Source organism: Artemia sp. Qi Xiang Cuo, chromosome 11, assembly GCF_049724085.1.
Source record: "Artemia sp. Qi Xiang Cuo chromosome 11, ASM4972408v1, whole genome shotgun sequence".
Classification (NCBI taxonomy): domain Eukaryota; kingdom Metazoa; phylum Arthropoda; class Branchiopoda; order Anostraca; family Artemiidae; genus Artemia; species Artemia sp. Qi Xiang Cuo.
The window spans coordinates 41,989,511-42,061,599 of record NC_142804.1 but is presented as its reverse complement, the minus strand read 5'-3'; the positions used below and the strand labels follow the sequence as shown (position 1 = coordinate 42,061,599).

The window sequence follows — 72,089 nt, the reverse complement described above, 5'->3', positions numbered from 1 at the left end:
CGAGTTACCAAATTTACACAAAAATAAGGTCGTCTTACAATCTCCCCCACTTAAAATCTTAGTATAATTTTTGTTTTAAAAGGGATAAGAGAAAAGAAACACAAATTTACTAAGAATCATTGTAACTCAATTTCTTCTTGTACTACTTCTATATGGAGCCCCGAGACTTTTGTTCTTGATAATCTGTCTATAATTTTCCTAAATTTTTGAATATAAGTCCCATAGAAAGAAGCCCTATTATAGACATAAAGAGTGCAAAAATGACTGTGTATACAAATAGAAGGTATTTTCACAATTAAGGTAATTTGAATAGTCGGTTTACTTCTGATATGTTGGAGCAAAGGGGATTCCAACTTTTACTGAAATTAAGTTACCAAATTTACACGAAAACAAGGCCTTCTTACAGATACTAAAGAATACTAAACTCAGTTTGAACTTATTAGTATTTAAAAAAAGTAATCTTACAAATGTGACGTTAATATTAAAAAATATCAACCAGCTGAGCCTTGTATCACCAAATGAATGCAGGACAACATTGATTCTATTGAATGAATGAATAACTTCAACTTTTAATCTATTCGAGGTTGTAAAAAATAGAGGAGGGTATTTTGACTTCAACTCGCAGAAAGAGGCAGTTGAAAGTATCGATGATTTGCTTTGTGCATACACTTCGGCTTTTGACTTCATCTTTCGTGTCCTTGAACTTTAAAGTCATTGTTTTCCATTCAGATACAAATTAACTTTTGTTTGTAATTTTCAAGTTACCATAATGAGCTCAAATGTATTTTGAATTCTGTAAAGTTTCATCGAATACAGTCAGACAAAATCATCGAATACAGTCAGACATTCACAAAAACCTAAGGATAAAAATAAAATCACACAATCATGCTTCATTTTCTCACTTCGCAAATCAATTATTCCCAGACTATAATACTGGTTTCTTAAAGATTTCAAACAAATAATGTATTATCAATCATCTTCTAGTGTGATTTAAGTTTATTTTATCTGAAATTAATATTATAGATTCTTCCAAAAATTAGATAGTAATAGTGATTCTTACACTATTTATCATCGTCCATCTATCATAGCAAATTGCTTACCATGACAACTTAAGCAAACCTACATAAAATGAAAAAAATATTTCGGAATAGCTAACTTGGAATACAAAAAAAAATTGCTTATGGACACTGTTTGAAAAGTCAAGGACATCCATATTTTTAAAAAAAGAATTTGTTCTAGCAGTAGTAGTACTGCTCCTCCTACTACTAATGTGAATACAGCTACAACTAAAGCTAAGTATGAAGGTGAAAATATCAAAGAATATTGAGAAGCGATGATGAACTGGATAAAAACATGTTACGTGCATGCAGATTGTCAAGAGCATGTATAAGCAATGTCCAAGGTTCTTTATGCGGAAATAAGTTGAATTTCTCAGTGTGTTTAGAGGGTGATTTTGCAAAAAAAAAATAAGGTGTTATATTAATGCTGCTACTAATTCTAAAACTACTACTATAACTATTTCTAGTACTGAAGCTAAAATTATTAATGTGAAGCCTTTGGAGAATGTTTAGGGGGTTGTTGAACTAAATCGAAACAAACAATTAGCTTTCAGATTGTTAAAATAGTACCAGCAATGTCTCAGGAACGGGTTTGATCAATAAGTTGAAAATTTCAGAGTATGTTGAGGCAGATTTTGAACTAAGCAACAGGCACTATTTCCATACTACTGTTACTAATTCTGCTACAATTACTGCAACTAGTGAGGCTAATGGTATTAAAGTAAAACTTTCAAAGAGAGCTTAGGGGGATATTCAATTACATAAAAACAAACTATATGCATAAAGATGTTGAAGAGGGTAAACAAATAATATCTTCAGAATTATGGAAATTTTTAAGAAAGGATTAGAGTTTTGAGCTGAAACTTTCAGGGCCTAGTAGGGGGGACGTTGAACTAACCAAAAGGCACTACATACATCTTACCAATATTGCTACTATTACGACTGCTACTAGTTTTTACGTATATTTAGTTCTTAAAAAAAGAACTAGTGTTCCTTGGACCTTTGATAAGCTTTAACTGCAACAGGGAAATTCCTTTATTGAATTCTCGTAGACAGAAAGGACTTGAAATTCTTAGTTTGACAATATTATTCCCCTTTTTCCCTAGCCTCTCCGTATAACATCGAGACCACCTTTGCATTTACAGCTGGTACGGTATCAACTAAAAGAAAGAACGACTAAAATGGTAATAAGATTCTCTTCTGTATACCGTCTGAGAATCCACAAGGAGGTAAGCAATGTTATTGTCTAGGTAGTTCCAATTTTTTGGGTGTAATATATTTTATAAACACTAGGCTTCAAAGGGACACTAGGCTGATAAGGGATACACAAAGGCTCATAATATTGACTACTTGATTAGGGTTTTCCTCCATTCCTTAACCTTAGGTTATTCGAAGTTTCCTCCACAAGTTTTAAGTTTCTGAGAAGAAATTAATTTTAGCTTATTTCAACCTTTAAAATGCTGTCTTTTGTTTAGATGGCTCGAGCCTTGACTGATTTAATGTACAACAAGAACTACGAAACCAATCACCAAAAATGGAGTAAAATCTAATAAGAGTCCTAACTTTTTACGCGGGTAATTTCCGCCTCTAATCCATTTTATTTAGATCAAATGTCCCTTAATTAATTTTTCACAAAGGACCTCAGGGTTACCTCAAGCTATTCTTAAGACTCAACGCCCTATAGATCAATTGGAGACCCTTAAAGGAGAGTTTTCGCCCTAACTAAAGTTTGAGTCGAAGTGGCTCATAGGACTAAGTGTTAATTTAATTCAAATTGGATATTTGATTTGGACCAAGTGACAGAAGTGTTTCAAAAGTTTTAATACTTTATTTAAGTGATATATTCAAATGAAATTTATAGAGGCTAGTGGTAGCTTTTTTTACTAGTTAAAAATAAAATCACTTACTCAGTTCCTAGCTTTTGAGGCAAAACTACCCCGATTTGTCTGTGATCCGTACATTTTATTCAATTTGGTACTTGATTTGCTTTGTGAGCTTTCCCCTGTCCTTTTAGCCAATCACCAACCTTTTTGTTAAAAAGAAGTTTTTTTCCAGGATTTCGAGGCCTTGATTCTAAAGCTTCAAGCGCCGTAACGCTTAGGACATTCCTCTCTGTTTTTTACAAAACTGGTCTAGATTGGGTCTTCAAATATTTATTATGGGTTCAATCGTCATTCAAAGCTTAAGCAAAGAAATGTCTTTTCAAGATTTATGATTGTGTACAAATAGAAATGGGATTTTCACAATTAAACTAATTTAAAATAGTCGGTTTACTTCTGATTTGTTGGAACAATGGGGATTCCAGATTTTACTCAAATCAAGTTACCAAATTTACACAAAAAAGAGGTCACCTTACAATCTCCCCTACTTAAAATCTTAGTATGATTTTGTTTTAAAAGGGATAACAGAAAAGAAACACAAATTTACTAAGAATCATTGTAACTCAATTTCTTCTTGTACTACTTCTATATGGAACCCCCGAGACTTTTGTTCTCGATAATCTGTCTATAATTTTCCTAATTTTTTTAATACAAGTCCCATAGACAGAAGCCCTATTAAAAACATTAAAAAATGAGTAATTATTTCTTTCTTGATTTTGTCTCAATAGAATATTTTGATAATCCATGGTATAATTCAACCAGCTGAACCTTGTATCACCAAATGAATGCAGGACAACATTGATTCTATTGAATGAATCAATAACTTCAACTTTTAATCTATCCGAGGTTGTAAAAAAATAGAGGAGGGTATTTTGACTTCAACTCGCAGAAAGAGGCAGTTGAAAGTATCAATAATTTGCTTTGTACACACACTTAGGCTTTTGACTTCATCGTTCGTGTCCTTGAACTTTAAAGTCATTGTTTTGCGTTCAGATACAAATTGATTTTTGTTTGTAATTTCCAAATTACCATAATCAGCTGAGATACATTTTGAATTCTGTAAAGTTTCAAAATCATCGAATATAGTTAGACATTCAAAAAAACCTAAGGATAAAAAGAAAATCACACAATCATGCCTCATTTTCTCACTTCGCAAATGAATTATTCGCAGACTAGCCTACTGGTTTCTTAAAGATTTCAAACAAATACTGTATTATCAATCATCTTCTAGTGTGATTTAAGTCTATTTTATTTGAAATTAATATTATAGCTTCTTCCAAAAACTAGATAGTTATAGTGATTCTTACACTATTTATCATCGTCCATCTATCATAGCAAATTGCTTATCATGACAACTTACGCAAACATACATAAAATAAAAAAAATATTTCAGAATAGCTAACTTGGAATACAAAAATATTGCTTATGGACACTGTTTGAAAAGTCAAGGACATCCTTATTTTTAAAATTAGAATTTGCTCTAGCAGTAGTAGTACTGCTCCTCCTACTACTAATGTGAATACAGCTACAACTAAAGCTAAGTATGAAGGTGAAAATATCAAAGAATATTGAGAAGCGATGATGAACTGGATCAAAACATGTTGTGTGCATGCAGATTGTCAAAAGCATATATAAGCAATGCCCAAGGTTCTTTATGCCGAAATAAGTTGAATTTCTCAGTGTGCTTAGAGGGAGATGTTGAAAAAAAACAAAAGGTGTTATGTGCATGCTGCTACTAATTCTAAAACTGCTAATATAACTATTGCTACTACTGAAGCTAAAATTATTAATATGAAGCCTTTGGAGAATGTTTAGGGGGTTGTTGAACTGAATCGAAACAAACAATTAGCTTTCAGATTGTTAAAATTGTACCAGGAATGTCTCAGGAACGGGTTTGATCAATAAGTTGAAAATTTCAGAGTGCGTTGAGGCACATTTTGAACCCAGCATCAGGCACTATTTGCATACTACTACTACTAATACTGCTACAATTGCTGCAGCTAGTGAGGCTAATGGTATTAAAGTAAAACTTTCAAAGAGAGCTTAAGGGGAGATTCAATTACATAAAAACAAACTATATGCATTGAGATGTTGAAGAGGGAAAACAAACAATATCTTTAGAATTATGGAAATTTTTAGAAAAGGATTAGAGTTTTGAGCGGAAACTTTCAGGGCCTAGTAGGGGGGACGTTGAACTAACCAAAAAGCACTGCATACATCTTACCACTATTGCTACTATTACGACTGCTACTAGTTTTTACGTATAATTAGTTCTTAGAAAAAGAACTAGTGTTCCTTTGACCTTTGATAAACTTTATCTTCAACAGGGAAAACCCTTGATTGAATTCTCCTAGACAGAAAGGACCTGAAATTATTAGTTTGAAAATATCATTCCCCTTTTTTCCTAGCATCTCTGTATAAACATCAAGACCACCTTTGCATTTACAGCTGGTACGGTATCAACTAAAAGAAAGAACGACTAAAATGGTAATAAGATTCTCTTCTGTATACCGTCTGAGAATCCACAAGGAGGTAAGCAATGTTATTGTCTAGGTAGTTCCAATTTTTTGGGTGTAATATATTTTATAAACACTAGGCTTCAAAGGGACACTAGGCTGATAAGGGATACACAAAGGCTCTCCTAATGCTGACTACTTGATTAGGGTTTTCTCCATTCCTTAACCTTAGGTTATTCGAAGTTTCCTCCACAAGTTTTAAGTTTCTGAGAAGAAATTAATTTTAGCTTATTTCAACCTTTAAAATGCTGTCTTTTGTTTAGATGGCTCGAGCCTTGACTGATTTAATGTACAACAAGAACTACGAAACCAATAACCAAAAATGGAGTAAAACCTAATAAGAGTCCTAAATTTTTTACGCGGGTAATTTCCGACTCTAATCAGTTTTAATTGTATCAAATGTCCCTTAATTAATTAATCACAAAGGACCTCAGGGTTACCTCAAGCTATTCGTAAGACTCAACCACTTATAAATCAATTGGCGACCCTCAAAGGAGAGTTTTCGCCCTAACTAAAGTTTGAGTCCAAGTGGCTCAAAGGACTAAGCGTTAATTTAATTTAAATAGGATCTTTGATTTGGACCTAGTGACAGAAGTGTCTCAGAAGTTTACTACTCTATTTAAGTGTTATCTTTAAAGGGAATTTATAGAGGCTTGTTTTAGCTTTTTATCCTAGTTAAAAAGAACATCACTTACTCAGTTCCTAGCTTTTGAGGCAAAACTACCCCGATTTGTCTGTGATCCGTACATTTTATTCAATTTGGTACTTGATTTGCTTTGTGAGCTTTCCCCCGTCCTTTTAGCCAATCACCAACCTTTTTGTTAAAAAGAAGATTTTTTCCAATATTTCGAGGCCTTGATTCTAAAGCTTGAAATGCCGTAACACTTAGGACATTCCTCTCTGTTTTATACAAAACTGGCCTAGATTGGGTCTTCAAATACTTATTATGTGTTCAATTTTCGTTCAATTCTTAAGTAAAGAAATGTCTTTTCAAGATTTATGATTGTGTACAAATAGAAAAGGGATTTTCACAATTAAACTAATATAAAATAGTCGGTTTACTTCTGATCTGTTGGAAAAATGAGGATTCCAGATTTTACTCAAATCGAGTTACCAAATTTACACAAAAATAAGGTCACCTTACAATCTCCCTTACTTAAAATCTTAGTATAATTTGGTTTTAAAGGGGATAAGAGAAAAGAAACACAAATTTACTACGAATCATTGTAACTCAATTTCTTCTTGTACTACTTCTATATGGAACCCCCAAGACTTTTTTTCTCGATAATATGTCTATAATTTTCCTAAATTTTTGAATACAAGTCCCATAGAAAGAAGCCCTATTAAAAAACATTAAAAAGTATGTAATTATTTTTTTCTTGATATTGTCTCAATAGAATATTTCCATAATCTATGGTATAATTCAACCAGCTGAACCTTGTATCACCAAATGAATGCAGGACAACATTGATTCAATTGAATGAATCAATAACTTCAACTTTTAATCTATCTGAGGTTGTAAAAAATAGAGGAGGGTATCTTGACTTCAACTTGCAGAAAGAGGCAGTTGAAAATATCAATTATTTGCTTTGTGCACACACTTCAGAATTTGATTTCATCGTTTGTGTCCTTGAACTTTAAAGTCATTGTTTTCCATTCATATACAAACTAAGTTTTGTTTGTAATTTACTAGTTACCATAATCAACTCAAATGCATTTTGAATTCTGTAAAGTTTCAAAATCATCGAATATAGTCAGACATTCACTAAAACCTAAGGATGAAAAGAAAATGACACAATCATGCCTCATTTTCTCACATCGCAAATCAATTATTCCCAGACTAGCCTACTGGTTTCTTAAAGATTTCAAACAAATACTGTCTTATCAATCATCTTCTAGTGTGATTTAAGTTTATTTATTTGAAATTTATATTATAGCTTCTTCCAAAAAATAGATAATAATAGTGATTCTTTCACTATTTATCATCGTCCATCTATCATAGCAAATTGCTTATCATGACAGCTTAAGCAAACATACATAAAATGAAAAAAAATATTTCGGAATAGCTAACTTGGAATACAAAAAAATTGCTTATGGACACTGTTTGAAAAGTCAAGGACATCAATATTTTTAAAATTAGAATTTGTTCTAGTAGTTGTAGTACTGCTCCTCCTACTACTAAAGTGAATACAGCTACAAATAAAACTAAGTATGAAGCTGAAAATATCGAATAATATTGAGAAGCGATGATTAACTGGATCAAAACATGTTGTGTGCATGCAGATTGTCAAAAGCATGTATAAGCAATGCCCCAGGTTCTTTATATGGAAATAAGTTGAATTTCTTGGTGTGTTTAGAGGGGGATGTTGAAAAAAACAAAAGGTGGTATTTGCATGCTGCTACTAATTCTAAAACTACTACAACTACTGCTACTACTGAAGCTAAAATTATTAATATGAAGCCTTTGGAAAATGTTTAAGGGGTTGTTGAATTAAATCGAAACAAACAATTAGCTTTCAGATTGTCAAAATTGTACCAGCAATGTCTCAGGAACGGGTTTGATAAATAAGTTGAAAATTTCAGAGTATGTTGAGGCAGACTTTGAACTAAGCAACAGGTACTATTAGCATAATACTACTACTAATACTACTACAATTACTGCAGCTAGTGATTATAATGGTATTAAGGTAAAACTTTCTAAGAGAGCTTAGGGGGAGATTCAATTAAATAAAAACAAACTATATGCATAGAGATGTTGAAGAGGGCAAACAAATAATATCTTCAGAATTATGGAAATTTTTAGAAAAGGATTAGAGTTTTGAGCTGAAACTTTCAGGGCCTAGTAGGGGGGACATTGAACTCGCCAAAAGGCCCTATATACATCTTACCACTATTGCTACTATTACCACAGTTACTACTTTTTACGACTACCACTTTTTCTGAGGCTAAGGATACTAAGTTGGAACTCTTTTTACAACAGGAACTGCGAAACCAATCACCAAAAATAGAATAATATCTAATAGGAGTCCTAACTTTTTTAAACGGGTAATTTCCGCCTCTAATCAATTTTAATTAGATCACATGTCCCTAATTAATTATTCACGAAGGACCTCAGGGTTACCTTAAGCTATTCGTAAGACTCAACCCCCTATAAATCAATTGGCAACCCTCAAACGGGAGTTTTCGCCCTAACTAAAGTTTGAGTCCAAGTGGATCAAAGAGCTAAGTATTAATTTAATTCAAATATAATATTTGATTTGGACCAAGCGACAGAAGTGTTTCAGAAGTTTTACTACTTTATTTAAGTGTTAAATTCAAAAAAAAATTATACAGGCTTGTTGTAGCTTTTTTTACTAGTTAAAAGAAAAATCACTTACTCAGTTCCTAGCTTTTGAGGCAAAACTACCCCGATTTGTCTGTGATCCGTACATTTTATTCAATTTGGTGCTTCATTCGCTTAGCGACCTTTCCTCGTCCTTTTAGCCAATCACCAACCTTTTTGTTAAAAAGAAGTTTTTTTTCAGGATTTCGAGGCCTTGATTCTAAAGCTTGAAATGTCGTAACATTTAAGACATTTCTCTGTGTTTTATGCAAAACTGGTCTAGATTGGGTCTTCAAATACTTATTATGGTTTCAAGTGTCGTTCGATGCTTACAGAAAGAAATGTCTTTTCAAGATTTATGATTGTGTACAAATAGAAAAGAGATTTTCAAAATTAATCTAATTTGAAATAGACGGTTTACTTCTGATCGGTTGGAACAATGGGGATTCCAGATTTTACTCAAATCGAGTTACCAAATTTACAGGAAAATAAGGTTGCCTTACAATCTACCCCACTTAAAATCTTAGTATAATTTTTGTTGTAAAAGGGATAAGAGAAAAGAAACACAAATTTACTTAGAATCATTGTAACTCGATTTCTTCTTGTACTACTTCTATATGGAACCCCCGAGACTTTTGTTCTCGATAATCTGTCTATAATTTTCCTAAATTTTTGAATATAAGTCCCATAGAAAGAAGCCCTATTATAGAAATAAAGAGTGCAAAAATGATTGTGTATACAAAGAGAAGGTATTTGCACAAATAAGCTAATTCGAAATAGTCGGTTTATTTCTGATATGTTGGAGCAAAGGGGATTCCAGCTTTTACTGAAATTAAGTTACCAAATTTACGCGAAAACAAGGCCTCCTTACAGGGACTAAAGATTACTAAACTCAGTTTGAACTTATTAGTATTTGAAAAAAAGTAATCTTACAAATGTGACGTTAACACTAAAAAATATGTAATTATTTCTTTCTTGATATTGTCTCAATAGAATATTTTCATAATCCATGGTATAATTCAACCAGCTGAACCTTGTATCACCAAATGAATGCAGGACAACATTGATTCTATTGAATAAATCAATAACTTCAACTTTTAATTTATCCGAGGTTGTAAAAAATAGAGGAGGGTATTTTGACTTCAACTCGCAGAAAGAGGCAGTTGAAAGAACAATAATTTGCTTTGTGCACACACTTCGGCTTTTGACTTCATCGTTCGAGTCCTTGAACTTTAAAGTCATTGTTTTGCATTCAGATACAAATTAATTTTTTTTTGTAATTTCCAAGTTACCATAATCAGCTCAAATACATTTTTAATTCTGTAAAGTTTCAAAATCATCGAATATAGTCAGACATTCACAAAAACCTAAGGATAAAAAGAAAATCACCCAATCATGCCTCATTTTCTCACTTCGCAAATCAATTATTCGCAGATTAGCCTACTGGCTTCTTAAAGATTTCAAACAAATACTGTATTATCAATCATCTTCTAGTGTGATTCAAGTTTATTTTATTTGAAATTAATATTATAGTTTCTTCCAAAAACAAGACAGTAATAGTGATTCTTACACTATATATCATCGTCCATCTATCATAGCAAATTGCTTATCAGGACAACTTAAGCAAACATTAAAAAAAACATTAAAAAATATTTCGGAATAGCTAACTTGGAATACAAAAAAAAAATTGCTTATGGCCACTGTTTGAAAAGTCAAGGACATCCATATTTTTAAAATTATAATTTATTCTAGCAGTAGTACTACTGCTCCTCCTACTACTATGGTGAATACAGCTACAACTAAAGCTAAGTATGAAGGTGAAAATATCAAAGAATATTGAGAAGCGATGATAAACTGGATCAAAACATGTTGTGTGCATACAGATTGTCAAAAGCATGTATAAGCAATGCCCAAGGTTCTTTATGCGGAAATAAGTTGAATTTCTCAGTGTGCTTAGAGGGGCATGTTGAAAAAAAAAACAAAAGGTGTTATGTGCATGCTGCTACTAATTCTAAAACTACTACTATAACTACGGTACAATTACTGTAGCTAGTGAGGCTAATGGTATTAAAGTATAACTTTCAAAGAGAGCTTAGGGGGAGATTCAATTACATAAAAATAAACTATATGTATAGAGATGTTGAAGAGGGTAAACAAACAATATCTTCAGAATTATGGAAATTTTTAGAAAGGATTAGAGTTTTGAGCTGAAACTTTCAGGGCCTAGTAGGGGGCACGTAGAACTAACCAAAAGGCACTACAGATATCTTACCACTATTGCTACTATTACGACTACTACTAGTTTTTACGTATAATTAGTTCTTATAAAAAGAACTAGTGTTCCTTGGACCTTTGATAAACTTTATCTTCAACAGGGAAAACCCTTGATTGAATTCTCCTAGACAGACAGGACCTGGAATCCTTAGTTTGAAAATATCATTCCCCTTTTTCCCTAGCCTCTCTATATAAACATCGAGACCACCTTTGCATCTACAGCTGGTACGCTACCAACTAAAAGAAAGAACGACTAAAAGGGTAATAAGGTTCTCTTCCGTATACCGTCTGAGAATCCACAAGGAGGTAAGCATTGTTATTGTCTAGGTAGTTCCAAACTTTTGGGTGTAAGATATTTAATAAGCACAAGGCTTCAAAGGGACACTAGGCTGAAAAGGGATAGACAAAGACTCTCCTAATGTTGACTACTTGTTCAGGGTCTCCCTCCCCCCTTCCTAAACCTTAGGTTATCCGAAGCTTCCTCAACAAGTTTAAGTTTCCGGGAAGAAATTAATTTTAGGTTATTTCAACCTTTAAAATGCTGTCTTTTATTTAAATGGCTCGAGCCTTGACTGATTTAATGTACAACAAGAACTACGAAACCAATCACCAAAAATGGAGTAAAATCTAATAAGAGTCCTAAATTTTTTACGCGGGTAATTTCCGCCTCTAATCAGTTTTAATTGGATCAAATGTCCCTTAATTAATTAATCACAAAGGACCTCAGGGTTACCTCAAGCTATTCGTAAGACTCAACCCCCTATAGATCAATTGGCGACCCTCAAAGGAGAGTTTTCGCCCTAACTAAAGTTTGAGTCCAAGTGGCTCATAGGACTAAGTGTTAATTTAATTCAAATAAGATATTTGATTTGGACCAAGCAACAGAAGTGTTTCAAAAGTTTTAATACTTTATTTAAGTGATATATTCAAATGAAATTTATAGAGGCTAGTGGTAGCTTTTTTTACTAGTTAAAAATAAATTCACTTACTCAGTTTCTAGCTTGTGAGGCAAAACTAACCCGATTTGTCTTTGATCCGTACATTTTATTCAATTTGGTACTTGATTTGCTTAGTGAGCTTTCCCCCGTCCTTTTAGCCAATCATCAACCTTTTTATTAAAGAGAAGATTTTTTCCAGTATTTCGAGGCCTTGATTCTAAAACTTGAAATGCCGTAACACTTAGGACATTCCTCTCTGTTTTATACAAAACTGGTCTAGATTAGATCTTCAAATACTTATTATGGGTTCAATATTCGTTCAATTCTTAAGCAAAGAAATGTCTTTTCAAGATTTATGATTGTGTACAAATAGAAAAGGAATTTTCACAATTAAACTAATTTAAAATAGTCGGTTTACTTCTGATCTGTTGGAACAATGGGGATTCCAGATTTTACTCAAATCGAGTTACCAAATTTACACAAAAATAAGGTCACCTTACAATCTCCCCTATTTAAAATCTTTGTATAATTTTCGTTTTAAAAGGGATAACAGAAAAGAAACACAAATTTACTAAGAATCATTGTAACTCAATTTCTTCTTGTACTACTTCTATATGGAACCCCCGAGACTTTTGTTCTCGATAATCTGTCTATAATTTTCCTAATTTTTTTAATACAAGTCCCATAGACAGAAGCCCTATTAAAAAACATTAAAAAATATGTAATTATATCTTTCTTGATATTGTCTCAATAGAATATTTTCATAATCCATGGTATAATTCAACCAGCTGAACCGTGTACCACCAAATGAATGCAGGACAACATTGATATCAATTGATTGAATCAATAACTTCAACTTTTAATCTATCCGAGGTTGTAATAAAATAGAGGAGGGTATTTTGACTTCAATTCACAGAAAGAGCAAGTTCAAATATCAATAATTTTCTTTGTGCACACACTTCGGCTTTTGACTTCATCGCTCGCGTCCTTGAACTTTAAAGTCATTGTTTTCCATTCATATACAAATTAAGTTTTGTTTGTCATTTTTCAGTTACCATAATCAACTCAAATGCATTTTGAATTCTGTAAAGTTTCAAAATCATCGAATATAGTCAAACATTCACAAAAACCTAAGGATGAAAAGAAAATCACACAATCATGCCTCATTTTCTCACATCGCAAATCAATTATTCCTAGACTAGCCTACTGGTTTCTTAAAGATTTCAAACAAACACTGTCTTATCAATCATCTGCTAGTGTGATTTAAGTTTATTTATTTGAAATTTATATTATAGCTTCTTCTAAAAAATAGATAATAATAGTGATTCTTTCACTATTTATCATCGTCTATCTATCATAGCAAATCGCTTATCATGACAGCTTAAGCAGATATACATAAAATGAAAAAAATATTTCGGAATAGCTAACTTGGAACACAAAACAAATTGCTTATGGACACTGTTTGAAAAGTCAAGGACATCAATATTTTTAAAATTAGAATTTGTTCTAGTAGTAGTAGTACTGCTCCTCCTACTACTAATGTGAATTCAGCTACAGCTAAAGCTAAGTATGAAGGTGAAAATATCGAATAATATTGAGAAGCGATGATGAACTGGATCAAAACATGTTGTGTGCATACAGATTGTCAAAAGCATATATAAGCAATGCCCCAGGTTCTTTATATGGAAATAAGTTGAATTTCTCGGTGTGTTTAGAGGGGGATGTTGAAAAAAAACAAAAGGTGTTATTTGCATGCTGCTACTAATTCTAAAACTACTACTACAACTATTGCTACAACTGAAGCTAAAATTATTAATATGAAGCCTTTGGAAAATGTTTAAGGGGTTGTTGAACTAAATCAAAACAAACAATTAGCTTTGAGATTGTCAGAATTGTACCAGCAATGTATCAAGAACAGGTTTGATTAATAAGTTGAAAATTTCAGAGTATGTTGAGGCAGATTTTGAACTAAGCAACAGGTACTATTTGCATAATACTACTACTAATACTGCTACAATTACTGCAGCTAGTGAGGATAATGGTATTAAGGTAAAACCTTCAAAGAGAGCTTAGGGGGAGATTCAATTAAATAAAAACAAACTATATGCATAGAGATGTTGAAGAGGGCAAACAAACAATATCTTCAGAATTATGGAAATTTTTAGAAAAGGATTAGAGTTTTGAGCTGAAACTTTCAGGGCTTAGTAGGGGGGAAATTGAACTAACCAAAAGGCACTATATACATCTTACCACTATTGCTACTAAATGACTGCTACTACTTTTTACGACTACCCCTTTTTCTGCGGCTAAGGATACTAAGCTGGAACTCTTTTTACAACAGGAACTACGAAACCAATCACCAACGTATTAATTTAATTCAAATGGGATCTTTGATTCAGACCAAGTGACCGAAGTGTTTTAGACGTTTTACTACTTTATTTAAGTGTTATATTCAAAGGAAATTTATACAGGCTATCGGTAGGTTTTTATCCTAGTTAAAAAAAATTCACTTACTCAGTTCCTAGCTTTTGAGGCAAAACAACCCCAATTTGTTTGTGATCCGTACATTTTATTCAATTTGGTACTTGATTTGCTTAGAGAGCTTTCCCCCGTCCTTTCAGCCTATCACCATCCTTTTTGTTAAAAAGAAGTTTTTTCCAGTATTTCGAGGCGTTGATTCTGAAGCTTCAAATGCCATAACACTTAGGACATTCCTCTCTGTTTTATTCAAAACTGGTTTACATTGGGTCTTCAAATACTTGTTATGGGTTCAAGTGTCGTTCAATGCTTAAAGAAAGAAATGTCTTTTCAAGATTTATGATTGTGTACAAATAGAAAAGGGATTTTCAAAATTAAACTGATTTGAAATAGTCGGTTTACTTCTGATCTGTTGGAACAATGGGGATTCGAGATTTTACTCAAATCGAGTTACCAAATTTACACAAAAATAAGGTCGTCTTACAATCTCCCCCACTTAAAATCTTAGTATAATTTTTGTTTTAAAAGGGAACACAAAAGGAAACACAAATTTACTAAGAATCATTGTAACTCAATTTCTTCTTGTACTACTTCTATATAGAACCCCCAAGACTTTTGTTCTCGTTAATCTGTCTATAATTTTCCTAAATTTTTGAATATAAGTCCCATAGAAAGAAGCCCTATTATAGACACAAAAATGACTGTGTATACAAAGAGAAGGTATTTGCACAATTAAGCTAATTCGAACTAGTCTGTTTACTTCTGATATGTTGGAGCAAAGGGGATTCCAACTTTTACTGAAATTAAGTTACCAAATTTACACGGAAACAAGGCCTCCTTACAGGGACTAAAGAATACTAAACGCAGTTTCTACTTATAGAATATTTTCATAGTCCATGGTATAATTTAACCAGCTGAACCTTGTTTCACCAAATGAATGCAGGACAGCATTGATTCTACTGAATGAATCAATAACTTCAACTTTTAATTTATCCGAAGTTGTAAAAAATAGAGGAAGTTATTTTGATTTCAACTCGCAGAAAGAGGCACTTGAAATTATCAATAATTTGCTTTGTGCACACACTTCAGCTTTTGACTTCATCGCTCGTGTCCTTGAACTTTAAAGTCCTTGTTTTCCATTCAGATACAAATTAATTTTTGTTTGTAATTTCCAAGTTACCATAATCAGCTCAAATATATTTTGAATTCTGTAAAGTTTCAAAATCATCGAATATAGTCAGACATTCACAAAAACCTAAGGATAAGATGAAAATCCCACAATCATGCCTCATTTTCTCACTTCGCAGATCAATTATTCGCAGACTAGCCTACTGGTTTCTTAAAGATTTCAAACAAATACTGTATTACCTATCATCTTCTAGTGTGATTTAAGTCTATTTTATTTGAAATTAATACTATTGTTTCTTCCAAAAATTAGATAGTAATAGTGATTCTTACACTATTTATCATCGTCCATCTATCATAGAAAATTGCTTACCATGACAACTTAAGGAAACATACATAAAATGAAAAAAATATTTCGAAATAGCTAACTTGGAATACAAAAAAATGCTTATGGACACTGTTTGAAAATTCAAGGACATCCATATTTTTAAAATTAGAATTTGTTCTAGCAGTAGTAGTACTGCTCCTCCTACTACTAATGTGAATACAGCTACAACTAAAACTAAGTATGAAGGTAAAATATCAAAGAATATTGAAAAGCGATGATGAACTGGATCAAAACATGTTGTGTGCATGCAGATTGTCAAAAGCATGTATAAGCAATGCCCAAGGTTCTTTATACGGAAATAAGTTGAATTTCTCAGTGTGTTTGGAGGGGGATGTTGAAAAAAACAAAAGGTGTTATGTGCATGCTGCTACTAATTCTAAAATTACTACTATAACTATTGCTACTACTGAAGCTAAAATTATTAATATGAAGCCTTTGGAGAATGTTTAGGGGGTTGTTGAAATAAATCAAAACAAACAATTAGCTTTCAGATTGTTAAAATCGTACCAGCAATGTATCAGGAACAGGTTTGATCAATATGTTGAAAATTTCAGAGTATGTTGAGGCAGATTTTGAACTAAGTAACAGGCACTATTTGCATACTACTACTACTAATACTGCTACAGTCACTGCAGCTAGTGAGGCTCATGGTATTAAGGTAAATCTTTCAAAGAGAGCTTAGGGGGAGATTCAATTACATAAAAACAGATTATATGCATAGAGATGTTGAAGAGGGTAGACAAACAATATCTTCAGAACTATGGAAATTTTTAGAAAAGGATTAGAGTTTTGAGCCGAAACTTTCAGGGCCTAGTAGGGGGGACGTTGAACTAACCAAAAGGCACTACATACATCTTACCACTATTGCTACTTTTACGACTGCTACTAGTTTTTACGTGTAATTAGATCTTATAAAAAGAACTAGTGTTCCTTGGACCTTTGATAAACTTTATCTTCAACAGGGAAAACCCTTGATTGAATTCCCCTAGACAGAAAATACCCTTTTCCCCATTCCCCCTTTTCCCTAGCTATAGGGAAAATAGCTAGAAATCAAATAGGGTATTTTATTTGGACCAAACGACAGAAGTGTTTCAGAAGTTTTAATACATTATTTAAGTGTTATATTCAAATGAAATTTATAGAGGCTAGTGGTAGCTTTTTTTGCTAGTTAAAAAGAAATTCACTTAATCAGTTCCTAGCTTGTGAGGCAAAACTAACCCGATTTGGTTGTGATCCGTATATTTTATTCAATTTGGTACTTGATTGGCTTAGTGAGCTTTCCCCCGTCCTTTTAGCCAATCACCAACCTTTTTGTTAAAAAGAAGATTTTCTCCAGTATTTCGAGGCCTTGATTCTCAAGCTTGAAATGCCGTAACACTTAGGACATTCCTCTCTGTCTTATACAAAACTAGTCTAGATTGGGTCTTCAAATACCTATTATGGGTTCAATTGTCGTTCAATTCTTAAAGAAAGAAATGTCTTTTCAAGATTTATGATTGTGTACAAATAGAAAAGGGATTTTCATAATTAAACTAATTTAAAATAGTCAGTTTACTTCTGATCTGTTGGAACAATCGGGATTCCAGATTTTACTCAAATCGAGTTACAAAATTTCGTAATTCGAAATAGTCGGTTTACTTCTGATATGTTGGAGCAAAGGGGATTCCATCTTTTACTGAAATTAAATTACCAAATTTACACGAAAATAATGCCTCCTTACAGGGAATAAAGAATACTAAACTCAGTTTGCACTTATTAGTATTTAAAAAAAAGTAATCTTACGAATGTGACGTTAATATTAAAAAATACGTAATTATTTCTTTCTTGATATTGTCTCAATAGAATATTTTCATAATACATGTTATAATTCAACCAGCTGAACCTTGTATCACCAAATGAATGCAGGACAACATTGATTCTATTGAATGAATAAATAACTTCAACTTTTAATCTATCCGAGGTTGTAAAAAATAGAGGAGGTTATTTTGACTTCAACTCGCAGAAAGAGGCAGTTGAAAGTATACATAATTTGCTTTTTGCATACACTTTGGCTTTTGACTTCATCGTTTGTGTCCTTGAACTTTAAAGTCATTGTTTTCCATTCATATACAAATTAAGTTTTGTTTGTAATTTCCCAGTTAACATAATCAACTCAAATGCATTTTGAATCCTGTAAAGTTTCAAAATCATCAAATATAGTCAGACATTCACAAAAACCTAAGGATGAAAAGAAAATCAAACAATCATGCCTCATTTTCTCACTTCGCAAATCAATTATTCGCAGACTAGCCTATTGGTTTCTTAAAGATTTCAAAAAAATACTCTCTTATCAATCATATTTTAGTGTGATTTAAGTTTATTTATTTGAAATTTATATTATAGCTTCTTCCAAAAAAATAGATAATAATAGTGATTCTTTCACTATTTATCATCGTCCATCTATCATAGCAAATTGCTTATCATGACAGCTTAAGCAAACATACATAAAATGAAAAAAAAATATTTCAGAATAGCTAACTTGAAATACAAAAAAATTGCTTATGGACACTGTTTGAAAAGTCAAGGACATCAATATTTTTAAAATTAGAATTTGTTCTAGTAGTAGTAGTAATGCTCCTTCTACTACTAAAGTGGATACAGCTGCAGCTAAAGCTAAGTATGAAGGTGAAAATATCAAAGAATATTGAGAAGCGATGAGAACTGGATCAAAACATGTTGTGTGCATGCAGATTGTCAAAAGCATGTATAAGCAATATCCCAGGTTCTTTATACGGAAATAAGCTGAATTTCTCAGTGTGTTTAGAGGGGGATGTTGAAAAAAAACAAAAGGAGTTATGTGCATGCTGCTACTAATTCTAAAGCTACTACTACAACTATGGCTACTACTGAAGCTAAAATTATTAATATGAAGCCTTTGGAAAATGTTTAGGGGGTTGTTGAACTGAATCGAAACAAACAATTAGCTTTCAGATTGTTAAAATTGTACGAGCAATGTCTCAGGAACGGTTTGGTTAATAAGTTTGAAGTTTCATAGTATGTTGAGGCAGAATTTGAACTAAGCAAAAGGCACTATGTGCATACTACTACTACTACTACGATTCCTGCAACTAGTGAGGATAATGGTATTAAGGTGAAATTTTCAGAGAGCTTAGGGGGAGATTCAATTAAATAAAAACAAACTATATGCATAGAGATGTTGAAGAGGGCAAACAAGCAATATCTTCAGAATTATGGAAATTTTTAGAAAAGGATTAGAGTTTTGAGATGAAACTTTCAGGGCCTAGTAGGGGGGACATTGAACTAACTAAAAGGCACTACATACATCTTACCACCATTGCTACTGTTACGACTGCTACTATTTCTTACGACTGCCACTTTTTCTGAGGCTGAGGATACTAAGTTGGAACTCTCAAGGAATATTTAAGAGGATGGTGAACTAAATCAATATACACTCTGTGCAGTCAAATTTCTAAGAGGATGTATAGGCCACATCCCGGGAACAGCTTAGAGCATTAAATTGACACTTTCAGGGCCTGTTGAGAGGAATTTTGAACTAGCCAAAAGGCACACTGTGCTTACTGCTACAATCACTACTGCTGCTATTTCTACCACTGTTACTACTATTACTACGACTACAACAACTGTATTTTTGATTAATCCAAGTTTAATGTACATTTTTGCGCCTAGTTTTAGGTTTTGATTCTTACAAGTTAGCGTATCCTCCTATTTTTCTGCAAGTTCCTAGACATAGCGAAAACCTTTTCTTTTGAACTTTGTGCTGATGGTATGGAACACATTAGTGGACCATAGATTCCCTACATGTGGTATTGATCTTCGTTTCTTGAGTTTTTGGGGCCACCTATCCTCTTTGGTTAACTCTAATTTACGGCTTGTTTTAATTTCTTAAGAAATTGGCTAATTTTAATCGTTTTAGCTTATATTTTTGAATAACCTAAGCTCAGCGTACAATTTTATGCTAGATTTTGTATTAGATTTTTACAGATTAGGGTAGGCTCTAACATTTATGCAATTGGCTAGACATATAAAGAGCGCTCCAAGGGACTTTACGGTCCCTATCGGGGGTGCTGATCTCTGTTTCATGGTGGTTTGGGGCCACATAAACCAAGGGTGGATACATGGTTTTCTTAGGTAGGGGGCAAAATAGGTTGATTCGATAAGCTTGCGTTAGGAGCAAGTTTAATTAATGCGAACTTGCGTTAATTAAGTAATTTGCAATACTTTAGACTAGGATAAGGGGCGCGCACCCCCGTTGTCCCCCCTGTATCCGTCACTAACCCAAACTGTCAAATTTTTTTTGCAATCTTCAATTTAAGGGTGAAGGGTTGAATTGTGAAAGAAGTTGTCGTTTTGATCATATTCTTTAGTTGTTCATAATATCAAATCAACCAAAATAATGAAATAATCTCTTAAACATAATTAAACTGAGAGGAACATGTTTTCATAAGTTAGATAAATCGAAACTACCGACATACACTTACTGGAACCTCGTGACTTGTGCTAGCATTTTGAAATTATTTTCAGGCTTGGATTTGACAGTTTTATTAGGAATTTACAGCTCTAAATAACATTGTAAAGTTTGAAACTACACGAGAAGATCTGAATTTGGAGGTTGTTTGACAAAACAAAACTTTCCAAGCACCTGTCTCTGACTGTAGGAAACAAGCCAAAGAATCTTCTAACTATTAAAATTAGCAGAAGTCATTGATGTTCTGCAGACAGTTCTACCGTAGAAACGAGTCATTCTTCTTTGGTGCAATGTTTCTTTATTGAACACTTCTGTTAAAATTGACCAACAATTATTTCCAGTGGTAAATAACATGCTTTGTTGATTGATGCGAAAGGGATTACTAGTAAAATTGTTAGCAAACAATATTTGTCGGGGCATCAGGAAAGAGGCTTGTGTGTCAATAAGCTTTCAGAAGATGCAATAATATATCTCAGTGCTACTAACTGTATATGATAAAAAACTTCCACAGCAAGGCTTCCACATTCGCAATAATACCGTTTGGGTGTGAGCTAACGCTACTTTCTTTATGAAATATGAAATGGGTTAGTGAACAATAGCATGAAAGTTGAATGTATAAGCAGCGTTAAAACTACCCCATCACCTAAAAAAAGACGTCTTTTTTAGATTTGTAATCAGCTAAGCTTTAATGCACTTCTATCTATACCTTTGTTCTAGGAATAAAAGACGTGTCTGAATGCCATATCTATGGCAATGTGTACCTGACTACAGGCACTCCTCACGTATTTTGAGAAAACATTTTTTTTTGAAGCTTTAGGTCATTTCTAAGCGAGATACAACATTTCTGTTAACCAATAGAACTGCTAAGCTCCTCAGCTACTTTTGTTCGCCCTAACATGAGTCTCAAGAAACTGCTACTTCTAATTGGGATCTCTGATAAATATCCATTGTGACCGCTGAAGAAACGTCTTAGGTTGTCAAAAAATATAATTTATTCATAAATAACTACTCATAAAAGCAAACGCAAAAATTCCATAACACAATACATTAATCACCACCGAAGCTGAGTGGCCTGCAGAAACTGTTTCTGGGAGATGTTTATTATCTTTTCTACTCAACAGTACAATGGAGTAACATATAAGAAGAAAAACCAGCGAAATAACCGATCTTCACTTTTTACACTTATGGTGATAGTATATAATCCCCCAAAGACTTCAAAACGTGGGCAAATGAGTATCTTTTGCTGTTTTAAAAGCCAAGTTTCTCCTTCCTCTCTATATTCGAGATTAACATTAGATAACTCAAATCCCAAAAAGGTGGAGATTTGTATACAACTATGTTTAAATGCGCCACTGAAGATGGAATACACTTTGATAAGCTCCTTAAGTGCTTTAAAGCACTAGTGGTGTGTGATTTTTCGGGAAGAAGGATTCAAAAGTAATTTTCAAAGATTCATAGGTCACTCCGAAGCTCTGTCTAGTACTCTCAACAGATCTTGGTTTGCTATTTATACACTTAAGCGAAGACAAAGTTTGAACAACAAATATCTCCTTCGGGCTGCTAAAAAGTGTTGCCTTCTGGAAATATCTTCTTGGTAAGCAGAAAAATTGTATGTTGAAACTTCCAAGATAAAAAATTAACTCTAAATTTTCGTTGAAATTGAGCAAGTTTTAACTTTTCTATAAAAAAAAGTTTTGTTGTGAACTGTATATTTTCAGTTCCCTCTATAAAGATATTGTTTTTAGCACATCCAATAATTGATTTCTACCAGTCAATTACATTTCTCAAATCAAAAATATTAGGAATCCTGCGTAAAACTTAAAATATGAATTTTGGCATTGCCGGGGGTTATCCTAAGCACAACAGAGGTAAGCTGGTTGCACTAAAAGTGGAAAAGTTGAACATTGTCCTTAATTTATTGCACTTAACACAGTATTTAAAAAAAAAAACACATCAGGCATGTTCAATACTTTTAAACCGTTTTCTACATCATTTTGTGTCTGATAAGGCTATATAATCTTGACCAACGAAAACATTCCTCTCAACTACGGTTTTGACTGTGGAGTCAGCGGGAGTTACAAAAGATTTTATTCTTATTCTAATTTTTGTACAAGAAAAGGTAAAGAGAGTACAATATTAATCTTATAAATTGGAGTAGAGTTTCTGGACCTTGTTTGTGATTTAAGTCAGCAAAGATCACTCAAGTGATTTCTGTTCCTAGTATCAGAAATGATATGGTCTGTTTAGGCTAAGTGAGCTTGGTTAGAATAACAAACAGGTACTGTCGTTTCATACGGGGCTACTTGACGGAAGGGCTCACCAAGCTCTTCATTCTTCTGGTTTCTATTAATGATTTCTTCGTTCTTCTGATTTCTATTAATGGTTTCTATCATCGCTTCTAATTTATTTTGCTCTCTTCTTAATGTCAATATAATTACTACCACCAAAAATATGGTGATTACACTCAAAACAAGGATAGAAATCCCCAGACCAATGGGAACGCTAGAGCTCTGCGGAGGTTGTTCTGGTGTTCCTGTCTCTGCTGTCGTAGGCAAGGCTGTAAAGAAAAATAAAAATATTGATCAAAATTTTAGTATTTTAGGTACGGAGTTCGTGTTTCATTTACTCAGTAAAAACAACAGCATCAACAATTTGAACCAAAAAGAGAAGAAATTTACAAGGAAGTTACGAGAAATTATATTAAAATGCAACACAAATTTGAGAAACCCAGCTTTGCCTTTGGATCATGGCAAACATTTGACCTAAGGTGTCAGTTTTGTGAAGCTATTTCGTTTAGAATAGTCAAATGGTGCAATAAATTTGGATTATATGTCCCCCCCCCCCCCAATTACTTGGTCAAAAGTCAGAAATGATGCAAATTGCTAATTGTCTCATGAAAAAATGGAAGGAATTTATTCGTGAGTGTCAAGTAAGTCAAAAATTTTACGGTCAAAATTTGCACATTTTTTGTTGTCGGAACGGGAGGAAAGGAATAGAAACGGAGCAAAAATTTGCTGTCCCTGGTCAGCTTGATACTTAAAGCCATAAACTCTTCTGCCAACAAGGACCTAATTATTACACTATTTTTGGGTACAGCCCCTTCCTCCAGAAACGGAACAAAAATGGGCCAAAAGATTTTTTCCTAGTCAGTTCAACAGCCATATCCTCGAAACCTTAAGTGGAGAACAATCCAAAATAAAATGAGAAGTATTTAAAAAGGGGGCCAACAAAAGGTCTAAAATGGGCTAAAAAGATTTTTTACCCGACCCCTTCATCAGATGGATGGGTTGACCGTAAAACTTCGAAATGCAGGTTCATTCGCTGGAAAATTGAAGGTTCTAACACGCTTTTTGAAGATCAAAAGGGATGGAAAGTGATGTCTATGATCTAATTTCAGAATTTTTAGATAACCCCTATGGCTCTCAGAGTCATCAACACCCTTAAAGCCTCTGGGGCTAATGCCACTAAATTATACAAATTGATCACTGTTCACAAATGAAATTTAGTGAAAAAGACGGCCGCATTTGGTCTTGGTCGTTCGATCTGTTAGAAGCTCTTAAAGATCATTTACTAGCCCAAGAGTTCCAGAGTTTCCCAAGATGTAGTCTGGAAACGACAGGGCTACTCGATAAATCGAAATACATTATACGCACCCGAGTTATTAAGACATTTATAATGTCTTGGAAATTGCATAGAGGGTTGATTTGAAGCTTGCATGGAGTATTGGGGGATGTGAATGAGTCGAACGAACCTCAAATTTTGAATTCAGGGAGAGGGTGGAGGTAAACGGTAAAATACTGAGTTTGCTCACATCTTTATATGTTATAAATGTTAAATGTTATAACTACAGTAGCTTAGGAATGGCTTAGAAGATGGAGCTGAGCGTTGCAGATACAGCAAAGTCTCAGAAATTCTCATTTGACGAGAAGGAGGGATAAGGAGTTAAGAAAATTTAATCGCTTAAGAAGATTTTGTGTCAGAGGAGGGGAAAGAGGCTAAACCGCTTTTGTCTCTGATCTGCCAAACCCTTTTTGTACATAAGCTCTAAATCAGAACACATTATGGGAACCCAGGCTACCTAAACACCATACCTACAACATTTCAGGAACAGCTCTGGTGATAAAGTTGTAAATTACAGGTCGCTTCTGAGAAATTAGAGGGAAACATCTATATATATATATATATATATATATATATATATATATATATATATATATATATATATATATATATATATATATATATATATATATATATATATATATATATATATATATATATATATATATATATATATATATATATATATATATATATATATATATATATATATATATATATATATATATATATATATATATATATATATATATATATATATATATATCAAAATAACATCCTTAATTTTTTTAAAGAAATGTTAAGGCCATATTAAACCTAAGATCAGAAAAAATACAAACCTACAATAACTCAAACTCAAAACGACCTAAAATTACTATTAAGGAATAAATGAAACCTGAAACGAACGGAAATTTTAGCTAAAAAACGTACAACAGGTACTAATATAAATAAATAAATAAATCTTAAAACTATTAAAGATTAAATTCAATATAAAAATCACGATTAAAACGAAAAAAAAACTCTCCTGATTTTTGGAATAAAATATCGCTAAATAGTATTTTTAGGGGGAGGGGATTCAGGCCATGGAGGGAGGGCAGGGGTCATTTTCCATTATTTTGGAATACAATATTGTTAATAAGTTGTTTTTTTTTGGGGGGGGGGAGGGGGGATTAGACAACGGAAGGAGGCCGGGGGTCAGCTCCCATGATTTTTAAAACCAAATATCGTTATTAAGTTTCTTAGGGAGGGTTGGGCCATTGAGGGAGGGCCAGGGGTTAACTCCCTTAAATTTTGGAATAAAATATCGTTTATAAGTTTTTTTTAGGGGGTGTTAACCATGGAAGGAGAGCCAGGGGTCAGTTCCAAAGATTTTTGGAATAAAATACAATTTTTTAGGGGGGGGGGGAGTTGGGACACGGAGGGAGGGCTAGGGATCAGCTCCCACGATTTATCATTGATAAGTTTTTTAGGGGGAGGGAAATTGGACCATGGAGGACCAGGGGTCACCTTCCATAAGTTTAGGAATAAAATATCGTTAATAAGCTTTTGTTTGTTTTTGTTTTTTTAGGGGGGGGGGGTCGGGCCATGGAGAGCTAGGGATGAGTTCCCATAGTTTTTTTTTTCGTTGGGGTAGGGTTTGGGCTTATCGGATCTTTGAACTATTTTAAAAATCCTCGCATAAAAACCTTATATGCCCCAAAGCCATAACATACAACACTTATCCCCGGACTATGGGGTTTGTGTTGACCCTTGAGTTTTTGTTGACCCTTGTGTTGACCCTTGAGATTGAATTGGGGTAAAGAAGGCAGGGCGGGGCTAGTTTCCCTCCAGTCCCTTTACTCTCTTAAAAAAGGAACTGGAGCTTTCAATTTCTAATAGATTGAGCACCCTCCGAAGCTTATACGACCATCCCTTCCAAAAACAAATTTACATACCCCGGGGCATAATTTACAATACTTACTGCCAGGCTAGGGGGGGGGTGTTATGTAAGTTCTGGAGGTTTTATTATTTAATCTTTGGTCTATTTTGGACAAAATGATTATCTTAATAATTAAATCGTGATTATCTTAAAAAAGATGGTTGGTGAGGGGGGGGGGGGGTTAATTGCAGACTAATCACTTTGAACTCTTAAAAAGGGAACTAGAACTTTCAATTTCAAGTCGTTTGAGTCCCCTCCGAACTTTATCTCTTCCATATAAACCTTATATGCCCCCGGGGAATAAGTTACAACCCTTCCCCGGGCTCTGGGAGAGGGCTGTTAACCCCAAAGTTTTGTTATCTGATCGAAGAAATTTTTCAAAAAAACTGGCTATCTCAAATTTCGATTGGATACATTTAGGGAAAAGAGGGTGGGGGGGGGCGTAGATGCTCTCTGATCACTTTTGACTCTTAAAGAGAAAACTAGAACTTTCAATTTCCAATTAAATGAGCCACCTCTGAAGCTTATATGACCACCCCTTACATAAAAAACCTTACATGCCACGGGCATAACTTAAAACGCTTGCCCCCGGGATCGAGGGGAGGGGGTGTTTTAACCCTGGAGTTTTTGTTATCTGATGTTTGAACTACGTTTTACAAAATTATTATCTCATAATTTTTATCGGATGGGTTTGGGGGAAAAAGGTGTTTGGGGGAAAAAGGTGTATGGGGGGGGAGGTAGTCCCCTTCTGATCTCTTTTGACTCTTGAAAAATGAAATAGAACTTTCAATTTCCAATGAAATATGCCTCCTCTGAAGTTTATACGACCACCTTTTCCATAAGAACCATATATGCCCCCGGGCATAATTTACAACCCTTCCCGCGGGCTCTGGGGGATTATGTTTACCCCAAAGTTTGTGTTATCTGATCGTTGGACTGCTTGAAATAAACTGGCTGTCTCAAAATTTTGATTAGATGTATTTGGAGAAAATAGGGTGGGGGGGGAGGGGGTGGATGCCCTCCAGTCACTTTTGACTCTTAAAAGGGTAAATAGAACTTTCAATTTCCAATCAAATGAGCCACATCTGAAGCTTATACGACCAACCCTTACATTAAAACCTTGCAATCCCCAGGGGCACAACTTAAAACACTTGCCCCCCGGCTCTGAGAGGCTGTTTCAACCCCGGATTTTTCATTATCTGATGTTTGATTTATTTTCAACAAAATAGCTATCTTAAAATTTTATCGGATGCATTTTGGAAGAAGGGCTAGTTGTTCTCCGATCACGTTTGATTCTTAAAAAGGGCACTAAAACTTCCAATTTCAAATCGAATGAGCCCCCTCCGAAGTTTATACGACCACCCCTTCCATATGAAGTACCTCAGGAAAAAAAGTAATAAAACATTGGAGGCTCATGGCCTTTACTACAGGCAACACTATAGCGTTACCTCTGATGACGATTTTGCTTATAGGCAAGGCCGTATCCTGTATTTGGTTCTGGAGGGGTATTTTTCAGAAGGGGGCTAGAAAAAAATTCAAAAGTGTATAGAAAATTTGTTTATATCTATTTTTAATACGTTTTTACGAGTCGGAAAATATTTTGGGGATGGGGTTGAAACTGACTAACCTCCCCCCACTTCATACAGTCTTGTTTATGGGCTTAGCCATTTGTGTCGTTGAATGCTTTGAATGAAGAGACATAGGCATATGTAATTAAAAGATGGAATATGTATAAGAAATTGCAAGAAATAAAAAAACAAAAAAACACGCATCCGTAATCTTACTTCGGACAAAAAATACAAAATTGGACAGTTTTGCTGATAGGAGCTTGACACCTCTACAGTATGGTTCTCTGAAACGCCGAATCTGATGATATGGTTTTCATTAAAATTCATGGACTTTTAGGGGGTGTTTTCCCCCTTTTTCAAAAATCACGAAAATTTTCAGGCTCGTACCCTTTTATGGGTAACACTAACCTTAATGAACTTTATATATTTGGAATCAGAACAATAAGTCAATTCTTTTGATGTATTTATTGATATCAAAATTCTGTTTTTTAGAGTGTTGGTTACTATTGAGCCGTATCGCTCCTTACCATGAACTGGTTCATTGCCATGAATTGTTTGAAGACAATAAAAGTTTTTCTTTTGTCTTTAACTAAAGTAAACATTATTCCTTATTAATAAATTTGAATTGCGGAATGGACTGCAATGAGGCTTTTCTAATTAAAGAGGCCTTAAGTGATTTTCAGAACGGTTGGTGGTTGGTCCTTGCCATAAGTAGATGTGAATGCACTAAGACAGCCTGACACTGGAACAGTCTCTTCTCCTAAAAAAAAACCCTCTGTATTCATATTCATAAATATGCCTTTTTGGAAGAGCAGCCTGGGATATAATTTTGTTATATTTGTTCGTTTTAAAATTTTTCGTCAAAAACTTTGAGCTTAAAACAATTAAACGCTCAAAAAAATAATAAAGGTCATAATAAGCTATTCGCGTCTTGAAGGAAATATTTTCTGAGTTCAGAAAATAAAGATTTTGACCTGTTTTAACGTCATCCCCAACATTCCTTGGAAGTTAAAACTTAGAACCCTTACCCGTTCCTGAGAAGTATCATCTTAATACCCTTAACTATCCGTTTTTTACACCAATTTCGCAAGATACATGTAGTACATTTGGATGTAGTTCATTACCCCCCTTAAACTCCAATGAGAGTTTAAACTTGATACACAAAATAAATCAAGAGACATTTCCATTTAATATACTTATCCAATCAAAGCAAAATAATTTAGTATATTACAGAGTAAACGATCGAATCCCTTTGCTAGGAATCCACACCGTTCAAAATTTTCTGAGTTCTGTTTCATTTTGCTCATAAAGTCAGTTACTCTTTTAATTCGAAAATCTATTTCTAAGTGTTTTTAAAAATAAATTGATTCATAAGAAAATGTATCCTAAAAGCCCTCCAGTGCCCCCAAGTACTATTATTCTTGTGTCTGCCCCCCTTCGCCCCGCACTCTTTAACATTTTCAGTAGGTGCCCTGATAGCCTGCATTATATTATTTGTATATGAACAGAAATTCAACAAACGAAGAAAAGTTTCCTCAAATAAAAGCAAATACTTTTCAGAATTTCTTGATGGATTTTTATCTCTCAATATCCATTCCAGAATCCATAATCCATCTCAAATCAATACCCAGAGCATTGACTGATGACTCTTATTTATTTATTTTTTTGTGCACTAAAATCACTTTCGCAATATTCAACAAGGGACAGTCGAGCCTCTTACACATTTATAATATTATATTGGAAATACACACACAATCTAGCTTGACTATGTGATGACTGGACACTTTCTACTAATGCCCACTATGGCTTTTGAGGTAGAAATGGGGCTTAGGTCTATGGCGAGGTTAGCTAATACAAATACCTGTTTTGTTTTAGACAACATACTGATTTTTGCGAGGAGCAATCGATTTTTACCCCTTTGTGTCCCAGAGCAGCACTTAGGTTTTCGATGGCGATATGATGAGGTGGTGATATAGAAATATCTCATTTCGAGAAGTAAGCCAAATAAAAGTCTTGAATACAACATCTAACAAAATGTGGCTCATTTGATTGGAAATTGAAAGTTCTATTGACCCTTTTAAGAGTCTTATTAAGACCCCCACGTATGACTTTCTAGGAAAACAAACATTAATATACCTCCTTTTTTAAACAAAGTGTTCAAGAGATACTGTAAAGAAAATTATAAGTTCATTAAGAAAACGACACAACAGAATTTATTGTGGACGACCTAAGTACAGCTTTAACTTAAGCCATTGGTTTTCTTAGGTTGTGATCTTACTGGTTCAACTTCTCAATGTTTTTTGCTTTCAATGCTAACTTGGAAGATTTTTTTAAAGCATAGATGTAGCTTTTTTTTGTTTTCCTTTTCAAAATTGGCCCCTCAGGTGATAACTGAATACCCTACAGCCTGAGAACTTATGGTTATTGCTAAGGTAAGTTAAAAATAAAAAAAGATTTGCTAAGACAAGTTAAAAAAAATAAAAAAAGCGTGAAATTACCGGACATGGTGGTAGTTATTGTCCCTTCAGGTGTTCTTGATGAATGAGTTGTGCCTGAATATATTGATGATGCTGTTATAGATGTTGATGACGCAGTAAATGTTCCTGTTGGTCCAATTTCTTCTTTCGTAAATATGGCATATAGTCTGGAAACGAGGATTTCCTGTCTCAATGTAGAATAATTCCCGGTTACACAGAACTAAGAATAAAATATAAATTTAACAATGTAAATCATAATAGGGGTTTAAACAAAAATTATTGAAGGGTCTAGTTGACAGGTTGTTCCTGATATTAAACCTGTATATCATTTTGAAATAACTGATTGGGTTGTAGCCTCAGTATTTAAAAAATAGCGTTTCTTATTTTACAGTTAAACTTACGCTTTTTTTCCGCAGAATATTGTATTCAGAAAAAAAAAAAAAAAATGCTTTGGTAGGGACTCGGGCGTGCCCATTGAATATTTATTTCAAGAGGAATGTCAACATTTTTGTGGTAGGGAATCACAAATTGTAAAGCATGCCAAAAAAGTATTGAAAAGTATGCAAAATTTCAGAATGTACGCCCTGCTCTTAGTGGGGTAGTGTGTCTCTTTGCAAAATAAGTCACATGGAAACCTGGGAAATAGTTTGAATTACAAGAGTGGCACTCCAGCATTAACAGAATAATGTATCTTTGTTTGTATAGTTAAATTTTTCTATTGAGCATCCTATTTTTCAAAAATGGGGTGGGGGACATAACTTCCAAAAAGTGCAAAATAAATAAGGTAATAGATAAGCCATGCAAAAAATAATAAAATCTTGGTAACACAGGGCATGGGAAAGAAGATTTTAATTGAACCCTCGTTTCATTTTAAGCTCCTAATAAACCGCTTTGTCAGAGATGAAATACCAAAAAAGTATGCAGAATATAAACTATCAAACATTAGTGTGAATGAAAAATTGAAACCGAAACGAGTAAAGGTGAAACGAAAAATTTCATTAAACTTTAAATGAACCAATATTATCTCACACATATGTAGTATGCTCTCGCCCAAGCCACTCCATAAGCGTATGGTGTCATTTGTGCTTTATTAAAAATGAAACAGATTGCATGAATCTAAAGTTCTGCATTGCCTATCACATTTTTCTATAAGTTTTAAAGGAATAAATTTATAAGGAAGAAAATAGTGAAAAAACAGGTTTATTCATTATCTTGAACTAGTTTCATTGTCACAAATGTTTCGTGTCGAGAAAATTGTCACAAAAATATGCGGTTATCAACCCTCAAACCTGAATTACTTGAATTTAATTCTCCTGCCGACTTGGTGCCAGTGTCGAGATAGCAGTTACCATTCTTTTCCAGTAGGCTAAACCCGGTCTTAAATTCTTGCGGGTGCATCTTCAGGTCTTATTTTTGCCTTGCTTAGGAATTGATGTAGACTATCGGACCATTTTGTTTTTGGACGACCATGTGGTCGTTTCCAGCCAGTGGCCATGGGGTTGAAGTCATAGACGATGCAACAGGGGTGTTTTTCCTGACAATTGGAAGAGGTGGTCGTACCATCTCAGTGTATGTTGCGCAACTGTCTCGGAGAATGGAATCTGCATCTCACGGGATAGGAGTTGGCGTTGCTGATGAAACCGAACCAGCAAAGTCCTTTATCAAATTCAATACGCAAAAGCATAATTTTTGATTTATTGATAACTCTTTAGGCTCTTTGAATCGGAGGTTTTGATTGTTATACCAATTGACTTTTGTTTGCATTCGAAAGAAGCCGTTGTAAAAGAAGAAAACAGTGATGAGAACAAAGGCATTTTTAAAGTAGTGTAATTAAATTAAAAGTCACCAATTTTATTGTGACTTTTATGACCTTACGTGAATAATTTTACGTTATAATCTAATATTTCTTAATTGGAAAAGAGGGAAAAGGAAAATTTCGCACACATTAATCATGCTGAACAAAATTTATGTTCCAAAATATTTTTCGCATGCATTTATTACTTCACATATTTCACATTTTTGGGTTTTCTACAAACTGACTTTATTTTGAACTATGAAATAACTATTGATAACAAATTAACCAAAAAATCATGTATACCAAAAGAATCAGCGTACTTTTCCATAGAACCATGGGCTACATATGGCCCCATTAAGAGAAGGACGGAGACAAGGTTGCGACAACAGTGATTCTATCTGGATAAAACACTGAATGAGGACTCGAATTCCTTTTCTTATTGGGTTTCTGTCTTACACCGTAAGCTTAGCAAATTATTTATTTGTAGTTGAACTCTATATCATTAAGTTATGAGTTGTTAGTTCCAGATTCGAAAGTCAATTAATGAATATTTTCAGGAATTTCTAAGAAAAGGAATATTATGAAAATATCTGCATCAATGTCTCTTACTTGATATTGTCTCAAAGGTATATTTTCAGACTCCATGGTAAAATTTAACCAGCTTAAAAGTGGTGTACTACCAAATGAGCGTAGGACAACTCTGCTTCCATTGACTGAATCTATGATTTCAATTTTCAGTCTGTCTGAATTCGTAAATGCATTAGAAGGTATTTTGGCTTCAAGCCGCAGAAAAAGACAATTGAAACTATCAATAACTTGCTTGGTACACAAACTTCTGCTTTTAACTTCCTCGTTTGTATCTTTGAACTTTAGCGTCATTGTTTTCCATACAGGTACAAACTCAGTAGCGTCTGTGATTTCCCAGTCACCATTATCAACCCAAATATTATTTGAATTGTCTAAATTCTCAAAATCATCGGATATAACCAGATTTTGACAAAAACCAAAGGGTAGAAAAACCAAGTACAGGTAATTCTGCTTCATTTTCACACTTAATAAATCAACTAATCACGAACTACTGGTTTCTCAGACATTCCAAACAAATAGTGTCTTATCATTCACCTTTAAGCGTGACTTATTTTTTATTTAAAATTTGAGTCAGAGCCTTCCTAAAAATAGAAAACAAAATAATGATTTCCAAGGAGCATATCAATGGACTGTCAGAACAAATTACTCTTAATCACAGTAACAGAAATTTACAAGTTTTAGCATTACAAACTATGTAAACCTTGATGTAATGTTTGAAATTATAATTCAAAAACATTTTAAATCCTAAATTGTTTTACATCTAATACTAAAGATTAACAGTTTTGATAAAATTAGTATACAGTACTTTTTTTGTTTTTTTTAGTTGTAAGGAAGCACTGCTTGTGTCTTAATTTTAAATGGCGATCTATGATATGAAAATTCTGAAAATTTTCTCGGTATGAGGATTGTGAAAAAGAAGTATTGCTTCACTAAACTGTACAAAATTTCAATTAGCTTTTCTGAAAAAAAAAGATACTTTTTTGTCAAGCCCACTAGAAAGTATAAACAGGAAACAAAATGAAATTGTTCTATTTCCCAAAAGAGCATTTCTCTAAGGACCATCTAATATTGGCCCCGTGTTGAGCATAGATTGTATTTTCTAGTACAGCTAAATGGTGAATTTTGTATCTCTTCTTGATTTCCAGAAAATAATTGTAAATAAAAACTAAACTGAAAAATCCTTGCGTTTTTTATTTTCAGTTCCTCGATTCTGGTCAAAATCAGGAGTTACCTCCTTTTTGAACGGAGTCAAAATTTAGCGTGCTCTTGCATCGAATCAGTTGTGAGCTAGGACTTTCTTTGTTTTAGGATTTATCCCAGGAGCAAATCCTTGATACCAAAATAAATTATTTAATGGAAACTGATCTATGAGACAACAACGCTAATATAATTCAAAATTACACTATCACAGTTCCTGGTAACGAACTTAAGTAAGGAGTGACTTGGTCTAAAAAAATCTTCTTAACAATAGTAGGAATGTGTCAGGAGGCGCGACGAGTACATAATTTATTCATATAATTTGAAAAACTTTCCGACCATCCCTCGCACTGTCCGTCAGGTTTTGATGCAGGTAGCCACGATTTGCTCTTTGTAACAATGTCCGAAAGAATTTCCAGTACCTTTTTAGCCGTGCTAGGCTTGGATGGGGTCTAGAATCTCCCCAAAGGTTTTTTTTTGTCCTTACAGGCCAAAAGACCATCTTTCATCCAGGGGCTGATTGGCTGGTCTTTTTGTCGTTTATTAGTTCTCGGATCTCTCGCTGAACATCTTTTGTATACGTCCAAAAACGTCGAGTGAAATGTGAAATGATTCAAATGCTTCATTTACTTTTTGAATCTTCATTATTGTATCCCAGTTTGATTGCTCTAATTCCTGTTTTAAAATTTTTGAATTTTCATCTGTTAAGCGTATAATCGGTATCATGGGGTTGATTCGTGACTTTATCTTAGCTTTTTGTGATCTTAGCTTATCTTAGCTCTGGGAGCAGAGAGCTGAATATGTTGTCGATAAGTGGATATGTACTCTCAGTAATCCGTGTCGGAATCGTAACAGCATAGCATAGGCCTGAATCTGCCAAATTATTTTAAATCAGCTGCTTAGTTCGTCATCGGAATACCGAGGTTAATATTAAAAAGTTTTATGATAATAGTTCATTTTTTGGCAACCTGCAAGCTCCAGAACTTGAGCCATATAGTTCAGAAACTGTAACGATGACCCCGATGGAAACGGTTTATTTCAAACGGAAAACGGATTTGGCATAATCATTGCGTTATTCTTCAGTTTTAAGTCACGAGGTGTTAAATCAGCAATTTCAATTGAACTAAGAAATTTCGGCGTGAATTTCAATTCCTTCTTCCTTTTAATCCTTCACTGAATCATACATTTTATCTTTTATTTGTACTCTTCCGGGATTCGTAGTGATTTTTACTGTTGCTTCTATTCTAAGCAGAGACTTCATTTACGATTCGATGTGATCATTGCTGTCACTTGTCTTCCAATTGTAGATTTTGTCGTTTATTTTCATTCATCGTTACTTCAAATATTTTTTTTTCATGCCTTATGCTGTCGCCGTTTAGATTCACGCATAATCATATGTTATTTCATAAGACGTCATGGATACCAAAAATGTTTTTTCCAGTTTCTAACCACAGATTGCTGTTCTAATTTTTTTTTGGCATTTCAATGTGATTCTTTCTGTTGTTCATTCCATGCGTTTTGCCTTAGCTGTTGCAATTCCCACTTTCACTTGTTTTCTAATCACATTTATTTGTTCGTCATTTTCGTTAAGCAACCCCTTGAACATGTTTTCCGCAGGTGTCCCTATTTCCCTCATATCCATTAAAGACTCTTAAATGATGAAATATTCTATGACCTTTACATTTCCGCTAAAAATGATCAAAATTTCGATTCCCCTGGTCAAAAGGGTTTAAAGTGTTAGAAATACCAATTTAGAAAGTCAATATCAATTAATGTCATCAATTAATATAGATCTGGATCAAGTAGCATTTTAAAAGAAATTTTTATTGCATCTTACTCTTCAGAGAGCCCTGAAAAGACCCAAAAAGAGTGTCCCCCTCTTTCTTAGACTACGATGTCTACTGTGTTGTACCTTAGAAAGCTAGCAAAAGCATATTTTCCTTGGAATGCTAGTCCTTTTTTGAGACAATTACTCTTTTCTTTAAAACGTTCAAATTACTAATTTGTTCCAATGACCGACTTGATATTACATGTACACTTATTGGTATTTATTCATAAAATAAAACAATCGGGCTTTATATAATAACCTATGGCCTTATTTTGTTTATCTAATGGATTTTCTGGTCAGGTTTTGCGCTTAAAAAAACATTTTGTAATTTGTACTTTTTCTCCTTTTATTAATTGAATCTTAAATTTGGATTTATTGAAGAACTTTGCTCTCATGCGTGAACCAAAAAAGTAAAACCCTTTTAACCTGATGATAAACATGCCCCTTATACCGTAAAGTGGGCTATAGCCTATTGTTGCAGATACGTAGTTTTCTTTAGTAGTTTTTTGTCTTTAACCTGTAGTGGTGAACTGGCTGGACCCCGGGCAAAATAGTAAAAGACAAGTATATTAACTACCAGCAGTTCTCAAATTCCAGAAACAAATTCTTAACATTGAAATAACACAACTATACCTTGCAGACTGACGAAAAGAAGTAGAATATTAAATTTGAGATAAAAACAAAGTACAAATACTCAAAAAATAAATTTTATGGATTTAAAGAGCGAAATTGAAGCTTAAGAAAAAAAAGCTTTTAAGCTTATTCGATTTATTGGAATAAGCTTAAAAGTTCAGCTTTACTTACCTTGGTAGCATCAAACAGTTCGTCGTAACGAACTGTAAGTAAGGAGCGACCCGGCTCAATGGTAACCGAAACTCTAGAAAACGGGTTTTTGATACCAATAGATACATCAAAAGAATCAAATTTCAAGGCTGATTTCAAATATATAACTTTCATCAAGTTTAGTGCTACCTATCGAAAGTTACGTGCCTGAGAAAATTTGGCTGATTTTCAAAAAATGGGGGAAACACCCTCTAAAAGCAATAGAACCTTAATGAAAATCACACCATCATATTCAGCGTATCAGAGAACCCTACTTGTAGAGATTTCACGCACCTATCTACAAAAATGTGGAATTTTGAATTTTTTACCAGAAGAAAAATCATGGATGCGTGTTTATTTGTTTTTTTTTTTTTTTTTTTTTTTTTTCTTTTTCCCAGGGGTGATTTTATCGACCCAGTGGTCCTAAAATATCGTGGGAGGGCTCGTTGGAACAGAAATTAAAAGTTCTAGTGCCCTTTTTAAGTGACCAAAAAAATGGAGAGCAACTAGTCCCCCTCCCACGCTTATTTTTTTCCCAAAGTCACCCGATCAAAATTTTGAGATAGCCATTTTGTTCAGCAGGGTCGAAAATACGATAAATATGTCTTTTAGGATAACTTAATCCCCCGAAGTCCCCAGGGGGAGGGCTGAAATTTATGAACTTTACCCAATGTTAACATATAGTATTGGTTATTGGGAAGTATACAGAAGTTTGAGGAGGGTTTTTATCTGGTAGTGGGAGGGAAGGGTGGGTCGGGGGTTATGTTGGAGGATCTGTCCATGCAGGAAGTTTTCATGGGGGAAGGGAAATTGCCGTGAAGGGGGCGCCGGACTTGCCAGCATTATTTATTGGTTCTTGGGAAGTATACAGACATTTTCAGGAAGGATTTTTTTCTGGAGGGGGGCTAGAGGAGGGGGTCACTCTGGAGAATATTTCCGTAGAGGATGTTTCTTTGGGGTAAGGGACATTTCTATGAAGGGGGCGCCAGATTTCCAAGCATTATTTAAAAAACGATCAGAAATTAAATAAAAAAAATAAGTTTTTTCAACTGAAAGTAAGAAGCAACATTAGAACTTAAAACGAACAGAAATTATAACCTATGTGAGGGGGTTCTTCCCCAAGTCAATACCTCGCTTTTTACGCTACAGTTTTTTTAGTGCTTTCAAAAGAGCTATCTATTCTAATTAAACGGCCTTTGTGATTCAGGGGTTTGTGAATCAAATTTTTTTAACTTTTAACCTAAAGAGCGTGGTATTGACTAAGGGGAGAACTCCCTCATATACGTAATAACATATACGTAATAAAAAAAAAAACAATAAAAAAAACAAGCGATACGGCTCAAAAGTAATCGAAACTTTTAAAAACGGAATTTTGATGTCAATAAATGTATCAAAAGAATGTGTTTATAATGCTGATTCTAAATAAATAAATTTTTTTAAGTTTAGTATTACTCATCAAAGGCTACGAGCCTGAGAAAATTTACCCGATTTTTTAAAGAGGGGGGAAACATCCCCTGCAAGTGAAGTAATTTTAATGAAAATCCCACCGTCAGATTCAGCGTATCAGAAAACCCTATTACATAGGTTTCAAGCTCATATCTGCGAAGATCTGCAACTTTGTATTTTTTGCCAGAAGAAAAATATACGAATATAGAAGTTAGTTACGTAAGTTAATTTGTAAAGACATCCATTTAGCAAAAGAAAATTAAAATTTTTATGCAATTTTTTTTTACTTATTCAATGACGGTTAGCCAAAACAAAAGCTGCATTAACTAAAAAACGATCAGAAATTAAATAAAAAAAAACAAGTTTTTTAAACTGAAAGTAAGGAGCGACATTAAAACTTAAAACGAACAGAAATTATTCCGTATATGAAAGGGTCTGTCCCCTCCTCAACGCATCGCTCTTTACGCTAAAGTTTGACTCAGTCTCATTTTTAAAAACAATAAAAAACTTGTTTGGTACGGGGGCGTCGTAGAATTCAAAAGATGGATGCTACTCCTTTCTATTTTCAATCAAATGAGCCCTTTTCAAAGTTCCTACGACAACTCCTTTTATACAAAGTGCCCTGGTCTAAACAACAACAACAACAACAAAATAATACATCATATACACTTCAATCTTTACTATAAAAATATCAAGCCCTCCAATTACTTTTAACTATTAAAAAAGGCATTTGGCCATTCAATTTCCAATCAAATGAGCCCTTTTGAGTTTCTACGATAACGCTTTCTATAAACACCTTATATTCACCCAGGGCATAAATTGCAACCCTTACCCTAAGAGCTGTGAGGGTGGTTGTCATTAAAAAAGGCACTAGCCCATTCATTTTCCAATCAAATGAGCACTTTTGAAGTTTCTCCGACAACGCTTACAATAAAAACCTCAAAGGCCCCCCGGAGATAACTTACAACCCTCGCCCTGAGGACTGGGGGGGGGGGGTTTCATCCTCAAAAACTTAATTTCCAGAACTTTCTACTACGTTGAACAAAATGGCTATCTGAACATTTTGATTGGTTTGATTGGGTTTGATGTGTTTGGAGGACTGGTGGGCGTGAGAGGGGGGTTAGTTACCCTCCAATCACTTTCAACTAGTAAAAAGGCACTAGCCCTCTCAATTTCCAATTGAATGAGCCCCTTTTGAAGTTTTAATGACAACTCAATCATTAAAAACCTTATATGCCCCCAGGGCATAACTTACACCCTTCGCCCTGGGGACTCTGGGGGGTTTTTCATCTTTAAATACATAATTTCCAGAATTTTCCACCACGTTGAACAACATGGCTATCTCTAAACTTTAATTGAATGTGTTTGGAGAAATATGGGCGTGAGAGGGGGTTAATTACTCTCCACTCACTTTTGACTATTAAAAAGGGCAATTTCAATTTCCAATCCAATGAGCCCCTTTAGAAATTTCTACAACAACTTTCTATATTAACCTTATATACCCCAGGGCATAACTTACAACTCTTGCACTGAGGGCTCTGATGGGGTTATCATCCTAAAAGATCTAATTTCCAGAACTTTCAAGTATGTTGAACAAAATGGATATCTCAAAATGTTAATTGGAGGTGTTTGGGGAAATGGTGGGCGTGAGAGGGGGGTTAGTTGCCCTTCAATCACTTTCGACTATTAAAAGGGCACTAGCCCTTCAATTTTCAATTGAATGAGCCCATTTTGATGTTTTTGCAACATCGCTTTCTATAAAAACCTTACATGCTCCCAGGGCATAACTTACAACCCTTGTCCTGAGGGTTGTGAGGGGGATGAGTTGTCATCCTTAAAGACTTAATTTCCAATACTTTCAACTACGTTAAATATAATGGCTATCTAAAAGTTTTGATCGGAGGTATTTGGGGAAAAAGTGGGTGAAAGAGGGGGGCTAGTTGCCCTCAAATCATTTTCGACTATTAAAAAGGGCTCTAGACCTTTGAATTTCCAACCGAATGAGCCCTTTTTCAAGTTTCTACGACAAAGATTTCAATAAAAACTTGTATGCCCCCAGGGCATAACTTATAACCCTTGCCCTGAAGACTGTGGGGGGAGTTTCCTTCTCAAATATATAATGTCATGAATTTTAACTGCGTGGAACAAAATGGTTATCTCAAAATTTTGATTGGATGTGTTTGGGGAAATGGTGGGCGTGGAAGGGGTTTTAGTTGTCTTCCAATTACTTTCGACTATTAAAAAGGGCAATAGCCATTTCAATTTCCGATCGAATGAGCCCTTTTTGAAGTTTCTACGATAACGCGTTCTATAAAAACATTATATGCCCCCAGGGCACAACTAAAAACACTTGACCTGAGGGCCACGGGTGTATTTTCATCGTCACAAACCTTATTTACAGAACTTAAACTATGTTGAATAAAATTACTATCTCAAAATTTTGATTAGATGTGTTTGTTGAAAAGGTGGGCGTGAGAGGGGGTCAGTTGCCCTCCAATCACTTTCGACTATTAAAAGGGCACTAGCCCTTTGAATTTCAAATCGAATGAGTCCTTTTTTTAAGTTGCTTCGACAACGCCTTGTATAAGAACCTTATATGCCCCCAGGGCATAATTTACAACCCTTGCCCTGAAGGCTGTGGGGGGGGGGGGTGTCCTCCTCAAAAACATAATTTCTATCTGGAAATCAACTACGTTGAACAAAATTGCTATCTCAAAATTTTGATTGGATGTCTTTCGGGAAAAGGTGAGTATGAATAGGGTGTTAGTTGGCTTCAAATCACTTTCGACTATTACAAAATGCTACAAGCCACTCCAATTTCCAATTGAATGAGCCCTTTCCGAATTTTCTACGACAACTTCTTCAATACGAAGTATCCTGATCTACAGGGAAAAAAATAATGATACATTGTGTCACTATAGTTCTTATATACCCTCAGGGCATAACTTATAATCCGTGCCCCGAGGGTTTTGGGGGAGTGTCCTCCTAAAAAATCTATTTTTTAATCTATAAATAAACCACGCTGAACAAAATGGTTATCTCAAAATTTTGAGGGGATGTTTGTGGGGGAATGACGGACATGGGGGGAGGGGGCTAGTTGCCCTCCAATCACTTTCTACTATTAAAAAGGGCACTAGCCCTTTGAATTTCCAATCGAATGAGGTTTTTTTTAAGTTTCTACGACAACGCCTTCTATAAAAGCCTTATATGCCCCCAGGGCATAACTTACAACCCTTGCTCTGAAGGCTGTGGGGGGTGACTTCCTCAAAAATATAATTTCTATCTGGAAATCAACTACGCTGAACAAAATGGCTATCTCAAGATTTTGATTGGATGTGTTTCGGGAAATGGTGGGCGTGGAAGAGTTGTTAGTTGCCTTACAATCACTTTCGACTATTAAAAAGGGCACAGCCCACTCCAATTTCCAATCGAATGAGCCCTTTTCGAAGTTTCTACGACATTTTCTTCGATACGAAGTGCCCTGCTCTGAAGGAAAAAAAATATTATAAATGATACATTGTGCCAACATCGTTCTTATATGCCCTCAGGGCATAACTTAAAACCCTTGCCCCGAGGGTTGTGGAGAAGTAACCTCCTCAAAAACATATTTTCTATATGGAAATCAACTACGCTGAACAAAATGGTTATCCCAAAACTTTGATTAGGTTACCTAACATTTCTAGGTTAACTTACATCAGGTTAAGTGGCGCGCCACTTAACCTGATGTAAGTTAACCTAGAAATGTTAGGTAACCTATCCTAACCTAATCTAACCTGACCGGGGTGGTGGGGGTCCTACCCATGTCCGGCTTTCGACTGACACCTAGACATGTTAGGTAATGTTAGGTCGGGGGGGCCACCTAGAACGTGTGTTTGTGTCGTCTCTGTGTGGATGTTGTCTGTGTGTGTGTGTGTTGTCTCTCTGTGTGTGTCGTCCCTATGTGTGTTTCGTATCTGTGTGTGTGTGACGTCTCTTTGTGTGTGTCATCTCTATGTGTGTTTGTCATTTCTGTGTGTGTGTGTCTCGTCTCTCTGTGTGTGTTGACTCTGTGTGTGTGTATCGTCTCTGTGCATGAATCGTCTCTATGTGTCGTTTCTGTGTGTTTGTCCTCTCTGTGTGTGATTCGTCTCTTTGTGTTTGTCGTCTCTGTGTGTTTGTCCTCTGTGTGTGTGAGTGGACTCTGTGTGTGTGTGTCGTCTCTGTGGGTGTTTTGTATCTGTGTGTGTGTCATCTCTATGTCTGTGTTGTCTCTATGTTTGTGTCTTCTCTGTGTGTGTGTGTCGTGTATGTGTGTTTGTCCTCTCTGTGAGTATGTCGTCGCTTTGTGTGTTTCGTATCTGTGGTGTTATCTCTGTGTGCGTGTTGTTATGAGTGTCCTTAATAAAAAAAAACTACTTTATTAAAAAAAAAAAAATTAAATTGATCATAATACCTAAATTATTTCATGAGATAAGACATGTCTCGTCTCTCTGTGTGTGTGTTGACTCTGTGTGCGTGTATCGTCTATGTCCAAGTGTCTTCTCTATGTGTCGCTTGTGTGTGTTTGTCTTCTCTGGGTGTGATTCGTCTCTTTGTGTCTGTCGTCTCTGTGTGTTTGTCCTCTCTCTGTGTGAGTGGACTCTGTGTGTGTGTGTCGTCTCTGTGCATGTGTAGTCTCTGTGTGTGTTTCGTATATGTGTGTGTGTGTAGTCTCTGTGTGTGTGTCGTCTCTGTGTGAGTGTTGTCTCTCTATGTGTTGTCGTCTCTGTGTGTGTGTCGTCTCTGTGTCTGTGTTGTCTCTATGTGTGTGTCGTCTCTGTGTGTGTGTGTCGTTTCTGTGTGTTTGTCCTCTCTGTGCGTGTGTCGTCGCTTTGTGTAAGTCGTCACTTTGAGTGTGTCGTCTCTGTGTGTGTGTCGTCTCTGTGTGTGTGTGTGTGTCGTCTCTGTGTGGATGGTGTCTGTGTGTGTGTGTTGTCTCTATGTGTGTGTAGTCCCTATGTGTGTTTGGTATCTGTGTGTGTGTGACGTCTCTTTGTGTGTGTCATCTCTATGTATGTTTGTCATTTCTGTGTGTGTGTGTCTTGTCTCTCTGTGTGTGTTGTGTCTGTGTGTGTGGATCGTCTCTGTGCATGTGTCTTCTCTTTGTTTCTTGTATGTGTGTTTGTCATCTCTGTGTGTGTATCGTCTCTGTGTGCCTGTCGTCTCTGTGTGTTTGTCCTCTGTGTGTGTGAGTGGACTCTGTGTGTGTGTGTCGTCTCTGTGGGTGTTTCGTATCTGTGTGTCTGTCATCTCTATGTCTGTGTTGTCTCTATGTGTGTGTCGTCTCTGTGTGTGTGTCGTTTCTGTGTGTTTGTCCTCTCTCTGAGTGTGTGGTTGATGTGTGTGTTTCGTATCTGTGTGTGTGTTGTCTCTGTGTGTTTGTCGTCTCTGTTTGCGTGTCGTCTCTCTATGTGTGTCGTCTCTGTGTGTTTGTCGTCTCTGTCCTCTCTGTGTGTGATTCGTCTCTTTGTGTCTGTCGTCTCTGTGTGTTTGTCCTCTGTGTGTGTGAGTGGACTCTGTGTGTGTGTGTCGTCTCTGTGGGTGTTTTGTATCTGTGTGTCTGTCATCTCTTTGTCTGTGTTGTCTCTATGAGTGTGTCGTCTCTGTGTGTGTGTGTCGTTTCTGTGTGTTTGTCCTCTCTGTGCGTGTGTCGTCGCTTTGTGTGTTTCGTATCTGTGGTGTTCTCTCTGTGTGTGTGTTGTTATGAGTGTCCTTACAAAAAAAAACTACTTTATTAAAAAAAAAAAAAATTAAATTGATCATAAGACCTAAATTATTTCATCAGATACGCCATGTCTCGTCTCTCTGTGTGTGTTGACTCTGTGTGTGTGTATCGTCTCTGTCCATGTGTCGTCTCTCTGTGTCTGGTCGGGGTGTTTGTCCTCTCTGTGTGTGTTTCGTCTCTTTGTGTCTGTCGTCTCTGTGTGTTTTTCCTCTCTCTGTGTGTGTGGACTCTGTGTGTGTGTGTGTCGTATCTGTGCATGTATCGTCTCTGTGGGGTTTTCGTTTCTGTGTGTGTGTATTGTCTCTGTGTGTCTGTCGTCTCTGTGTGCGTGTCGTCTCTCTATGTGTTGTCGTCTCTGTGTGTGTGTCGTCTCTGTGTCTGTGTTGTCTCTTTATGTGTGTCGTCTCTGTGTATGTGTGTGTGTGTCGTTTCTGTGTTCTTGTTCTCTGTGAGTTTTTCTTAGCGAAGTATATGTCGTCACGTTTAGTGTGTCATCTCTGTGTGTGTGTCTGTTGTCTTTTTGTGTTTGTGTCGTTTGTGGTGTTAGGTTGGCTGTGTGTGTGTGTGTGTTGTCTGTATGTGTGTGTCGTCCCTAGGTGTGGTTCGTATCTGTGTGTGTGTGACGTCTCTTTGTGTGTGTCATCTCTATGTCTGTTTGTCATTTCTGTGTGTGTGTGTGTGTATCTTTTCTGTGTTTTTGTTGACTTTTTGTGTGTGTGTATCGTCTCTGTGCATGTGTCGGCTCTCTGTTTCGGGTATGTATGTTTTTACTCTCTGTGTTTGATTATTCACTTTTTGTCCGTAATCTCTGTGTGTTTGTCCTCTCTGTGTGTGAGTGGACTCTGTGTGTGTGTGTCGTCTCTGTGGGTGTTTTGTATCTGTGTGTCTGTCATCTCTATGTCTGTGTTGTCTCTATGTGTGTGTCGTCTCTGTGTGTGTGTGTCGTTTCTGTGTGTTTGTACTCTCTGTGCGTGTGTCGTCGCTTTGTGTGTTTCGTATTTGTGTGTGTGTTGTCTCTGTGTGTGTGTCGTCCCTGTTTGCATGTCGTCTCTCTATGTGTGTCGTCTCTGTGTGTTTGTCGTCTCTGTGTGTGTGTCATCTCTATGTGTAAGTCGTCACTTTGAGTGTGTCGTCTCTGTGTGTGTGTAGTCTCTCTATGTGTGTCGTCTCTGTGTGTTTTTCGAATCTGTGTGTGTGTTGGCTCTCTGTGTAAGTCGTCACTTTGAGTTTGTCGTATCTGTGTGTGTGTCGTCTCTGTTTGGTTGTGTGTCGTCTCTGTGTGGGTTGCGTCTCTATGTGTGTTTCGTATCTGTGTGTGTGTGACGTCTCTTTGTGTGTGTCGTCTCTATGTGTGTTTTGTCATTTCTGTGTGCGTGTCTCGTCTCTCTGTGTGTGTTGACTCTGTGTGTGTTTATCGTCTCTGTGCATGTGTCGTCTCTATGTGTCGTTTCTGTGTGTTTGTCCTCTCTGTGTGTGATTCTTCTCTTTGTGTCTGTCGTCTCTGTGTGTTTGTCGTCTCTGTGTGTGTGTCGTCTCTATGTATTAGTCTTCACTGTGAGTGTGTCGTCTCTGTGTGTGTGTCGTCTCTCTTTGTGTGTCGCCTCTGTGTGTTTGTCGTCTCTATGTGTGTGTCGTCTCTATGGGTAAGTCGTCACTTTGAGTTTGTCGTCTCTGTGTATGTGTTTGTCGTCTCTGTGTGGATGTTGTCTCTGTGTGTGTGTGTTGTCTCTATGTGTGTGTTGTCTCTATGTGTGTTTCGTATCTGTGTGTGTGTGTGACGTCTCTTTGTGTGTATCGTCTCTATGTGTGTGTGTCATTTCTGTGTGTGTGTCTCATCTCTCTGTGTGTGTTGAGTCTGTGTGTGTGTATCGTCTCTGTGCATGTGTAGTCTCTATGTGTCGTTTCTGTGTGTTTGTCCTCTCTGTGTGTGATTCATCTCTTTGTGTCTGTCGTCTGTGTGTTTTTTAAATTTTTGGGTCACCTGCCGGAGACTCTGGGCGGGTGGGTGCCCCCAAATATTGTCCCAAATTCCTCTCTCAATTTAGCACTTGTTCAAGGATGCCCAGCGTCTCCAATAACTTTCCCAATAGTATCTATTCATTGTCTCAGCTCAGTTTAGAAAATCTGAGCCAATTTCCACTTTTTCAAATTTAGGGTCACTTGCCTGAGACTCTGAGCAGGTGAGGTGGGCACCTCCAAAAATTTTTCCCAATTTCCACTCTCGCCTTAGAACTTATTCACGGATACCTAAAACCGTCAATGGTTAGACTGTTGCCCCTAGCGGTAACCATGCCATGCTCTACACACATATCAACAATATATTTTTTGTTTTTTGTTTTCCGTTTTCACAATGGGGTCCCACTCGAGCTCATGTCCATCGCTTAGCATTCAGGTCTTGACAAATAAAGCCCAGATAGTCGGACCCCAACGCTCCAATCTGAACACTGACTAAGACCCCAATTCTGAGCTAGTGAATTTCCACCGTTCAGGCTGGTGGACTGAGACCTTAATACTGAGCTAGTGGATTTCCACCATTCAGGCTGGTGGACTAAGACCCTAATACTGAGCTAGTGGATTTCAACCATTCTGGCACTTTGACTTTTCATTCCCAATTAAATTAAAAAAATAAGCATTTTCAACTAGAAATAAGGAGCATCGTTAAAAACTAAGACGAATGGATTTCAACCATTCTGGCATTTTGACTTTTCATTCCCAATTAAATTTAAAAAATAAGCATTTTCAACTAGAAATAAGGAGCATCGTTCAAAACTAAGACGAATGGAAATTATCCCGTATATGAAGTGAGCTACTTCCTCCGAAATACCTTGTTCTTTATGTTAGACTTTGACTTTTCATTCCCAATTAAATTAAAAAATAAGCATTTTCAACTAGAAATAAGGAGCATCTTTAAAAACTAAGACGAATGGAAATTATCCCGTATATGAAGTTAGCTACCCCCTCCGAAATACCTTGTTCTTTATGTTAGACTTTGAATTTTCATTCACAATTTAATTAATAAATAAGCATTTTCAACTAGAAATAAGGATCATCGTTAAAAACTAAGACGAATGGAAATTATCCCGTATATGAAGTTAGCTACCCTCTCCGAAATACCTTGTTCTTTATGTTAGACTTTGACTTTTCATTCCCAATTAAATTAAAAAATAAGTCCTATCATCTTGGAAGTTATTAATGTAGTTGTTAAGCAGAAAAATACTTCATCAAACTTTTATATCTTCGCTCAAGGTTGAATGGAGTTATGGCTAGGTGGATGAGTCCTAAAACCATCTGAATTCATTGTGAGGAGGAGTCATAAAACCCCTGGAAGTCATTGAGGAGGGGAGTCATTGAACTCTCGGTAACTAATAAATTCATTAAACTTCCCAAAAAAATCACACGGAATATCCTCGCTTTTTGAACGAACACCATGTAAAGAATAAATCAAACGGCTTAAAACAATAGAGCCCCCTAAAACCCCGTGAAGTCATTTTAAAAGGTATAACAATTATTTATTTAACAGAAATCCTCGCCTTCAATTGAACGAAAAAAATATAAGAATTATTTATTTAACAGAAATTCTCGCTTTTTTGAACGAACACCATGTAAAGAAAAAATCACACTGGCTTAAAACAACAGAGTCCTTCAAACGGAACTTTGAAAATCAAAAGAATGTAAAAGTTACAAGGTAAACCACGGCCCCTTTGGGAGCCTAGAGAACCTTTGAGGACCGGGGGTTCCTTCAGGGTTGGGGTGGGGGGATCGGAGCCCTTTGGGGTTGTGGTAAGGGACCTCACGGCTAAACCACGACAAAGCACTACTCTCGTGGAACTCAATTCCCATTTAACTCAACCCCCGTGCAACTGAATCCCCCTTGTAACTGACCCCCTGTATAACCGAAACCCCCAGTGCAACTGTATTCCCTTTAACTGAACCCTCGTGCAGCTCAACCCTCCATGCAACCCATCCCCCTCAAAACACTTTTCAGTCATTTCTTTTTAAATTGACAATACTTTTCAAACGTTACTTATGTATTATACAGACCACATCGGTGAGGTAAAGCTAGGTCAAGTCACAATGTCATTCTATCGTTACTTTTCAATTAAGCTATTGAATACCTTCTAGCAATGTCGCTTGTAAGCGTCAAATCTATTAAGTATCCGAGCATATTCTTTGTATTGTTGATGCAAGCATCCCATTCTTTAATTACCCGTGAGGCATTCTTAACCATCGCAATACCTTTACGCAAATATCTTTTCACAAATAATTCTCAAATCTCGTAAACTAATGAAGTAATTACCCCTTTTCAAAAACATTAGTCCTTCTATTAATGAACCCATGAAACGAAACCAGTCTGATAGCATCACACAATCTCGCTCCTAGTTCCAAAAATGGAATGCATGTAGCGTTCGTAGTAATAGGTTTAAAAACCTATTAGCCAAGTTTAAAAAAAAAACAAAAAAACCTACTAATCAACTTACAGATGAATGGCCACGGATTTAACCTAAAAAAAACTTGTATATCATGAACTAGAAATCTACGTCAGAAAAACTTGTCCTTAAATTGCGTAAATCTCTTGGCAAAGTGAATGACCAGTAGAATAGAATATCTATCAGAAAAAAACCTGTTTGGTACGGGGGCGTCGTAGAATTCAAAAGATGGATGCTACTCCTTTCTATTTTCAATCGAATGAGCCCTTTTCAAAGTTCCTACGACAACTCCTTTTATACAAAGTGCCCTGGTCTAAACAACAACAACAACAACAAAATAATACATTATACCCACATCAATCTTTACTATAAAAATGTCAACCCTTCCAATCACTTTCGACTATTAAAAAGGGCATTTGGCCTTTCGATTTCCAATCAAATGAGCCCTTTTTGAGTTTCTACGACAACACTTCCTATAAACACCTTATATGCCCCCATGGCATAAATTACAACTCTACCCTAAGAGCTGTGAGTGTGGTTGTCATTAAAAAAGCCACTATCCCATTCATTTTCCAATAAAATGAGCACTTTTGAAGTTTCTACGACAACGCTTTCAATAAAAACCTTATATGCCCCCCAGACATAACTTACAACCCGCGCCCTGAGGGCTGAGGGGGGGGGGTTGTCATTCTCACATACTAAATTTCCAGAACTTTCTGCTACGTTGAACAAAATGGCTATCTGAAAATTTTGATTGGTTTGAGTGGGTTTGATATGTTTGGGGGAATGGTGGGCGTGAGAGGGGGGTTAGTTACCCTCCAATCACTTTCAACTATTAAAGAGGCACTAGCCCTCTCAATTTCCAATTGAATGAGCCCCTTTTGAAGTTTTTATGACAACTCAATCATTAAAAACCTTATATGTCCCCAGGGCATAACTTACAACCTTCGCCCTGGGGACTCTGGGGGGTTTTTCATCTTTAAATACATAATTTCAAGAATTTTCCACCACGTTGAACAACATGGCTATCTCTAAACTTTAATTACATGTGTTTGGGGAAATGATGGGCGTGAGAGGGGGTTAATTACTCTCCACTCACTTTTGACTATTAAAATGGGCAATTTCAATTTCCAATCCAATGAGCCCCTTTAGAAATTTCTACAACAACTTTCTATATTAACCTTATATACCCCAGGGCATAACTTACAACTCTTGCACTGAGGGCTCTGATGGGGTTATCATCCTAAAAGATCTAATTTCCAGAACTTTCAAGTATGTTGAACAAAATGGATATCTCAAAATGTTAATTGGAGGTGTTTGGGGAAATGCTGGGAATGAGAGGGGGGTTAGTCGCCCTTCAATCACTTTCGACTATTAAAAGGGCACTAGCCCTTCAATTTTCAATTGAATGAGCCCATTTTGATGTTTTTGCAACAAACCTTTCTATAAAAACCTTACATGCTCCCAGGGCATAACTTACAACCCTTGTCCTGAGGGTTGTTAGGGGGATGAGTTGTCCTCCTTAAAGACTTAATTTCCAATACTTTCAACTACGTTAAATAAAATGGCTATCTAAAAGTTTTGATCGGATGTATTTGGGGAAAAAGTGGGTGAAAGAGGGGGGCTAGTTGCCCTCAAATCACTTTCGACTATTAAAAAGGGCTCTAGACCTTTGAATTTCCAATCGAATGAGCCCTTTTTCAAGTTTTTACGACAAAGATTTCAATAAAAACTTGTATGCCCTCAGGGCATAACTTATAACCCTTGCCCTGAAGACTGTGGGGGGAGTGTCCTTCTCAAATATATAATGTCATGAATTTTAACTGCTTGGAACAAAATGGTTATCTCAAAATGTTGATTGGATGTGTTTGAGGAAATGGTGGGCGTGGAAGGGGTGTTAGTTGCCTTCCAATTACTTTCGACTATTAAAAAGGGCAATAGCCATTTCAATTTCTGATCGAATTAGCCCTTTTTGAAGTTTCTACGACAACGTGTTCTATAAAACTTTATATGCCCCCAGGGCATAACTTACAACCCTTGCCCTGAGGGCTGTGGGGGGGTTTTCATCCTCAAAGACCTAATTTACAGAACTTAAAACTACGTTGAATAAAATGGCTATCTCAAAATTTTGATTAAATGTGTTTGTTGAAAAGGTGGGCGTGAGAGGGGGTCAGTTGCCCTCCAATCACTTTCGACTATTAAAAGGGCACTAGCCCTTTGAATTTCAAATCGAATGAGTCTTTTTTTTAAGTTGCTTCGACAACGCCTTGTATAAGAACCTTATATGCCCCCAGGGCATAACTTACAACCCTTGCCCTGAAGGCTGTGGGGGGGGGGGTGTCCTCCTCAAAAACATAATTTCTATCTGGAAATCAACTACGTTGAACAAAATTGCTATCTCAAAATTTTGATTGGATGTCTTTCGGGAAAAGGTGAGTATGAATAGGGTGTTAGTTGGCTTCCAATCACTTTCGACTATTACAAAATGCTACAAGCCACTCCAATTTCCAATTGAATGAGCCCTTTCCGAATTTTCTACGACAACTTCTTCAATACGAAGTATCCTGATCTAAAGGGAAAAAAATAATGATACATTGTGTCACTATAGTTCTTATATACCCTCAGGGCATAACTTATAATCCGTGCCCCGAGGGTTTTGGGGGAGTGTCCTCCTAAAAAACATATTTTTTCATCTGGAAATCAACTACGTTGAACACCATTGCTATCTCAAAATTATTTTGGGTTGTGTGGGGGTTATTGCTGGACATGGGGGGAGGGGGGCTAGTTGCCCTCCAATCACTTTCATCTATTAAAAAGGGCACTAGCCCGTTGAATTTTCAATTAAATGAGGCTTTTTTGAAGTTTCTACGACAACGCCTTCTATAAAAGCCTTATGTGCCCCCAGGGCATAACTTACAACCCTTGCTCTGAAGGCTGTGGGGGGTGACTTCCTCAAAAATATAATTTCTATCTGGAAATCAACTACGCTGAACAAAATGGCTATCCCAAGATTTTGATTGGATGTGTTTCGGGAAATGGTGGGCGTGGAAGAGTTGTTAGTTGCCTTACAATCACTTTCGACTATTAAAAAGGGCACAGCCCACTCCAATTTCCAATCGAATGAGCCCTTTTCGAAGTTTCTACGACATTTTCTTCGATACGAAGTGCCCTGCTCTGAAGGAAAAAAATATTATAAATAATATATTGTGCCAACATCGTTCTTATATGCCCTCAGGGCATAACTTAAAACCCTTGCCCCGAGGGTTGTGGAGAAGTGTCCTCCTCAAAAACATATTTTCTATATGGAAATCAACTACGCTGAACGCTATCTCAAAATTTTGATTGGATGTGTTTGGGAGAATGATGGGCGAGAGGGGGGGGGGGCTAGTTGCCCTCCAATGACGTTTGACTATTAAAAAGGGCACTAGCCACTCCAATTTTCAATCGAATGAGCGCTTTTCGAAGTTTCTATGACAACTCCTTCGATACGAAGTGCCCGGGTATGGAGGAAAAATAAGTAAAACATTGTGCCCACACCGTTCTTTACTTAGGCAGCGCAATCGCGCTGCCTATGATAGTTGCATAATTAGGTACTTCTTAGGCTCTGAGCTAATGTGGTGGTAGATGTAGTGATGATGTAAAAAGTACCCAAGACGCAGGATGTTTTTTTTTTGCAGTTTAAAAAAATTATGAGAAAAATTATAAGAAAGAATATAAAGGATAATGGAACTTCATGGGAGGGCGGAAAGAGGCAAGGCTTCAACAGATGGCCCCTCAGCCAGATGCATAAGCCTCATAAGACACAGTTTACGAATTTTTTAATACCACTTGCCAATGAAAAAGGGGAATAGGAACTTTTCTCAAAATATTCTTCTTTTATACGTTTCTCACTGTCAAAATAAGATTGTATGCTGATTTCTTTAATTTGTTATGATTATACACATACTATATATCTTTCTGTTTGAACGCTTGTTTAAAATTTACGAATAAGTACAAAAGTTACCTTTTGACATTACAAAAGCCATCTCATAACATTGCGACATATCGAATCAGCTTTGAAGTGTCACACAAAGCCAAAACGATTAATGTTTCAAATTTTATCTTTTCATCTGTCTAGTTTGTACATCTAGGAACAATATTGTACAACTAATAAGCTGTTAAATATTCCTTTTTGCTAGCTATCTGAGCTTAAGTCCTGTTTACTTCTAGTTAGAACTTTGAACGAAAATTAATAACAGCAAATATTCCATTTAGTCAACTTGAAGCTTTTGCATTGGATCTGAAGTATTTTATATACTTCAGGATCTGGATCTATATATATATATATATATATATATATATATATATATATATATATATATATATATATATATATATATATATATATATATATATATATATATATATATATATATATATATATATATATATATATATATATATATATATATATATATATATATATATATATATATATATATATATATATATATATATATATATATATATATATATATATATATATATATATATATATATATATATATATATATATATATATATATATATATATATAATATATATATATATATAAAAAAAAAAAAAAAAAAAAAAAAAAAAAAAAAAAAAAAAAAAAAAAAAAAAAAAAAAAAAAAAAAAAAAAAAAAAAAAAAAAAAAAAAAAAAAAAAAAAAAAAAAAAAAAAAAAAAAAAAAAAAAAAAAAAAAAAAAAAAAAAAAAAAAAAAAAAAAAAAAAAAAAAAAAAAAAAAAAAAAAAAAAAAAAAAAAAAAAAAAAAAAAAAAAAAAAAAAAAAAAAAAAATATATATATATATATATATATATATATATATATATATATATATATATATATATATATATATATATATATATATATATATATATATATATATATATATATATATATATATATATATATATATATATATATATATATATATATATATATATATATATATATATATATATATATAAAAACAAAAAAAATTTTAAACACGAAAACGGGTTTTAATTTTCTAACAAGCAGTGATCTACAAAACAACTAATTATGCACAAGCTCCGAATATGCGGTCTCACATCCGGGAGCGCTTTCTCAACGGAAAAAAAACTTTTTTCCGTTGAGGAAAGGCTCCTGGATGTGAGGCCGAAATATTCGGAGCTTTTGTGCATAATTAATTGTTTTGTAGTTCACTGCTTGTTAGAAAATTAAAACCCGTTTTTCGTGTTTAAAAATTTTTTTTTGTTTTTAATGGAAAAGCAGTGTGGTCTAAGAAATTATTTATATATATATATATATATATATATATATATATATATATATATATATATATATATATATATATATATATATATATATATATATATATATATATATGTATATATATATATATTTACGTATTCAAAAAAAGTTATAATTTGTGTAAAAAAAATAATAATATACTTTATATTTTATATAAAGTTATAATTATATAACTTAGGTACTAAAAAAAAAAAAATTGAACCTACATCCAGGGAATTTTAGAATCTCTAGCAAAAATAGTTAAAAGTAGATAAATACTTGGATAGATTTATTAACAATTAACTCAACAACAAATTTAAACTACAATAAACAAATGGGTCATCATATCATTCTCGAAAGGCTCTATGGCCAGGAATGTAGGGCTGTCCTACAACCCCTTTCAGATTTAGGTTAATCTAATTTTATTGTCTACACCTTGGACTCTTCAAGCTTTTCAGTTTTAAGTGAAGCACACTTCAAGGTATTTCAGTCTTGGATTAGTGTTTAAAAACAGTTAAACTTCGGCGAAGAGCTGAAGTAAGCCCCCTCATTTCTAGTATAGCCATATCCTGAGTATAGTGTAAAAAGAACAAAATTAATATATTCCATTCTCAAACAAAAATAAATATTAATGGTTACAACGAAGAGAAACTTCCCACAACAAAGATAGTGCCATCACCCCAACCCCCCTCTTTACGCTGCAGCAACATTATGTTGCATTGTATTGTACAAAACTAAAATGGGGTATAGCTATGATTTATGATAGCTATGATTATGTTGCAAGAAGACCCTTCTTGCAACATAATATAAAAAATAGCTGAAGATGCTAATGGATACGAAGAAATCAGGATTGGGATATATACAAAAGATAAATTGAAATTTAAATTAAATAAATCCTTGCTTAAATCCTTTATGTTGCGTCCAAGGTTCGTATCTGACATTTTCAAACTTCTGAAATTGTTGCCAAAAATAGTCTGTCAATCTGAATTCAAAAATTGAATTGCCTCAGAAATTTGAAAATATCAGATACTACCTCCAGACGTTACAGTGATAAAACTGCCCATTTTGGGTAACATTCACTTAGTGAATCTTTTGTCTAGTTCTTCTAGACAAAATATTCTATACATAGAATGAAAGAACCTCTATCTAGTTCTTTCATTCTATGTATTGAAGGCCATGAAGCTTTTGCCCATTAATTTATAGCAAAAATTTCTAACAATAACAAAACGACAAGAATAATGAACGTTAAAATATCAAATACCAAAACGTGAATCTGGATTGATGTTATCGAAGATAGATCATAGTCGTTATGAAATTGTGGGGCTTTTGCTACTCTTGTCGTCGAGTGATTAGGTGAAAAGGAATTTGATGTGGTATAAATAGATGTTTCTGTCGGCGTTGCAACCTTTGTAGTTGTTTTGACGTTGTCGATGAGATAAGTAAGCTGGTTTTCATCGTTGTTTTTTTTCGTGTCTGTGGTTGGTACAGTTGTTGCCTCTGAGGTGGGTTGACCAGTGGAAAAATTCATTTTATTATGGTCTTGTTTTAAGTTTATTGTCGACGCTAGAGCGTTTAAAGACCTAAATTTTGGTACAAAGTTTATACAGCAGACATTTTGAAGTATCCGACTCATATTCGGTAAAGCATAATTAATTGAAAAAAATATGCTAAGCGAAATTCTATAAACATATCATAAAAAATAATTTCATAGCGTAGAGTGTACTGACGCGTGTTTTGCAAAAATTACTTCTGAATGTAGGACTCATGATATGGGATCGTCAATGCTTTTCATCATTTTTAAAATGGAACTGGATAGCGTATGAGTGATAATTAAGAAAAGCTAACTATTAGCCATGGACTTTTCGGCTCGAAAAGAAACGGTCTTGATGTTTTGCGAGGGTTCTGTCTTTTTATTAAAGCGCTAGACTTGTATAATCCTACAAATATAAGAAAGTATCAGCAGTATTTTATCCAAGCTAATTATATAGAGATAAATCGAATACTACTAGTACTACTACTAACAACTCACCACAGTACCAAACCGCCTGAGGCCAACTCAGCCACGCACGCTCCTCCATCCCAATCTATTTAAAGCCTCCCTTTTTACACCCTCCCAGGAAGTTCCCATTTCCTTTATATCTTTCTTTATGACGTCCTCCCACCCCAGACGAATTCTTTGTTCAAGGGGCACGGGTTCGATTCCTGGCGTGGCCAGTTATTTGGTTTGGGACGCGGGTCAGTAGTGTGACTCTGTAAGCTTAGCCAGAGTCGACCCAGCTCTAAATGGGGACCTTGAGAAATCTGGGGAAGGTAAGGTAACCTCAACCTTTCTTTCACTATAGCCCTAGAGAGCGGTATTGAACCACATTTTTCGTATAGCCTATTGTTTGAAATACACTAGAATAAATATCTTGTGTCATATGTTTCAGATGGGAAAACTTCCAAGCGAATGCGAATGGAAAAAAAACATGAAAAGGCTTATAAAAGGATGAAATATAAACAAAATATCCGTAAATTAAAGAACAACTGGTGGGGGAGGGTCCTAGCAAGCAATGCAATCAGGACCTAATCACGCAACTTAACCAATGCCGTAGCGAGTAATTCCAACGGATGGTTCTAACTTAACCATTAGAGGACCCTAGCAAGCAATTTCACCGACAAGACCTTTCAAAACGTTTCAAAGCATTTCAAGGGACTACAAAAATCTTCAGGGCCCCTCAAGTAAGGAACCTTGAAGACAATGGGCCCTACGGGGGGGAGGGGGTTCTCCGATGTAAAATTTCTTATGCTCTATCTACGCATTTCCAAAAGCCTTTAACAAAATACAGAATTTTTGAGAAAAAACTATGCGAATGAAAAAAACAAAACATGGAAAAGCTTATAAAAGGATGAAATACAAACAAAAACATGTGTAAATTAAAGAAAGATGGGGAGGGGAGCTTAGCAAGCAATCAATCAGGACCCAATCGCCAAATTCAAGCAGTGCCCTAGCGAGTAATTCCAACGGAGGGTCCTAACCTAACCGTCGGAGGACCCTAGCGAGAAATTCTAAAGGGACCCCTAGCAAGCATTTTCACCGACATGACGTTTCAAGACGTTACAAGCATTTCAAGACGTGTTCAAGACGTGTAGACGTGTTCTAACATATTTTTTCTTCAAGATATTTCATGACATTCAAAGACTTTTTTTTTCAGATTTCCTTGCTTGATAGGCTTGAAAAAACGTAAGGATGTGGGGGGAAACCTTCAATGGGACACTAGTGGGGGAGAGGGGGAAACCTCAAGACACTGGACCCTAAGAAGCAATTCCAACGGAACCCAAGTGTCTCACTTTATCGGGGCCCCAACCTAACCTACCAACCTAACCACTGAAGTGCCATACCATCCAATTTCATTGGCTCCCCTCCCCTAACCTAACCAACGGAGATCCCAAGCACCCAATTCAACTGAGCCTCCTAGCAAGTCTTTTCAACGAAGGGCCCTAACCTAAACAGCGGAGAGGAGAGGGGAATTTTCCCAGCATAATTATTCATTTACACTAGAATTGATAGTTTAAACTTAATGAAACTTGGACTACAAGAAACCTTCAGGGCCCCCTATGTAAGAAACCTTCAATATACTGGACCCTAAGGGGGGAGAGTTGTTATCAGAGGTAAAAATTTTATGCTTTATTGACGTATTTCCGAAAGCTTTTAACGAAATACAGCATTTCTGAGACAGGACTATACGAATGGAAAAAACGAAACATTAAAAGGCTTATAAAAAAATGAAATATAAACAAAAACATGCGTAAATTAAAGAAAAATGGGGGAGGGGTCCTAGCAAGCAATCAATCAGGACCCAATCACCCAATTCAAGCAGTGCCCTAGCGACTAATTCCAACGGGACCCCTGGCAAGTATTTTCACTGACATGACGTTTCAAGGCGATTTTTTCTTCAAGATGATTTATGACATTCAAAGACTTTTTTTATATCTCCTTACTTGATATGCTTAAAAAACGTAAGGATGTGGGAGGAAACCTTCAAGGGGCCATTACTGGGGGGGGGGGAATATCAAGACACGGGACCCTAACAAGCAATTCCAACGGGACCCAAGCATCTATTTTTCCCAAGCATCGAAAATTATTCATTTACACTAGAATTGATTGTTTAAACTTAATAAAAAAAAAACCGCCATAAGCGTTTTTTCCGAGGAATCCTAAGAATTGAGGCCAGCATGGAACAATATAGCAGTATGACTCTGAAGGTGTTTGTAGTATTAAATCGCGGTTTATCGTGTCAATGCTACCTCTCTTGATGCTTTCAAAGTGCATTTTGGAAGTTTTTTGTTTGAAACGTATGAATCAGATTGTTTTTGTTGTGTTGGGTAGTGGTTTATATTCTCTTTTTTTTCATCAGTTGATGTTTCAAAGTGCATTTTGGGAGTTTTTCGTTTGAGAGGTATGACTCAGAATGTTTTGATAGTGTTGTGTCGTGGTTTATCTTGTCTGTGTTACCTTTCTTGGTGTTTCAAAGTGTATTTTGGAAGTTTCTTGTTTGAATCGTATGACTCAGAATGTTTTCGTACTGTTTTGTCGTGCTTTATCTTGTCAGTGTTTTCTCTCTTGATGTTTTAATGTGCATTTTGGAAGTTTCTCGTTGGAAACGTATGACACACGATGTTCTTTTTTACAACTGGCTCGTGGTTTATCTTCTTTGTGTTACCTCAATTGATGTCTTCAAAGTGCATTTTGGAAGTTTCTCGTTTGGAACGCATGACACACGGTGTTTTAAGTAGAAAGGCCTTAGGAGGTCCCGTACGAACACCCTGCTGCCATCTACAATTTAGTTTAATGCCGACGGGAGTCCATATATGGGGATAGAGTCCCTAGGGAGAACACCTGTGCTGTCAGTCCGACGGGGCACCATATATGGGTATAGAGTCCCTAGGGAGAACACCTGTGCTGTCAGTCCAACGGGGCAGTTTATTAATGTCTTGGGTGTTCGTCCAGGAGAATTGTTTCCGGGCGAAGTTTATTAATGTCTGACAGATGATGTCAAGGTTGATTGATTTGTCAAGAAAGGGGAATTAATTTGTTGTTTCTAAGGGGAATTATCGATTCAAGAAAGGGGAATTAATTTGTTGTTTCTAAGGGGAATTATTGATTCAAGAAAGGGGAATTAATTTGTTGTTTCTAAGGGAAATTATTGATTCACGAAAGGGGAATTAATTTGTTGTTTCTAAGGGGAATTATTGATTCAAGAAAGGGGAATTAATTTGTTGTTTCTAAGGGGAAGGTGGGGAAGAATGTTTTGATCTTAGGTTAGGTTAGGGATGCATACTAGACAAACAATTTCTACTGATACTTGGGCCCCAAGTCCTACCCCTATCCCTCAACCATATCCCTCCGCCCTCCCTCTAACCCCTCAAACCCCCCCCCCGGGGCGAATGACACATGACACAGAGCACATGACACATGACACATGACAAATGACACATGACACATGACATATAACACATGACACATGACAGATGACATATGACACACCCCATCCCCCAAAACTTTTGGCTCCCCCTCCCACCATTAGTGTTTTGTTGTAGTTTAACATGTCACAGTTACATTCTCTTGATTTTTCAAAGTTCATTTTGAATTTCTTTCGTTGAAATGCAAGAGTTGTAATATTTCAATAGTGTTTTGTTGTGGTTTACCTTGTCACAGTTACATTCTCTTGATTTTTCAAAGTTCATTTTGGATTTCTTTCGTGAAATGCAAGACTTGGAATATTTCAGTAGTGTTTTGTTGTGCTTTACCTTGTCACAGTTACATTCTCTTGATTTTTTAAAGTTCATTTTGAATTTCTTTCATTGAAATGCAAGAGTTGGATTATTTGAGTAGTGTTTTGACGTGGTTTACCTTGTCACAGTTACATTCTCTTGATTTTTCAAAGTTCATTTTGAATTTCTTTCATTGAAATGCAAGAGTTGAAATATTTCATTAGTGTTTTGTTGTAGTTTACCTTGTCACAGTTACATTCTCTTGATTTTTAGAAGTTCATTTTGTATTTCTTTCCTTGAAATGCAAGAGTTGGAATATTTCAGTAGTGTTTTGTCGTGGTTTACCTTGTCACAGTTACATTCTTTTGATTTTAAAAAGTTTATTTTGAATTTCTTTCGTTGAAATGCAAGAGTCGGAATATTTCAGTAGTGTTTTGTTGTAGTTTACCTTGTCACAGTTACATTCTCTTGATTTTTCAAAGTTCATTTTGGATTTCTTTCGTTGAAATGCAAGAGTTGGAATATTTCAGTAGTGTTTTGTTGTAGTTTACCTTGTCACAGTTACATTCTCTTGATTTTTCAAAGTTCATTTTGGATTTCTTTCGTTGAAATGCAAGAGTTGGAATATTTCAGTAGTGTTTTTTTGTAGTTTACCTTGTCACAGTTACATTTATTGATTTTTCAAAGTTCATTTTGAATTTCTTTCGTTTAAATGCAGGAGTTGGATTATTTCAGTAGTGTTTTGTCGTGGTTTACCTTGTCACAGTTACATTATCTTGATTTTTCAAAGTTCATTTTAAATTTCTTTCGTTGAAATGCAAGAATTTGAATACTTCAGTAGTGTTTTGTTGTGCTTTACCTTGTCACAGTTACATTCTCTTGATTTTTCAAAGTTCATTTTGAATTTCTTTCGTTGAAATGCAAGAGTTGGATTATTTCAGTAGTGTTTTGTCGTGGTTTACCTTGTCACAGTTATATTCTTTTGATTTTTCAAAGTTCATTTTGAATTTCCTTCGTTGAAAAGCAAGAGTTGGATTATTTCAGTAGTGTTTTGTCGTGGTTTACCTTGTCACAGTTACATTCTCTTCATTTTTCAAAGTTCATTTTGAATTTCTTTCGTTGAAATGCAAGAGTCGGATTATTTCAGTAGTGTTTTGTTCTGGTTTACCATTTCACAGTTACATTCTCTTGATTTTTCAAAGTTCATTTTGGATTTCTTTCGTTGAAATGCAAGAGTTGGAATATTTCAGTAGTGTTTTGTTGTGCTTTACCTTGTCACAGTTACATTTTCTTGATTTTTCAAAGTTTATTTTGAATTTTTTGCGTTGAAATGCAAGGATTGGAATATTTCAGTAGTGTTTTGTCGTGGTTTACCGTGTCACAGTTACATTCTCTAGATTTTCAAAGTTCACTTTGAATTTCTTTCATTGAAATGCAAGAGTTGGAATATTTCAGTAGTGTTTTGTCGTGGTTTACCTTGTCACAGTTACATTCTTTTGATTTTTCAAAGTTCATTTTGAGTTTCTTTCGTTGAAGTGCAAGAGTTGGATTATTTCAGTAGTGTTTTGTTGTGCTTTACCTTGTCACAGTTACATTCTTTTGATTTTTCAAAGTTCATTTTGGATTTCTTTCGTTGAAATGCAAGAGTTGGAATATTTCAGTAGTGTTTTGTTGTGTTTTACCTTGTCACAGTTACATTCTTTTGATTTTTCAAAGTTCATTTTGAATTTTTTTCGTTGAAATGCAAGAGTTGGATTATTTCAGTAGTGCTTTGTTCTGGTTTACCATTTAACAGTTACATTCTCTCTATTTTTCAAAGTTCATTTTGAAGTTCTTTCGTTGAAATGCAAGAGTTGGAATATTTCAGTAGTGTTTTGTCGTGGTTTACCTTGTCACAGTTACATTCTCTTGATTTTTCAAAGTTCATTTTGAATTTCTTTCATTGAAATACAAGAGTTGGATTATTTCAGTAGTGTTTTGTCGTGGTTTACCTTGTCACAGTTACATTCTCTTTATTTTTCAAAGTTTATTTTGAATTTCTTTTATTGAAATGAAAGAGTCGGATTATTTCAGTAGTGTTTTGTTCTGGTTTACCATTTCACAGTTACATTCTCTTGATTTTTCAAAGTTCATTTTGAATTTCTTTCGTTGAAATGCAAGAGTTGGAATATTTCAGTTGTGTTTTGTCGTGGTTTTGCTTGTCACAGTTACATTCTCTTGATTTTAAAAGTTAATTTTGAATTTCTTTCATTGAAATGCAAAAGTTGCAATATTTCAGTAGTGTTATGTCGTGGTTTACCTTGTCACAGTTACATTCTCTTGATTTTTCAAAATTCATTTTGAATTTCTTTCATTGAAATGCAAGAGTTGGAATATTTCAGTAGTGTTTTGTTGTAGTTTACCTTGTCACAGTTACATTCTTTTGATTTTTCAAATTTCATTTTGAATTTCTTTCATTGAAATGCAAGAGTTGGAATATTTCAGTAGTGTTTTGTTGTGGTTTACCTTGTCACAGTTACATTCTTTTGATTTTTCAAAGTTCATTTTGAATTTCATTCGTTGAAAAGCAAGAGTTGGATTATTTAAGTAGTGTTTTGTCGTGGTTTACCTTGTCACAATTACATTCTCTTGATTTTTCAAAGTTCATTTTGAATTTCTTTCGTTGAAATGCAAGAGTTGGATTATTTCAGTAGTGTTTTGTTATGGTTTACCATTTCACAGTTACATTCTCTTGATTTTTCAAAGTTCATTTTGAATTTCTTTCGTTGAAATGCAAGAGTTGGAATATTTCAGTAGTGTTTTGTTGTGGTTTACCTTGTCACAGTTACATTCTTTTGATTTTTCAAAGTTCATTTTGAATTTTTTTCGTTGAAATGCAAGAGTTGGATTATTTCAGTAGTGTTTTGTTGTGCTTTACCGTGTCACAGTTACATTCTTATGATTTTTCAAAGTTCATTTTGGATTTCTTTCGTTGAAATGCAAGAGTTGGAATATTTCAGTAGTGTTTTGTTGTGCTTTACCTTGTCACAATTACATTTTCTTCATTTTTCAAAGTTTATTTTGAATTTCTTGCGTTGAAATGCAAGGTTTGGAATATTCCATTAGTGTTTTGTCGTGGTTTACCTTGTCACAGTTACATTCTCTAGATTTTTCAAAGTTCACTTTGAATTTCTTTCATTGAAATGCAAGAGTTGGAATATTTCAGTAGTGTTTTGTCGTGGTTTACCTTGTCACAGTTACATTCTTTTGATTTTTCAAAGTTCATTTTGATTTTCTTTCGTTGAAGTGCAAGAGTTGGATTATTTCAGTAGTGTTTTGTTGTGCTTTACCTTGTCACAGTTACATTCCTTTGATTTTTCAAAGTTCATTTTGGATTTCTTTCGTTGAAATGCAAGAGTTGGAATATTTCAGTAGTGTTTTGTTGTGCTTTACCTTGTCACAGTTACATTCTTTTGATATTTCAAAGTGCATTTTGAATTTCTTTCGTTGAAATGCAAGAGTTTGATTATTTCAGTAGTGTTTTGTTGTGCTTTACCGTGTCACAGTTACATTCTTATGATTTTTCAAAGTTCATTTTGTATTTATTTCGTTGAAATGCAAGAGTTGGAATATTTCAGTAGTGTTTTGTTGTGCTTTACCTTGTCACAATTACATTCTCTTCATTTTTCAAAGTTCATTTTGAATTTCTTGCGTTGAAATGCAAGGATTGGAATATTTCAGTAGTGTTTTGTCGTGGTTTACCTTGTCACAGTTACATTCTCTAGATTTTCAAAGTTCACTTTGAATTTCTTTCATTGAAAGCAAGAATTGGAATATTTCAGTAGTGTTTTGTCGTGGTTTACCTTGTCACAGTTACATTCTCTTGATTTTCAAAGTTCACTTTGAATTTCTTTCATTGAAATGCAAGAGTTGGAATATTTCAGTAGTGTTTTGTCGTGGTTTACCTTGTCACAGTTACATTCTTTTGATTTTTCAAAGTTCATTTTGAGTTTCTTTCGTTGAAATGCAAGAGTTGGAATATTTCAGTAGTGTCTTGTTGTGGTTTACCTTGTAACAGTTACATTCCCTTTATTTATAAAAGTTCATTTTGGATGTCTTTCTTTGTAATCCAATAGCTGTTATATTTCAGTGGTGCCTTGTCATGTTGTAACTTGTTACAGTTACATTTTTCTAATTTTTCAAAGTTCATTTTGGATTTTTTTCGTTGAAATGCAAGAGTTGGAATATTTCAGTAGTATTTTGTCGTGGTTTACCTTGTCATAGTTACATTCTCGTGATTTTTCAAAGTTTATTTCGGATTTATATCGTTGAAATGTAAGAGTTGGATTATTTCAGTAGTGCTTTGTTCTGGTTTACCATTTAACAGTTACATTCTCTCTATTTTTCAAAGTTCATTTTGAAGTTCTTTCGTTGAAATGCAAGAGTTGGAATATTTCAGTAGTGTTTTGTCGTGGTTTACCTTGTCACAGTTACATTCTCTTGATTTTTCAAAGTTCATTTTGTATTTCTTTCCTTGAAAATCGAGAGTTGGAATATTTCAGTAGTGTTTTGTCGTGGTTTACCTTGTCACAGTTACATTCTCTTGATTTTTCAAAGTTTATTTTGAATTTCTTTTATTGAAATGCAAGAGTCGGATTATTTCAGTAGTGTTTTGTTCTGGTTTACCATTTCACAGTTACATTCTCTTGATTTTTCAAAGTTCATTTTGAATTTCTTTCGTTGAAATGCAAGAGTTGTAATATTTCAGTTGTGTTTTGTCGTGGTTTTGCTTGTCACAGTTACATTCTCTTGATTTTCAAAGTTCATTTTGAATTTCTTTCATTGAAATGCAAAAGTTGCAATATTTCAGTAGTGTTTTGTCGTGGTTTACCTTGTCACAGTTACATTCTCTTGATTTTTCAAAGTTTATTTTGAATTTCTTTCATTGAAATGCAAGAGTTGGAATATTTCAGTAGTGTTTTGTTGTAGTTTACCTTGTAACAGTTACATTATCTTGATTTTTCAAAGTTCATTTTGAATTTCTTTCGTTCAAATGCAATAGTTGGAATATTTCAGTAGTGTTTTGTCGTGGTTTACCTTGTCACAGTTACATTCTCTTGATTTTTCAAAGTTCATTTTTAATTTATTTTGTTTAAATGCATGAGTCGGATTATTTCAGTAGTGTTTTGTTCTGGTTTACCATTTCACAGTTACATTCTCTTGATTTTTCAAAGTTCATTTTGAATTTCTTTCGTTGAAGTGCAAGAGTTGGATTATTTCAGTAGTGTTTTGTTGTGCTTTACCTTGTCACAGTTACATTCTTTTGATTTTTCAAAGGTCATTTTGATTTTTTTTCGTTGAAATGCAAGAGTTGGATTATTTCAGTAGTGTTTTGTCGGGGTTTTCCTTGTCACAGTTACATTCTCTTGATTTTTCAAAGTTCATTTTGAATTTCTTTCGTTGAAATGCGAGAGTTGGATTATTTCAGTAGTGCTTTGTTCTGGTTTACCATTTCACAGTTACATTCTCTCTATTTTTCAAAGTTCATTTTGAAGTTCTTTCGTTGAAATGCAAGAGTTGGAATATTTCAGTAGTGTTTTGTCATCGTTTACCTTGTCACAGTTACATTCTCTCAATTTTTCAAAATTCATTTTGGATTTCTTTCGTTGAAATGCAAGGGTTGTAATAATTCAGTAGTGTTTTGTTGTGGTTTACTTTGTAACAGTTACATTCTCTTCATTTTTCAAAGTTCATTTTGAATGTCTTTCTTTGAAATGCATGAGTTGTAATATTTAAGTAGTGTTTTGTCGTGGTTTTGCTTGTCACAGTTACATTCTCTTGATTTTCAAAGTTCATTTTGAATTTCTTTCATTGAAATGCAACAGTTGGTTTATTTCAGTAGTGTTTTGTCGTGGTTTACCTTGTCACAGTTACATTCTCTTGATCTTTCAAAGTTCATTTTAAATTTCTTTCTTTGAAATGCAAGAGTTGGATTATTTCAGTAGTGTTTTGTTGTTGTTTACCTTGTCACAGTTACATTCTCATTATTTTTTCAAAGATTAATTTGAATTTATTTCATTGAAATGCAAAAGTTTGCATAATTCCGTAGTTCTATGTCATGGTTTTCAGTGTCAAATTTGCTCTCTCTTAATTTTTCAAAGTTCATTTCGGATTTCTTTCGCTGAAATGCAACATTTGGATTATTTCAGTAGTATTTTATCTTGGTTTACCTTGTTACGATTACATTCTATTGATTTTTTCAAAGTTCATTTTTAATTTATGTCGTCGAAATGCAAGAGTTGGATTATTTCAGTAGTGTTTTGCCGTGGTTTACCTTGTCACAGTTACATTCTCTTGATTTTTTCAAAGTTCATTTTGGATTTCTTTCATTGAAATGCAAGAGTTGGTATATTTCAGTAATGTTTTGTTGTGCTTTGCCTTGTCACAGTTACATTCTTTTGATTTTTCAAAGTTCATTTTGAATTTCTTTCGTTGAAATGCAAGAGTTGGAATATTTCAGTAGTGTTTTGTCGTGGTTTACCTTGTCACAGTTACATTCTCTTGATTTTTCAAAGTTCATTTTGAATTTCTTTCCTTGAAATGCAACAGTTGGGTTATTTCAGTAGTGTTTTGTTGTGGTTTACCTTGTCACAGTTACATTCTCTTGATTTTTCAAAGTTCATTTTGAATTTCTTTCGATGAAATGCAAGAGTTGGAATATTTCAGTAGTGTTTTGTTGAGGTTTACCGTGTCAGAGTTACATTCTCTTGATTTTTCAAAGTTTATTTTGAATTTCTTTCATTGAAACGCAAGAGTTAGAATATTTCAGTAGTGTTTTGTCTTGGTTTACCTTGTCACAGTTACATTCTCTTGAATTTTTCAAAGTTCATTTTGAATTTCTGTCGTCGAAATGCAAGAGTTGGATTATTTCAGTAGTGTTTTGCCGTGGTTTACCTTGTCACAGTTACATTCTCTTGATTTTTTCAAAGTTCATTTTGAATTTCTGTCGTAGAAATGCAAGAGTTGGATTATTTCAGTAGTGTTTTTTTGTGGTTCACCTTGTCACAGTTACATTCTCTTGATTTTTCAAAGTTCATTTTGAATTTCTTTCCTTGAAATGCAAGAGTTGGAATATTTCAGTAGTGTTTTGTCGTGGTTTACCTTGTCATAGTTACATTCTCTTGATTTTTCAAAGTTCATTTTGAATTTCTTTCGTTGAAATTCAAGAGTTGGAATATTTCAGTAGTGTTTTGTTGTGCTTTACATTGTCACAGTTACATTCTCTTGATTTTTCAAAGTTCATTTTAAATTTCTATCGTTGAAATGCAAGAGTTGGAATATTTCAGTAGTGTTTTGTTATGGTTTACCTTGTCACAGTTACGTTCTCTTGATTTTTCAAGGTTCATTTTGAATTTCTTTCGTTGAAATGCAAGAGTTGGAATATTTCAGTAGTGTTTTGTTGTAGTTTACCTTGTCACAGTTACATTCTCTTGATTTTTCAAACTTCATTTTGAATTTCTTTCCTTGAAATGCAAGAGTTGGATTATTTCAGTAGTGTTTTGACGTGGTTTACCATGTCACAGTTACATTCTCTTGAATTTTTCAAAGTTCATTTTGAATTTCTGTCGTCGAAATGCAAGAGTTGGATTATTTCAGTAGTGTTTTGCCGTGGTTTACCTTGTCACAGTTACATTCTCTTGATTTTTTCAAAGTTCATTTTGAATTTCGGTCGTCGAAATGCAAGAGTTGGATTATTTCAATAGTGTTTTGTTGTGGCTTACCTTGTCACAGTTACATTCTCCTGATTTTTCAAAGTTCATTTTGAATTTCTTTCTTTGAAATGCAAGAGTTGGAATATTTCAGTAGTGTTTTGTCGTGGTTTACCTTGTCATAGTTACATTCTCTTGATTGTTCAAAGTTCATTTTGAATTTCTTTCGTTGAAATGCAAGAGTTGGAATATTTCAGTAGTGTTTTGTTGTGCTTTACCTTGTCACGGTTACATTCTCTTGATTTTTCAAAGTTCATTTTTAAATTTCTATCGTTGAAATGCAAGAATTGGAATATTTCAGTAGTGTCTTGTCGTGGTTTACCTTGTCACAGTTACATTCTCTTGATTTTTCAAAGTTCATTTTGGATTTCTTTCGTTGAAATGCAAGAGTTGGAATATTTCAGTAATGTTTTGCTGTGCTTTACCTTGTCACAGTTACATTCTTTTGATTTTTCAAAGTTCATTTTGAATTTCTTTCGTTGACATGCAAGAGTTGGATTATTTCAGTAGTGTTTTGACGTGGTTTACCTTGTCACAGTTACATTCTCTTGATTTTTCAAAGTTCATTTTGAATTTCTTTCATTGAAATGCAAGAGTTGAAATATTTCATTAGTGTTTTGTTGTAGTTTACCTTGTCACAGTTACATTCTCTTGATTTTTAGAAGTTCATTTTGAATTTCTTTCATTGAAATGCAAGAGTTGGAATATTTCAGTAGTGTTTTGTCGTGGTTTACCTTGTCACAGTTACATTCTTTTGATTTTACAAAGTTTATTTTGAATTTCTTTCGTTGAAATGCAAGAGTAGGAATATTTCAGTAGTGTTTTGTTGTAGTTTATCTTGTCACAGTTACATTCTCTTGATTTTTCAAAGTTTATTTTGGATTTCTTTCCTTGAAATGCAAGAGTTTGAATATTTCAGTAGTGTTTTGTTGTGGTTTACCTTGTCACAGTTACATTCTCTTGATTTTTCAAGGTTCATTTTGGATTTCTTTCCTTGAAATGCAAGAGTTGGAATATTTCAGTAGTGTTTTTCTGTAGTTTACCTTGTCACAGTTACATTTCTTGATTTTTAAAAGTTCATTTTGAATTTATTTAGTTTAAATGCAGGAGTTGGATTATTTCAGTAGTGTTTTGTCGTGGTTTACCTTGTCACAGTTACATTATCTTGATTTTTCAAAGTTCATTTTAAATTTCTTTCGTTGAAATGCAAGAATTGGAATATTTCAGTAGTGTTTTGTTGTGCTTTAACCTTGTCACAGTTACATTCTCTTGATTTTTCAAAGTTCATTTTGTATTTCTTTCCTTGAAATGCAAGAGTTGGATTATTTCAGTAGTGTTTTGTTGTGGTTTACCTTGTCACAGTTATATTCTCTTAATTTTTCAAAGTTCATTTTGAATTTCCTTCGTTGAAATGCAAGAGTTGGATTATTTCAGTAGTGTTTTGTGGTGGTTTACCTTGTCACAGTTACATTCTCTTCATTTTTCAAAGTTCATTTTGAATTTCTTTCGTTGAAATGCAAGAGTTGGATTATTTCAGTAGTGTTTTGTTCTGGTTTACCATTTCACAGTTACATTCTCTTGATTTTTCAAAGTTCATTTTGGATTTCTTTCGTTGAAATGCAAGAGTTGGAATATTTCAGTAGTGTTTTGTTGTGCTTTACCTTGTCACAATTACATTTTCTTGATTTTTCAAAGTTTATTTTTAATTTCTTGCGTTGAAATGCAAGGATTGGAATATTCCATTAGTGTTTTGTCGTGGTTTACCGTGTCACAATTACATTCTCTAGATTTTTCAAATTTCATTTTGGATTTCTTTCATTGAAATGCAAGAGTTGGAATATTTCAGTAGTGTTTTGTCGTGGTTTACCTTGTCACAGTTACATTCTTTTGATTTTTCAAAGTTCATTTTGAGTTTCTTTCGTTGAAGTGCAAGAGTTGGATTATTTCAGTAGTGTTTTGTTGTGCTTTACCTTGTCACAGTTACATTCTTTTGATTTATCAAAGTTCATTTTGGATTTCTTTCGTTGAAATGCAAGAGTTGGAATATTTCAGTAGTGTTTTGTTGTGTTTTACCTTGTCACAGTTACATTCTTTTGATTTTTCAAAGTTCATTTTGAATTTTTTTCGTTGAAATGCAAGAGTTGGATTATTTCAGTAGTGCTTTGTTCTGGTTTACCATTTAACAGTTACATTCTCTCTATTTTTCAAAGTTCATTTTGAAGTTCTTTCGTTGAAATGCAAGAGTTGGAATATTTCAGTAGTGTTTTGTCATGGTTTACCTTGTCAAAGTTACATTCTCTTAATTTTTCAAAATTCATTTTTGAATTTATTACTTTGAAATGCAAGAGTTGTAATAATTCAGTAGTATTTTGTCGTGGTTTACCTTGTAAAAGTTACATTCTATTCATTTTTCAAAGTTCATTTTGTATGTATTTCTTTGAAATGCAAGAGTTGTAATATTTCAGTGGTGTTTTGTCGTGGTTTTGCTTGTCACAGTTACATTCTCTTGATTTTCAAAGTTCATTTCGAATTTCTTTCATTGAAATGCAAGAATTGGAATATTTCAGTAGTGTTTTGTTGTGGTTTACCTTGTCACAGTTACATTCTCTTGATTTTTCAAATTTCATTTTGAATTTATATCGTTTAAATACACGATTTTGATTATTTAAGTAGTTTCTTGTCGTAGTGTAAATTTTAACAGTTACATTTTCATTATTTTTCAAAGTTCATTTTGAATTTCTTACGTTGAAATGCAAGAGTTGGAATATTTCAGTAGTTTTTTGTTGTAGTTTACCTTGTCAAAGTTACATTCTCTTGATTTTTCAAAGTTCATTTTTAATTTATTTAGTTGAAATGCAAGAGTTGGAATATTTCAGTTGTGTTTTGTCGTGGTTTACCTTGTCACAGTTACATTCTCTTGATTTTTTCAAAGTTCATTTTGAATTTCTTTCGTCGAAATGCAAGAGTTGGATTATTTCAGTAGTGTTTTGCCGTGGTTTACCTTGTCACAGTTACATTCTCTTGATTTTTTCAAAGTTCATTTTGAATTTCTTTCGTTGAAATGCAAGAGTTGGAATATTTCAGTAATGTTTTGTTGTGCTTTACCTTGTCACAGTTACATTCTCTTGATTTTTCAAAGTTCATTTTGAATTTCTTTCGTTGAAATGCAAGAGTTGGAATATTTCAGTAGTGTTTTGTCGTCGTTTACCTTGTCACAGTTATATTCTTTTGATTTTTCAAAGTTCATTTTGAATTTCTTTCCTTGAAATGCAACAGTTGGGTTATTTCAGTAGTGTTTTGTTGTGGTTTACCTTGTCACAGTTACGTTCTCTTGATTTTTCAAGGTTCATTTTGAATTTCTTTCGTTGAAATGCAAGAGTTGGAATATTTAAGTAGTGTTTTGTTGTGGTTTATCTTGTCACATTTACATTCTCTTGATTTTTCAAAGTTCATTTTGAATTTCTTTCCTTGAAATGCAAGAGTTGGATTATTTCAGTAGTGTTTTGCCATGGTTTACCTTGTCACAGTTACATTCTCTTGAATTTTTCAAAGTTCATTTTGAATTTCTGTCGTCGAAATGCAAGAGTTGGATTATTTCAGTAGTGTTTTGCCGTGGTTTACCTTGTCACAGTTACATTCTCTTGATTTTTTCAAAGTTCATTTTGAATTTCTTTCGTAGAAATGCAAGAGTTGGATTATTTCAATAGTGTTTTGTTGTGGTTTACCTTGTCACAGTTACATTCTCCTGATTTTTCAAAGTTCATTTTGAATTTATTTCGTTGAAATGCAAGAGTTGGAATATTTCAGTAGTGTTTTGTCGTGGTTTACCTTGTCATAGTTACATTCTCTTGATTGTTCAAAGTTCATTTTGAATTTCTTTCGTTGAAATTCAAGAGTTGGAATATTTCAGTAGTGTTTTGTTGTGCTTTACATTGTCACAGTTACATTCTCTTGATTTTTCAAAGTTCATTTTAAATTTCTATCGTTGAAATGCAAGAGTTGGAATATTTCAGTAGTGTTTTGTTGTGGTTTACCTTGTCACAGTTACGTTCTCTTGATTTTTCAAGGTTCATTTTGAATTTCTTTCGTTGAAATGCAAGAGTTGGAATATTTCAGTAGTGTTTTGTTGTAGTTTACCTTGTCACAGTTACATTCTCTTGATTTTTCAAACTTCATTTTGAATTTCTTTCCTTGAAATGCAAGAGTTGGATTATTTCAGTAGTGTTTTGCCGTGGTTTACCATGTCACAGTTACATTCTCTTGAATTTTTCAAAGTTCATTTTGAATTTCTGTCGTCGAAATGCAAGAGTTGGATTATTTCAGTAGTGTTTTGCCGTGGTTTACCTTGTCACAGTTACATTCTCTTGATTTTTTCAAAGTTCATTTTGAATTTCGGTCGTCGAAATGCAAGAGTTGGATTATTTCAATAGTGTTTTGATGTGGTTTACCTTGTCACAGTTACATTCTCTTGATTTTTCAAAGTTCATTTTGAATTTCTTTCGTTGAAATGCAAGAGTTGGAATATTTCAGTAGTGTTTTGTCGTGGTTTACCTTGTCATATTTACATTCTGTTGATTTTTCAAAGTTCAGTTTGAATTTCTTTCGTTGAAATGCAAGAGTTGGAATATTTCAGTAGTGTTTTGTTGTGCTTTACATTGTCACAGTTACATTCTCTTGATTTTTCAAAGTTCATTTTAAATTTCTATCGTTGAAATGCAAGAGTTGGAATATTTCAGTAGTGTTTTGACGTGGTTTACCTTGTCAAAGTTACGTTCTCTTAATTTTTCAAAGTTCATGTTGTATTTCTTTCGATTAAATGCAAGAGTTGGATTATTTCAATAGTGTTTTGTTGTGTTTTACCTTGTCACAGTTACATTCTCTTGATTTTTCAAAGTTCATTTTGGATTTCTTTCGCTGAAATGCAAGAGTTGGAACATTTCAGTAGGGCTTTGCTATGCTTTACCTTGTCGCAGTTAGATTCTTTTGATTTTTCAAAGTTCATTTTGAATTTCTTTCGTTGAAATGCAAGAGTTGAAATATTTCAGTAGTGTTTTGTCGTGGTTTACCTTGTCACAGTTACATTCTCTTGATTTTTCAAAGTTAATTTTGAAATTCTTTCATTGAAATGCAAGAGTTGAAATATTTCATTAGTGTTTTGTTGTAGTTTACCTTGTCACAGTTACATTCTCTTGATTTTTAGAAGTTCATTTTGAATTTCTTTCATTGAAATGCAAGAGTTGGAATATTTCAGTAGTGTTTTGTCGTGGTTTACCTTGTCACAGTTACATTCTTTTGATTTTAGAAAGTTTATTTTGAATTTCTTTCGTTGAAATGCAAGAGTCGGAATATTTCAGTAGTGTTTTGTTGTGGTTTACCTTGTCACAGTTACATTATC

At 34.5% G+C, this 72,089-nt stretch overlaps 1 protein-coding gene across 1 annotated transcript; it reads right to left on the bottom strand.

Moving 5' to 3' along the window:
* Positions 1–21,452: 21,452 nt before the first annotated feature.
* LOC148946987 (uncharacterized) lies at positions 21,453–32,938 on the bottom strand. The gene is made up of 3 exons (XM_089097222.1): positions 32,454–32,938; positions 30,071–30,269; positions 21,453–23,022 (listed from the first exon to the last, which is right to left on the bottom strand). The coding sequence occupies exons 1-3, from the start codon at positions 32,886–32,888 to the stop codon at positions 22,709–22,711; spliced, it is 948 nt and encodes a 315-aa protein (XP_088953348.1). The 5' UTR covers positions 32,889–32,938; the 3' UTR covers positions 21,453–22,708.
* Between the last annotated feature and the right edge of the window lie 39,151 nt (positions 32,939–72,089).

What these genes read in the sequence shown, in the direction of transcription:
- LOC148946987 (XM_089097222.1), bottom strand. Translation starts at nt 32,888, where the DNA reads ATGAAGCAGAATTACCTGTACTTGGTTTTTCTACCCTTTGGTTTTTGT. An exon ending in TACCTTTGAGACAATATCAA is followed by an intron (nt 30,270 to 32,453) that starts GTAAGAGACATT and finishes TTTTATTCTTAG; the next exon opens with TTCTGTGTAACCGGGAATTA. An exon ending in AATAACTACCACCATGTCCG is followed by an intron (nt 23,023 to 30,070) that starts GTAATTTCACGC and finishes TTTTCTTTACAG; the next exon opens with CCTTGCCTACGACAGCAGAG.